Source organism: Rutidosis leptorrhynchoides, chromosome 5, assembly GCF_046630445.1.
Source record: "Rutidosis leptorrhynchoides isolate AG116_Rl617_1_P2 chromosome 5, CSIRO_AGI_Rlap_v1, whole genome shotgun sequence".
In the NCBI taxonomy this organism is placed as follows: domain Eukaryota; kingdom Viridiplantae; phylum Streptophyta; class Magnoliopsida; order Asterales; family Asteraceae; genus Rutidosis; species Rutidosis leptorrhynchoides.
In genome coordinates, this window is record NC_092337.1 from 70600850 (window position 1) to 70672938 (window position 72089).

Sequence of the window (72089 nt, forward strand, 5' to 3'; positions counted from 1 at the left end):
ATTTTCGGTTCAAACTCAGTGTAGAATTAAGTATGTACTTGTATCCATTGCGTTTAAAATAACTTGCATGTATTCTCAGCCCAAAATATTTAAAGCATTTAAAAAGGGATCTATAAACTCACCTTAGCAGCACATAAGGTCATTCATCAAAAAGTGACCGTAACTCGGAATGCAAGATTAACCGTAGATCTCAACCTAGAGAACATATGTTGGTCAATACATGTCTAATAAACTAGCTTGGGTTATAGTGTATCACAATCCTAATGCTCGAGATCGACATACAAAAGTTATCAAAAGTCATTTCAAAAAGTCAATTTTGACAATTGTTCAACAAAACGAGACGTGCCTTATACAAGGATTCATTTACTTGGCTAGTAGTATTTTATCAATCTCATAAACAGGTTGTTTAAATATTAATTGCAGATTCAAAATCAATTCCAATTAACGTCAATTATAATTCAGTTGACCATATCTTTTGATTCGTTCATCGAAATTACGCGATTTCTAAATGAAAAGTTATTGATTTTTTGCCAGCTTTCCGAAAACATGTATATCATATACCTTTTAGCAGTAATATATGTATTTAATTCGTGATTCATTATAAACTGTTTAACGACAAAATTTAGCATACAAGCATGTATAAATATATACTCGAGAACTATACATGTATACACTATGAATATATAAAAGATAAGATATGAATGCTCACGTATCAATATTGAGATTCAATATTGCAGGAAAGTACGCAGACGCAACAGAGATGATAAATATTTGGTTTGACGTGCGAACAATACCCATGAACATTACCCATAACCTCCATAGCTATAACCCATAATTTCCTTAGTTCTATCCCGTTTGAAGCTTGTTTTGAAAGTGACACGCTCATAACCTCGTCGTAATATTTTATGTATAATATTACTAAAAATATTAAGATTAATAATAATAATAATCTTAATAATAATATAATAATAATAATAATAATAATAATAATAATAATAATAATAATAATAATAATTATAATAATAATAATTATAATAAATAAATACTTAGGGAGTAATATAAGTGTAAAAAAAAACTCGAGCAGAAACCTGATATTTATAGCCATAATTCCTGATTCTGATGCCCATGCGATCGCATGGGTTTTATGCCTATTTCTCATGCGATCGCATGGCCGTCAGATCCATCTCACATATTTTTTTGTTTTCTTGTTTGTCGACATAATTAAATATAATATATATAATATATATAATTTAAATAATTAATTATATATTATATTAAATTCAGGTGCATAGTTGACTTGTAATTTTCGTTCCGATGACTCGTACGTTGTCACTTGACTTATGTCCCGGTTCCGATTTCTCGAACGCATTTTTGTACGCTTAGAAAACTCGCAATTTACGTTTTGTGACTCGTACCTTTGTCAAAATATAGTCTTAAATTATCAATAAACTATATCATTCTAGGTGTATCTTAAACTTTCGAGTGTTTTGGTCATTTACTTCTATAAATCATTGTCTCGCTATTTGTTAATATATATATAATAACAAATCGTTTTATGACCAAGTTAATAGATATTTTCAACATTCATAAACACGTTTTAAATATACGTCGCAGGTTATTCATACAATTAATATTCCAACTTTTCATATATATTCAAATTAATATTTAAACCAATAAGTTTAATGTACGGTATCAAACAATTAATACATTGTTACGTTTTCAAGTTATAGTGTATATATATATATATATATATATATATATATATATATGTATCTATATACATATAATTGTTCTCGAATCGTCAAGAACAACCGAAAGGTATTTGAATATATGAAAGTAGTTCAAAAATTTTGAGATTCAGTTTTACAGACTTTGCTTATCGTGTCAAAAATGTTAATCATACAAAGATTAAGTTTAAATTTGGTCAGAAATTTCCGGGTCATCACAGTACCTACCCGTTAAAGAAATTTCGTCCCGAAATTTGAGTGAGGTCGTCATGACTAACAATAAAAATATTTTCATGACGTATATGTGTTGATAAATAGAGTTTTATCACCGTTGAATAATATGGATAAAACAATCCAATTATTCGAAGCGTATGAGAGAAGTTATCGTAAAAGAGTGAAATGAAGAATAGAGATTCGTCTTAACTCTTGACATATTAACGATTGATTTCCGTAATTTAAGGAGTAGAAAATCTTTATAATCTAAATAAGATTTGATTCTTCGGAATTTAAGGAAATTAAGATTTCTTTTGATTAAATGCGTAATTTGCCTCGATTGCTATGTTTGATATTTCGCTATAAATTGACCTCTTCCGTTTCATTATTTTCATCACTCTTACATCTTCTTCCTCATTTTCTATTTTCAAAAGATTGTGAAAAATGCTTCATCCAGTTCTGATTCTTGATATACTCCTAACTTTCATATCTGTCATTCTTCTTTTTTATCTACCACCGGAGGAAGTTATTTTTATCTACTATTTCCTCGGGGTTATAGTGTTTTTCATTCTCACGTGTCTTTATATTGCTATACGCATTGATATACATGGTTTGTAATTTCTGGGTGGTTGTTGGGTTTTATATCTTCCCTTATATTTCGATGTCTCTGCTTCTTTTTTTCCATAATCATTGACATCCACAGTTAATACTCTCTCCAATTTACAGTGATTTATATATACTCCCATTGATATTTTGAAGCTTCATGCTTTTGTTTTATCTTCCCGATTTTAAATCAAGCGAATAATGGTCCAAAATTCGTAGGTATGAATTTCGGGATGAACATAATTAATGTTCTAAAAAAGAAATGGTAATAGCAGAATCTGACTTGTCAAATTACCAGAATACCTCGAACAAGACCGAATCATTAAGAAAATATTTTCTTGATAGTTTAGAGGTTAAATAGAATGAAAGAGTTATGTAACATGGTTTATAATGAGGGTATGATCTGTGAACCTTTATCACGTTCCATTAGAAACTCAGCATGACTTACTGTAATATAATCACGTTGATCAAGTGTCATTATATTATACTAACTCATGCTTCAGTTCCCAACACCTCTTCAAAAATATTCATATTTTAAACTCGAAGGTTTCAGAATTTAGAAACTAAAATAGTTTCTTTTATGATGTTACACAGATATCGCAAGGAGAAAATTGATTTCCGATAAGAATGATTATGGAATTATCTCTATAAATATGGAGGATATTTATAATGAAAGATACGATGATATCTTAGAATTTCTAATATCAGAAGATGATGAAGAATATTGTCCGCAAGGGTTTAGATTCGGAAGCAAGGTATTCGTTAATGTCTTCAGCAGATACTGAATCATTTGGATTCTTTGAAGTCAGGTTTTGTACTTGTGATTTATCCACAGCCTCTTTCATACTTTGCTCAATCCGTTTTCCAGTTCCAAACTTTCTCTTTTTCTGAGCTTTGCCAGCACACTATCCTTTATCATCAAACTTTTGGCTGTTAAGTTCGTTTACAGTTTTTGCTGCTTCATCAGCATTCAAAGTTATCATAACCGAATCGTTGGTTATCAATCCGAGGTGTTTTTAAAAGTTTGAAGGGTTTGCATGAAGATTGTAATTGTCAAGATACATATGATGTTCTAGAATTTTGAACGATACAATTTTTTTTTTCCTGGGTTTATGAATAGAAGTGATGTTCTAGCACAGTTTTGAAGTCAAAGTATAGGATTTGAAAGATGTAAGAATCTAAGAGTGATGTTTTCTATTAAATCTTGGCTTGGATTCTATTTTTTCAAAATCAGAATATGTAATTGAATTTGTATAGAAACGATTGTATATCGCTGTGAGCATAGTTAATAATTTTTGAATCAAAGTTGAAGAATGTACAGTATAACATATTAATTGTGAACTTATATATTTCCCAAGTATTACCTACCCGTTAAAGATTTCACAATTAATACTTTGTACAAAAGAATTTTTTTTTATTACCGTCTTTATGAAAATATATGTATGTATATCTTCTTCAGATGTAATACAGATTTGATGAGTTAATATCATATTAAGCTCATTTGATTTTTGAATTGAATGAATAATCTCTAAAACATTAAGGATTACATAATCTTCGCGGAGTATTTCACTAATGAAATCAATACTTCATTATTTATTCTTATTCCTCGGTGAAGGATGTTGATGCTCGTGGAATTCTTATGAACTTCATAAGATATAAATGATGTTTTCTAGAAAGTTTCGAGTACATCGAAGATAAAAGGGTAAAATCAAACATGTAATTGATTAATACACTAAGTTCATTATGAAATTGAATTCATTGAGTTGAAACAGAGATTGTAGTTAACGATGTTTAAGTCGTTAACGAATGATGTACATCATAGCATATTAGTAATATGAATTAACCAAGTATTATTTACCCTTTTTCAATTCATACATAATAGCTTAGTACGAAAAGATTTATGATGGTTTTAAAATTTATATATATAAGATATACATATAAATTCTTTAGAGGAATTGAGTTATTACTTCATAATTCATTTATACAATATACTCGTTGTTGACTCGTAATGATGTCCACGGTGCTTTCTTGAACTGACGGAGCTTGTGATGTTAGAGGTGCTACTGATTCTGACGATGTTGACAGCACTGACTGTGCTGGTGAGGTTAAGGGTAATGTTGATGCTGTTGGTAAAACAAGTCTAGCTTGTATCTTACACCATTCGAATAAGGGTTTCTACTCTATCTGATTTAGGGTTAAGGCTAGAATAGATAATCTCTAAACTTTAGAAATTACATAATCGCCGTAGAATGTTTCTCCGATGAAGTTATGAATCCATACTTCATCGTTTGTCGTTGCTGGTACTTCTTGGTACCTATGGTGCGTATGATGTTGATATCCGAGGTACAGATTGTGATGTTGAGGCGTGTGATGTGGATGTGGTTGTTGGTGGTGGTAATGATCCTGTTGGTGTGGATGATGGTGGTACCGGTTATACTGCGGGTGCTGCTGCTGGTGTTCATAACCCTTGCACCATATTCTCCAAAGCCACTACCCGAGCACGAAGCTCGTTGACTTCTTCTATTATACCGGGATGATCGGTGGTTCGGACGATCGGATAAATAAGATTTATAATATGGGATAGTATATAATCATGATGAGATACTCTGGAAATGAGAGAGAAAATAGTATTACGAATAGGTTAACCGGTAAGTGCTTCAGGTTCTTAGCCAAGAGGTGAATGTGGTAGATGGAAGGGATCACCTTCTTCTTGTCTCCAATGATTAGGTAGGCTACGAACCCATCCCCAATTCATCCAGAATAGGTGATGGCTGATTGCTTGATCCATTTTGGTTACACTTTCTTCAGAGTTCAGGTGAATATCCATATCGGAATAGCTGTCAGAATTTAAGGAATTTGAACTAGATACGGGATCCATCTTATATAATTAGAGAGATGATTTTTGATATGAAATAGATTATAGAATTTAGATTGGTACTCTTCAATACATAATTTACATATGTATATATAATACCAAAATCTCGTAAATTACTGAGAAATTTTCGGAAGATGGCAGTCAAAGTTTACAGTAATAGATATGCCAAGATATGAATTTTGTCTATACACTATCTATGCAATCAATGCAATAAGACGCGTTTAGACTTAAGATGATAGACAGGTAATTTTTGACAAGAAATGATAAGCAAAACTTTTGACATGCAGACACAGTCGAAGTCCAGACTTACTAATGCATCCTAACAACTATCAGTTAGACACACTTATGCAAGACCTGGTTCACTAGGACCAACGCTCTGATACTAACTGTGACGATCGCTCCAAATCCATATGAACGAACACGTCATTCATTGATTTCATTGCGAGGTATTTGACCTCTATATGATACGTTTTGTAAACATTGCATTCTTTTCAAAAGGTACACAATAAATGAATATCAATTTCTAAGGTTTTCAACATTTGATGATTTCTACATATAGACAATCACCATAAATAATAGTTTACCATAATACATCCGTTGACAATGAAGTCAAAATAAGATACACGGTGATGATTTTGTGAATGCAAAGTTTTCTTGAATAAAGCATGTATGACTCCATGCACATAGCTTGTATCACATATAAGCAAACAGCGGAAGACTTCTAGAAACCTGAGAATAAACATGCTTAAAAGTATCAACACAAAGGTTGGTGAGTTTATAGTTTTAATGTTGCGCATAATCTGTATATAAAGGTGAATCACAAGTTTTCAGTTGTTTCATCCAGAAACGTTTATCAAAATATTCTACGAAATTGAGCACCCTGGTAACTAAACTTAACGTATATATATTTTATACCCTTTGTATAATCATCTTAATAATACACGCAAATCAACGTGTACGCTTCTCAAATAGCATACGTCCGTTAAAAGGCTAGCGCTCTAGCTCGGACAGGGATATCAAGCCCTATGGATCCATATACTACTACTCGCGCCCACCAGTTCTTATAACTGGCAGTTACTAGTTACCAAAGCTAAGGGATTTTCGGTTCAAACTCAGTGTAGAATTAAGTATGTACTTGTATCCATTGCGTTTAAAATAACTTGCATGTATTCTCAGCCCAAAATATTTAAAGCATTTAAAAAGGGATCTATAAACTCACCTTAGCAACACATAAGGTCATTCATCAAAAAGTGACCGTAACTCGGAATGCAAGATTAACCGTAGATCTCAACCTAGAGAACATATGTTGGGCAATACATGTCTAATAAACTAGGTTGGGTTATAGTGTATCACAATCCTAATGCTCGAGATCGACATACAAAAGTTATCAAAAGTCATTTCAAAAAGTCAATTTTGCCAATTGTTCAACAAAACGAGACGTGCCTTATACAAGGATTCATTTACTTGGCTAGTAGTATTTTATCAATCTCATAAACAGGTTGTTTAAATATTAATTGCAGATTCAAAATCAATTCCAATTAACGTCAATTATAATTCAGTTGACCATATCTTTTGATTCGTTCATCGAAATTACGCGATTTCTAAATGAAAAGTTATTGATTTTTTTGCCCGCTTTCCGAAAACATGTATATCATATACCTTTTAGCAGTAATATATGTATTTAATTCGTGATTCATTATAAACTGTTTAACGACGAAATTTAGCATACAAGCATGTATAAATATATACTCGAGCACTATACATGTATACACTATTAATATATAAAAGATAAGATATGAATGCTCACGTATCAATATTGAGATTCAATATTGCAGGAAAGTACGCAGACGCAACAGAGATGATAAATACTTGGTTTGACGTGCGAACAATACCCATGAACATTACCCATAACCTCCATAGCTATAACCCATAATTTCCTTAGTTCTATCCCGTTTGAAGCTTGTTTTGAAAGTGACACGCTCATGACCTCGTCGTAATATTTTATGTATAATATTACTAAAAATATTAAGATTAATAATAATAATAATCTTAATAATAATATAATAATAATAATAATAATAATAATAATAATTATAATAAATAAATACTTAGGGAGTAATATAAGTGTAAAAAAAACTCGAGCAGAAACCTGATATTTATAGCCATAATTCCTGATTCTGATGCCCATGCGATCGCATGGGTTTTATGCCTATTTCTCATGCGATCGCATGGCCGTCAGATCCATCTCACATATTTTTTTGTTTTCTTGTTTGTCGACATAATTAAATATAATATATATAATATATATAATTTAAATAATTAATTATATATTATATTAAATTCATGTGCATAGTTGACTTGTAATTTTCGTTCCGATGACTCGTACGTTGTCACTTGACTTATGTCCCGATTCCGATTTCTCGAACGCATTTTCGTACGCTTAGAAAACTCGCAATTTACGTTTTGTGACTCGTACCTTTGTCAAAATATAGTCTTAAATTATCAATAAACTATATCATTCTAGGTGTATCTTAAACTTTCGAGTGTTTTGGTCATTTACTTCTATAAATCATTGTCTCGCTATTTGTTAATATATATATAATAACAAATCGTTTTATGACCAAGTTAATAGATATTTTCAACATTCATAAACACGTTTTAAATATACGTTGCAGGTTATTCATACAATTAATATTCCAACTTTTCATATATATTCAAATTAATATTTAAACCAATAAGTTTAATGTACGGTATCAAACAATTAATACATTGTTACGTTTTCAAGTTATAGTGTATATATATATATATATATATATGTATGTATCTATATACATATAATTGTTCTCGAATCGTCAAGAACAACCGAAAGGTATTTGAATATATGAAAGTAGTTCAAAAATTTTGAGATTCAGTTTTACAGACTTTGCTTATCGTGTCAGAAATGTTAATCATACAAAGATTAAGTTTAAATTTGGTCAGAAATTTCCGGGTCATCACAGAAGGAGAACATGGAGACGAATCGCTATTAGGTGAAGATGAAAATGCTGCGGACCACGAGCTTGAGTTGGTCACTGAAACGGTCAGGTTACAGTCGTTTATTAAACCATCGAACACATGGTTCACGAGATTTCTTCAAAGTGAAGCTCGAACCGTAGACAGTTTTGGTGGTACAACAAACACATCAATGGGTCGATGTCCATTAGCATATTTAATGTTAGGATATGTAAAATGACAATATGTAAAATGACCATGTTGAGAATATGTAAAATGACCATGTTTTATTCTAATTAGAAGATTTTTATTCTAAGTGTCACGAAAATGTATGTGGGTTGTGTTGATTTAGAAAGTTAATTATCTGGCATGTTTTTATCACAGATGGTAAGCTTTTAATGTTGTTATACATGAAGTATGCCAGGAGAACTTTGTACTCGTTTTAATTAGATCATTTGTTATATAAGTGTGTCAAACATGAAACTGATACGGAGTATCATATAAGAAAAACAAAGACTATTATTTATATCTCGTATTTGTTAAATATACATGGCTTGGGAAGCAAATATAATCATAAAAGTTAATACTTTTACTCTATACTCTTATGCGTGGGAATATGCCAAATTGGAAGGTGGAGTATGGTGGATTTAGGAATGATAAAGAAATGTGATGAATGATAAAAAATAATCAATGAACGATAAAAATACATGATAATTGACAAAAATGCCAAATGAATGATAAAAGTAGTTGATGAATGATAAACAAAGAATGATAAAAGAACGTGATGAATGATAAAAAAAGACCAGACGAATGATAAAAGTAACAAATGAATGATAAAAGTAGCTGATAAATGATAAACGAAAAGTGATAAAAGAACGTGATGAATGATAAAAAAAATACCCGATGAATAATAAAAATACTTAATTAGTGATAAAATTTTTTGAAGAATGATAAACGAAGAATGATAAAAAAACGTGATGAATGTTAAAAAAATACCCGATTAATGATAAAAAAATACTCGATGAATGATAAAAATACCCGATGAATGATGAAAATAGCTGATGAATAATAAACGAAGAATGATAAAAGAACTTGATAAATGATAAAAAAAAATACCTGATAAATGATAAAAATACCCGATAAATGAAAAAAAACCCAATGAATGATAAAAATAGCTCGTGAATGATAAATGAAGAATGATAAAAATACCTGATGAGTGATAAAAATACCCGATGAATGATAAAAATACCCGATGTGTAACGACCCGTCAAAATCGCTATTGACGCGGCACGTTAATCATTGATTCCACAGTGAGGTTTTGACCTCTATATGATACGTTTTGATAAAATATTGCATTCATTAAAATAAGTGACTTTCTAAACATAGAAAGTTATAAACATGTGGACGAGTGCTTAGGTATAAGCAAAACCCCAAAATACATAAGTCTTTAATTTACAGGTTGACATCACAGTCCAATTATTTATTACACAGCGCAGTTTTATTTTGAATGCAATAAACTTTGTACAAAGCATGAGAGACTCCATGCAGGCAACAAGCACATCACAGCGGAAGCATTCTAAGGACCTGAGAATGAAACATGCTAAAAAGTCAACACGAATGTTGGTGAGTTATTTGTTTAATTGCTCGAGTCATAAACATATATAAAGATAGACCACAAGATTTCATCAAAAGTTTATCAATAGATTCTACGTAACAGAGCACCCTGGTAACTAAACTTAACACTATAGTGATAATTACCCCATTCGTTTTAATACACGCAAACCAACGTGTCTTAAACTCAAATAACATACGTCCGTTAAAAGGCTAGCGCTCTAGCTCGGACGGGGATGTCAAGCCCTATGGATCCATATAAAATTATTCGCGCCCACCAGTCCATATCCTATGTACTGGCAGCTACTAGTTACCAAAGCTAAGGGATTTCCGGTTTAACTCAGTGTAGAATTTAGTATGTACTTGTGTCTTATCGCGTTTAAAATAAATTGCATGTATTCTCAGCCCAAAAATATTTAAAGTATTTAAAAAGGGATCTATAACTCACAGTTCAATATTGCGATTCAATATTGTAGGCAAATTGCGTAGACGTAATGATGGTAGACGACTGTATGGTTGGCCTTGGATTCAAGAACAATACCCCGAATAATACCTAATATTTCCTTAGCTTAAAGCGGTTTGAAACCCGAATTAAAAACACCCTCGTATATACCTTATTATTATTAAACTTAAATTTAAAATTATAATTATAATATAAATATAAATATTGAGATTAATGTGATAGAGTTCGTCGAACAAACTGCGTATTTATATTACTTTTCGATTTACTGTAGCTCATGCGATCGCATGAGTTTTCAGTGTTTTTGCCATGCGATCGCATGGCCGCCTTTTCCGTTTTTGTTTGCAAGTTCGTCGACATCAAATAGTGTTTACTATAGCAAATAGTGTTACTGTAGCAAATCACTGTAGCAAAGTCGTTTTCACTGTAGCACTGTAGCAAAATACGGTTTCACTGTAGCAAATAGTGTTTTACTGTAGCAAATAGTGTTTTACTGTAGCAAAGTAATTTTTACTGTAGCAACTAGGGTTTTACTCTAGGAAAGTCGTTTTTACTTGTACATATATATATATATATATATACATACATATAATTGTTCATGAATCGTTGAGAGTAGTCAAAGGTAATTGTATATATGAAACAGTTCTAAAATTTTGAGACTCAATCTAACAGACTTTGTTTAACGTGCCAAAATAATAAATCGTATAGAGAATTGGTTTAAATTAGTCGAAATTTTTCGGGTCATCACAGTACCTCCCCGTTAAAGAAAATTTCGTCCCGAAATTTTGAGTAGTACCTGTTTCATGAGCGATATCAGTGAACAAATGTGGATACTTTTGCTTCATCTGATCTTCACGTTCCCAAGTAAACTCGGGTCCTCGTCTTGCGTTCCAACGAACTCTAACTATCGGTATTTTGCTTTGTTTTAATTGTTTGACCTCACGGTCCATGATTTCAACAGGTTCTTCGATAAAATGGAGTTTATCATTGATTCGTATTTCGTCAAGAGGAATTACGACATCCTCTTCAGCTAAACATTTCTTCAAATTTGACACGTGAAATGTGTTGTGAACACTACTAAGTTCTTGCGGTAGCTTTAATCGATAAGCAACTGTTCCAATTCTTTCGGTGATTTCAAAGGGTCCTACGTACCTAGGACTTAGCTTTCCTCGTTTATCGAATCGTACAACGCCTTTCCAGGGTGACACTTTCAACATGACTTTGTCGCCCACTTGAAATTCTAGCGGTTTTCTTCTTACATCAGCATAACTCTTTTGGCGACTCATGGCCGTTTTCAATCGCTGTTGTATTTGAATGATCTTTTCGGTGGTTTCGTGAATAATTTCTGGTCCAGTAAGTTGTCTTTCTCCTACTTCACTCCAACAGATAGGAGATCTGCACTTTCTACCGTAAAGTGCTTCAAATGGTGCTGCGTTGATGCTCGTATGATAGCTGTTATTGTATGAAAATTCTGCCAACGGTAAGTGTCGATCCCAACTGGTTCCAAAGTCAATCACGCATGCCCGTAACATGTCTTTCAATGTTTGTATTGTTCTTTCACTTTGACCATCTGTCTGTGGGTGATAAGCGGTGCTCATATCTAATCGAGTTCCCAATGCTTTTTGTAATGACTGCCAGAAACGTGATGTGAATCGGGTGTCGCGATCAGATATGATAGAGATGGGTATACCATGCCTGGAAACTACTTCCTTCAAATATAGGCGTGCTAATTACTCCATACTGTCTGTCTCCTTTATTGGTAGAAAGTGAGCTGATTTAGTTAGACGATCAACTATCACCCAAATAGTATCATGACTACTTGCAGTCCTTGGCAATTTCGTAATGAAATCCATGGTTATTCTTTCCCATTTCCACTGCGGAATTTCTGGTTGTTGCAGTAATCCTGACGGCTTTTGGTGCTCAGCTTTAACCTTTGCACACGTCAAACATTTGCTTACATAAGTAGCAATTTCTGTCTTCATATTAGGCCACCAATAGAACTTCTTGAGATCGTGGTACATTTTCCCATTTCCTGGGTGAATTGAGTACCTCGTTTTGTGTGCTTCATCTAGTACTAGTTGCCTTAGGTTACCATGTCTTGGTACCCATATCCTACCAGCAAAATACAGGGTTTCATCGGCTTTTACTTCAAGTTGTTTTTCTAACCCTTTGCTTATTTCGCCCTTTCCGTTTTCTTCTTTTAAAGCCTCTAGCTGTGCTGCTTGAATTTGTTTTGTGAGATCAGTACGAATTGTAATATTCAAAGCTCGGACCCTAAGAGGTTTTACTCTTTCTTTTCGACTTAGGGCATCAGCTACAACATTAGCCTTTCCGGGGTGGTAACGGATTTCACAATCGTAATCGTTTAACAACTCTACCCAGCGACGTTGCCTCATATTGAGTTGTTTTTGATCAAAAATATGCTGAAGACTCTTATGGTCGGTGTACACTGTACACTTGGTGCCATATAGATAGTGTCTCCATATTTTGAGTGCAAAAACTACTGCTCCAAGTTCTAAATCGTGCGTCGTATAGTTCTTTTCATGAATTTTTAGTTGTCGTGAGGCATATGCGATGACTTTTGTGCGTTGCATTAATACACATCCTAAACCTTGGCGTGAAGCATCACAATAGATCACGAAATCATCATTTCCTTCTGGTAATGACAAAATGGGTGCAGACGTTAACTTCTTCTTTAATAACTGGAATGAGGATTCCTGTTCCGTGGACCAATCATACTTCTTTCCCTTTTGAGTCAATGCAGTTAAGGGTTTGGCGATTCTAGAGAAATCTTGAATGAATCTTCGGTAGTAACCAGCAAGACCTAAGAATTGGCGGATTTGTGTTGGAGTCTTCGGTGTTTCCCATTTGGTTATCTCTGCCAATTGTTTGTGTGCACATGGTCCGACAGACATTCTGGCAGTGTATTTTATTTTTAGTTGGGGTTTTGAGGTACCCGTTACCTCAGTGGGTTTTATACAATAAGGGTGGTTATGGATCGAATGGTCCTGTTCTTTTTTAATAACTAAGGACATTTTATTATTGTGGTTGTTTTTATTATCTATAGCAAGTTGGAATTTCTCCTTAGTGATCTCTTTTATTTCATTAGCGAAATCCTCCTCCTTACTGATCTCGTATGATGACGAACTGTCTGAGTCATGTGTAGGAGAATATGATGACGAACTGCAAGAATATGTACCGGTGGTCATGAACCGAAATCTGCCAGGCGTAATCGGCACAACCCGCCCGTCGGCGGTATATCTGGACCAATGTCCATATTTGTTTAGAAATGGACGATCCTCGTTTACTCCAGGGATCATGGGTCCATGCCAACGATACTGTGGCTCCGAAAAACTAAAGCTGGGTGGAGCCGGAACCTCCTCTGGGTTTACCGGGAGTTGAGATTCCCCGGCTAACACAATTTCTTCTTTAATAGGTATTGGAACGCCCTTTTCAGTTGTGGATAGAATAGATTCAGTGTCCGATTCCGAGTCGTACAAAATGATAGGATTAGAGGAAGTCATCTATCACATAATTGAAACAACAATTACGTTAGCATATAAATATATTACATATAATGTTTTTGACCAAATGATAAGCAAAAATCAGTAAAAACAAATATGGTCATAGTCCAGACTCACTAATGCATCCTAACAATTACCAGTTAAACACACTAATGTAATTTCTGGTTCCCTATGACCTCAAGCTCGGATACCAACTGTAACGACCCGTCAAAATCGCTATTGACGCGGCACGTTAATCATTGATTCCACAGTGAGGTTTTGACCTCTATATGATACGTTTTGATAAAATATTGCATTCATTAAAATAAGTGACTTTCTAAACATAGAAAGTTATAAACATGTGGGCGAGTGCTTAGGTATAAGCAAAACCCCAAAATACATAAGTCTTTAATTTACAGGTTGACATCACAGTCCAATTATTTATTACACAGCGCAGTTTTATTTTGAATGCAATAAACTTTGTACAAAGCATGAGAGACTCCATGCAGGCAACAAGCACATCACAGCGGAAGCATTCTAAGGACCTGAGAATGAAACATGCTAAAAAGTCAACACGAATGTTGGTGAGTTATTTGTTTAATTGCTCGAGTCATAAACATATATAAAGATAGACCACAAGATTTCATCAAAAGTTTATCAATAGATTCTACGTAACAGAGCACCCTGGTAACTAAACTTAACGCTATAGTGATAATTACCCCATTCGTTTTAATACACGCAAACCAACGTATCTTAAACTCAAATAACATACGTCCGTTAAAAGGCTAGCGCTCTAGCTCGGACGGGGATGTCAAGCCCTATGGATCCATATACAATTATTCGCGCCCACCAGTCCATATCCTATGTACTGGCAGCTACTAGTTACCAAAGCTAAGGGATTTCCGGTTTAACTCAGTGTAGAATTTAGTATGTACTTGTGTCTTATCGCGTTTAAAATAAATTGCATGTATTCTCAGCCCAAAAATATTTAAAGTATTTAAAAAGGGATCTATAACTCACAGTTCAATATTGCGATTCAATATTGTAGGCAAATTGCGTAGACGTAATGATGGTAGACGACTGTATGGTTGGCCTTGGATTCAAGAACAATACCCCGAATAATACCTAATATTTCCTTAGCTTAAAGCGGTTTGAAACCCGAATTAAAAACACCCTCGTATATACCTTATTATTATTAAACTTAAATTTAAAATTATAATTATAATATAAATATAAATATTGAGATTAATGTGATAGAGTTCGTCGAACAAACTGCGTATTTATATTACTTTTCGATTTACTGTAGCTCATGCGATCGCATGAGTTTTCAGTGTTTTTGCCATGCGATCGCATGGCCGCCTTTTCCGTTTTTGTTTGCAAGTTCGTCGACATCAAATAGTGTTTACTGTAGCAAATAGTGTTTACTGTAGCAAATAGTGTTACTGTAGCAAATAGTGTTTACTGTAGCAAATCACTGTAGCAAAGTCGTTTTCACTGTAGCACTGTAGCAAAATACGGTTTCACTGTAGCAAATAGTGTTTTACTGTAGCAAATAGTGTTTTACTGTAGCAAAGTAATTTTTACTGTAGCAACTAGGGTTTTACTCTAGGAAAGTCGTTTTTACTTGTACATATATATATATATATATATATATATATATATATATATATATATACATACATATAATTGTTCATGAATCGTTGAGAGTAGTCAAAGGTAATTGTATATATGAAACAGTTCTAAAATTTTGAGACTCAATCTAACAGACTTTGTTTAACGTGCCAAAATAATAAATCGTATAGAGAATTGGTTTAAATTAGTCGAAATTTTTCGGGTCATCACACGATGGATGATAAAAATACCAAATGAATGATAAAAAAAAGTAGATGAATGATAACCGAGGAATGATAAAAGAACGTGATGGATGATAAATAAATACCCGATTGATGATAAAAAGACCCGATGAATAATAAAAATATCCAATGACTGATAAACGAAAAATGATAAAAGAACGTGATGGATGATAAAAAAAATACCCGATGAATGATAAAAATACCCGATGAATGATGAAAATAGCTGATGAATTATAAAAGAACTTAATAAATGATAAAAAAAATATCCAATGAATGATAAAAATACCCGATAAATGATAAATAAAACCCCACTGAATGATAAAAGTAGCTCGTGAATGATAAATGAAGAATGATAAAAAAACGTGATGAATGATAAAAAAATACCTGATGAATGATAAAAATATCCGATGGATGATAAAAATACCGAATCAATGATAAAAAAAAAGTTGATGAATGATAATCGAGGAATGATAAAAGAACGTGATGGATGATAAATAAATACCGGATTGATGATAAAAAGACCCGATGAATGATAAAAAATCTGATGAATGATAAACGAAGAATGATAAAAGCATGTGATGAATGATAAAAAAAATACCCAATGAATGATAAAAATACCCGATAAATGATATAAAAAAAACCCTATGAATAATAAATATAGCTCGTGAATGATAAATGAAGAATGATAAAAAAACTTGATGAATGATAAAAAAAAAATACCCGATGAATGATAAAAATACGCGATGGATGATAAAAATACGCGATGGATGATAAAAAAAAGTTGATGAATGATAACCGAGGAATGATAAAAGAACGTGATGGATGATAAATAAATACCCGATTGATGATAAAAAAAACCCGTTTGATGATAAAAATATCTGCAATACGATGATAAACGAAGAATGATAAAAGAACGTGATGAATGATAAAAAAATTACCCGATGAATGATAAAAATACCCTATGAATGAAGCTGTTGAATGATAAACGAAGAATGATAAAAGAACTTAATAAATGAAAAAAATATCTGATGAATGATAAAAATACCCTATAAATGATAAAAAAAAAACCCAATGATGATAAAAATAGCTCGTGAATGATAAATGAAGAATGATAAAAAAACGTGATGAATGATAAAAAATACCCGATGAATGATAAACTTATCCGATGGATGATAAAAATACCAAATGAATGAAAAAAAAAGTTGATGAATGATAACCGATGAATGATAAAAGAACATGATGGATGATAAATAAATACTCGATTGATGATAAAAAGACCCAATGAATGATAAAAATATCTGATGAATTATAAACGAAGAATGATAAAAGAACATGATGAATGATAAATAAAAATACCCGATGAATGATAAAAAATACCCGATGAATGATGAAAATAGTTTATGAATGATAAACGAAGAATGATATCAATCATATTAAAACGGTTAACATTTATCAAAAAACAGTTATCATTCATCGAAAAAAAAGTTATCATTCTTCAAAATATTATCATTCATGGTATCATATACTAATAACCTAACTGATCTAAAAATATATTTACAACCACAATACTACATTAGAATTCATGGTATCATATACTATTAACTTAACTGATCTAAACATTCATGTTTCAAATACATACTTGAACTTCTATAACACGAATCAAGATAATTACTTTCTGATTCTTCTAACAAATAATCCCCATTCGAGTTTACTCACAAACCAATCCAGCAAAATACATTTGACACCAACTTCAACACTCTGCACATTTTCATCACCTAAGGTGAAGAAACAAGGTTATTGGCTGGAAGAGTACAACAATCAATAACATGTCATAAATAAAACCAATAAGGAAGCACAACGTAAACACTTCATTTAAAGATTACAATATATGTACTCACATGGCCTAGCAGCAATATATAGATAAAACATCAAGTTTTTCTTATTTTCGCTTTATTAGGCATTGAAGTGGCGTATCACGTGGACCAGGCTGCATTGTAACAAAAAAACTCGTCATCATGTATCACAAAATCTATAGGCTAAAGCTTCGTCATTCATTGAGTATACTTTCAAATAATTCAAGCCTCCTCATCTAGTATCTCAACAAGGTAACATTAATCACAAAAGACCAACAAATTCGCCATACGAGTAGCAAAACCAAATTGTCTTCTATCTATTATGACAAAAAAAAAAAGTTGCTACATACATACTTCCTTTTCTATAGAAGTTGTTTCTAACCTAATAAATTATAGCTACTTCACTACTCCAGTTTAGATATTCATTAGCCTAGAAAAATTAAAGCCAATACACACAGCCACACACATACACTCATGTGCCTATGAGCTATAGGTATCAAATTAGTTTAAATTTATAAGCATTCACTTCCAAAATCAATTAATCATATCATAATGCTAATCATATCAATCAAATTTCAAATTACTCGTTTTGATGAATGATAAATTTACCATTCATCACTCATTTTGATGAATGATAAATTTATCATTAATCACCGATTTTTAAATGATTTCGATTGTTTTTGGCTTATAAAAATATAGATTCCAAGAGCATTTTTATGAATATTTATGAATCTATAAAAATTTTAAAAAAGCAAAAAAAATAAAAACGTGAAAGTAATTAGGAAAAACAAAAGGCAGTACTATTCGTTTATATTAGCTAAACATCAGTAAGTAGAACAAAAGATATGAAATTAGTAACCTAAATCCTAGTGTGTGTGTGTGTGTGTGTGCACAAATATACAATACAATATTACAATATTATATTATATAAATGAAAATGATTAAATAAATGAATTGTACCTTAGAAGCTGGTGTATCTTCTGGTTGAGATTGAGTTTGAAAAAAGGGAAAGCAGTAGGTGAATTAACAGTCTCAATTGCATCAAAAGCATCTCTAGCTTTAATACTCCCAATTCTCTTACTACCATTACATCTCTCTGTCAGATTAGGTTTTGTTGTCTTTAAATCAGTCTTCAATTTCTTCCCTACCTGCTTCAAATTCAATGTTATTACTTTAAATAGATATATGAACATACAGCTAAAGAGAAATAGGGCTAGCACTTGATAAATGAAGACGAAGCAATTAATTGATTGCTAGAAAGGAACTGAAGAAACAATTGATTATTGGTTATGATGTGATGTAATTGTTGTAAGGTTAATTGCTGAATTGAATCAAAACATAAACGAATTACCTTGAAAACCTAAATCCTTTGATTTTTTTGGTTTTGGTCAAAAAAACGGATATGAGATCTAATAACAGCAGCGATGAACACGAATCAAGCCATGGATCGATCTAGATGAGATCTAGTACAACATACATGTGTAACAAATAAGTATGAATTAACATATTTTACGGATGATATATGTTGGAATGGCATGAGGCCTGAAGCAACCTGGAGAGAGAGTGTGAATCAGCATCTTCTAGGAATGATAAATATAAGTAAATGACAATTTTACCCCTTCGTGTTTTTTAGTATAAGATTAGGAAATTATGAAATGTGAGACTCATATTCACTTATCCAGTTTGTACCTCATTTAGTGCTTATCCATAGATTGGTCCACTATATATATATATATATATATATATATATATATATATATATATATATATATATATATATATATATATATATATATATATATATATATATATATATATATATATATATATGTAATTTATAATATAAGCTTTAATTAGTTCCTTAAAACTTATGAACAATTTATCTTATAAAACGTTTCACTAATAAAGTTCTTTAAAAATTGTTTTTGTACGTTTGAAACAATATTAAATAAATATGAAAACTTTATTTTCCAAACTAAGTATTTTTAAGAATCATTTTACTAAAAAGTTATATTAGTAGAGGTTGTTATACCGTAAAACATTTTAGGGAATAAAATTAAATATACTTTTCATAGGTCTCATGTTCTTAACGTTTGTTGGTGCAACGTGGTATAAAGTCTAAAGGTTAGATAAATATATAAAATCATTTTAATGTAAAACGTTAATTTACTTAACTTGTCGATATCCATCTTCTAAGTTATCTATATTCTACAATTTTACTTCCACGTTAAATAATATACAAGTTTAATAGTTTATCTTATCAAAAGTCACGAGACAATTATTGTAAAGCATAAATTGAAAATCAAACGGAAATCTCCACTAACCCTTGACTAGTTCCCGTTAATTGACACTTTTGTTCTTTCTAATAAATCAAATTACCAATTATTCCGAATACCGTTAAAAAGAAAGGTTTTCTAAATCAAAGTGGACCTCTCAACAGAGACTCGCAATATTACAATGTATCTGATTAATCATTTGATATTATCTTCTAATTCCGTCGGTAAACATATTGAAACAAATAAATTTATATAAAGTATTATACATCTAATACTTTGCTAATGTTTTCAAGTTATAATATATACACATATACATATATAATCATATTCGTTCATATAATGGTTCGTGAATCATTGGAATTTGGTCGAGGTTAAATGAGTGTATGAACACAGTTTAAAATTCTTGAGATTCAACTTACAAACTTTGCTTATCGTGTCGGAAATATATAAAGATTAAAGTTTAAATTTGGTCATAAATTTCCGGGTTGTCACATCTAAATACTAATCGAAACGTCCAACGAATATTACAATTATTTAATATTTATTTTTAATATTCTTTATTTATATATATAGATATGTCTTAATTAATAATTATAATAATATCCTATTTTTTATTCTATTTTACATAATTAATTTGAATAACAACAACATATAATATTCCAAATTATATTTCCAATTACCATATATATATATATATATATATATATATATATATATATATATATATATATATATATATATATACACACACACACACACACACACATATCTATTTACAAATAGTTGTTCGTGAATCGTCAGAAATGGTCAAGGGGTAATTGAATATATGAAAACAGTTCAAAATTTTTGAGACTCAACATTACAGACTTAGCTTATCGTCTCAGAAATATTAAATCATATATAGATTTGGTTCAAAATAATTCGAAATTTTACGGGTCATGACAAAATAAGTACGATTGGGAGGCTTAATCATATGAACTTGATCGAAACTTGGGGGTATTGCGTTGAAGGGAAACATAGTGGTAGTATCAAGAGGGAAGTAACCAATCGGGGAGAAGCAGGGGGAAGCAAAAAGTTTTTTTCCATTTTTTGAAAAAACTTTGTTCACGAGCATTATAGATTGGATGAAAATATGAACATTTAATAAAGATACTTTGTGATAAATATTTTTTATTTTGGCGGGAAAACCCTCGAAGAAGTAATATACAACAATTATCGTGTTTTTCGAGCGTATGTTGAGGTTTTAGATATTAGGGTTTAGAAATTTAGGGTTTAGGGTTTAGATTTAGAATTTAGATTGAGTTTTTAACACGAACGGTTTAAAGTTTAGGGTTTTGGCTTTAGGGTTTAGGGTTTGGGATTTTGGATTTAGGGACTAAACCCAAAACACCAAACCCTAAATCCTAAACTCTAAATCGGGCTAAATTTTACTTCACAAAACATGAAAAAAAACGTTAACATTTTTCACGATCAATATTATCTTGAATGTTATTTTTGTCGATCATTTTCCCGCCTAAATAATAACATTCATCACGAATTGTCTTTTTTAAATGTTCATATTTTCGTGTGATCTTAATGCCTGAAAAAAAAAATTCAAAAAAAATGAAATTTTTTTTTGCTTCCCCCCGTTTTCCCCCGATTAGTTATTTCCCCATTAATCTTGCCCATATATATATATATATATATATATATATATATATATATATATATATATATATATATATATATATATATATATATATATATATATATATTATATATATATATATATATACACACACACACACACATATATATATATATATATATACACACACACACACACACATATATATATATATATATATATATATATATATATATATATATATATATATATATATATATATATATATATATATATATATATATATATATATATATATATATATATATATATTCTATGATGATGAAGTGAGCTTCAGCGTTGAATAAATAATGTTTTACCAAGAAAACATTGTATAAATATCATCAACTTCACCACAAATGTTTGTAACGATCACCTAAGATGTCATTAAAATATCAACACATCACCAGCTAGTGAAACAATAACACGAAAAAATAACCCAAAATTATAGATATCAACAAAGTGTGATTTAGTGAAACAAAAGCACAAAATACTAATACTAAATAGTAACTAATCCATATAAGTATTCATAATATACCAAGCGTTGTGGAATTGTGCATAATGTCCACATTTCTATTTTGGTGGAGAATGAAGTTAGTAGAATTTTTTAAAACTGTGTACAAAAAAGTAAGTGGTCATTTGTAATGAGACGGAGGGAGTAGTTAACAAAGAAATCATTTTAATTTGCCCAACTCAATTTTATGCAAGATCTTACGATTTTGACTACTAAAAGTCAAACGATCCTACATATTTTTTACGCAGTATTACAGACAGTGGCGGAACTTGAACACGGATATAGATGAGACGAGTGTAGAAATTTAATAAATTTTTTATTGTCAGCATGGGTAAACATTAAAAAAATCTTATTTTTTGATAAAAAAAATTTTGATGTAAAATTCTTTTTCCGTTAAATCTAGGTGGGATGGATACCTCTTTTGTATACTAATCCGTATAATTAATTATAATTAATTACCAATTAACTAATTTTAATATGTTTTATTATTTTGATAGTATATTATATTATCTTTATTTAAATAGAAATTTTGAGAATGTAACATTTGTAAATTCAACATGGTAAAATTTTCCATTAATATGGTGCTAATGACAAGTATGCTTAATTAATCTCTCTTTTATATATAGATATAATATATAGATATTGATATTTTATTCTTTTCAATTCTAGATTTCCAAATCATATTTGACACTTGAATTAAGCATAATAAAATTTATACCATTCTAATATCTAAAGTTTTTATTATGTTATTTAATAACAGTGAAATATGATCTATTCAACGATGACATGCCATTACATATTACACAATATTATTAAATGTAAAAAACTTAAAATGCTTTAAATGAACATAACAAATATATAATACTCCGTATGTTTGTAACAAATAAAGGTTCAGGTGTAAAGCCAGGATTTCATGATAGGGGATGCTTACGCAATAAAAAAATCAATATAATCACTCTATCAATAATAAATATTCTATGTACGTAATCAACGATCGACGGTAACAAATTCATCCAGATATAATAACAATATATCATTACAAAAGAACGAAAACGACCACCATTTCTAAATAAGAACAAGTTTTTTCAAAAGAATTCATTAAAAAAATGATTAGTATCTACCGCGTGTCTATCCGTTATCTCATTGAGTAACCTATAAAAAAGGTATAATAATTGCATAAGTTAAATATGTATAAACATACACTAAATAGTTAATTGTTTAATAATGTACCTTTGGCATTTGAAGTCGAAACTTCTACGTTTCTTGGTAGCGAAATCATCTATTATGTCATCTATTGAAGGGTTTTTACAATATCTCTATCAATGTAAAGAATCAAATAATTTTTTTAAGAAAATCGTCACCCATGATGCAATGAAGCCTTGTTTTAACAAATTTTTCATTGATGAGAATGATATGTGACAGTTGAAACAGGAAGAGTTAATATAAGATGAATCAATCTATCAAGAAAATGATACATTTCCGACTTCTCCGTTTCTCGTAGGCCTCTACTATTGTAATATCTCTAAAGACTAATAGAAAATAACAAAATTTATAAATAGATACACAGTAGGCCAGTAGGATTCAGTTTAATGATTGGTAAAACTGTAAAAATAGAATAATAACTCATTAAGGTTATGATACATGAGATCTAATGAACAATAATAAAGATTTGGTATAAAGTTTGTAGAATTAACTTACAAAATTCAAACGGATGTCATTGTAGTAACGTCAGAGGGTATTCCCAAAACTTGAATATCCATCTACTAATCCACACCTAATTTGGTACGAGTATATAATTGTATAAAGTTTGAGGTATAGGTATTGAGGTTTAATATTTATGAGCCCCGTAGACTAACGAAATTAAAATTAAAAAATTCTTAAACAATTCGACTATATGGTACAAATATAAGGGGATTTATAATTCGACTATATGATACACAAATATAATATGCTGGCCCATTTATAATAGATAAAAAAGGGTAAAAAGTTGGTATGCTATTATGCACTCACTTATAAGAGGTACAAACAATTCATAAAAAAATTAACATATGGTATTTGATGTCGGTGATTCACTTGCGGGAAGCTCAACACTCCCAAGCTACCCTCCTCCCTCCGCCATTGTAAATATCAATTTCCTGCCATTTTCAAAGATTCGAGTTTCAAAATTTCGCATGTTTCGGACAACATAATTGTCACGTCTTTTTTTTGGTTATTTTCTAGATATTGTACAAAAAAATTAGAGTTGACTGGTCATTATGGTTGCAAAACCCAATGAAGTGTTTGTACGTAGTAATATTTTTGTTGTTTCCCTAGCGCCTTGCTAGAGGTTTATTATATTTCTTCTGCCGTTATAAAAAAATAAAAAAAATGCCTGCCATCACTGCATTACGTGAGAAATGTTGTAGTATAAATTATGGTTGTCAATGTTTTCAACCAATTGACGTAGCGGTGGTGACATGAAATCTCTTATGAGAAGTCAGTTGTTCGATTCTCACTCGCAGCAATTCTCCTAATATCATCCACCCATTTTGTGGGCCTCGGAGGTTGCAGACGTCTTGCGATTGAACTTCACCAGAGGGTGTTTTACCATGAGTCTCGGAGGTTGCGGAAGTCTTGTGTTCGAACTTCACCCAAGGTAAACTTCACCCCAGAGGATTATACCACACGCGATGCCCGTATGAATTCGTTGTGGTAGTTTCCTCCTGGGGCGGTAGGACTGTAATAATTCAACTAAAGAAATGATCGAGTAAGTAGGTTTCAACATCGCATTCCGACTCCTTCAAGCCGTCAGTAACTTATAATCGTCATTAAAATAATATTTTCAACAAAACACTTTCCCTTCCCTCGTTAAAAGAAAAAAAAAATGAAAAGTAAAAAGAAATGAATTATATCTTCTTAATTTGAGAAAAAGTAAAAAGTAGACATACTTATTCTTTCAATTCTTTTTGTGTCTGTCCTTAAAGAATCTAAAAATACAAAAACACAAAAACTTCATAATGTATTTTATGATACTTTCTTATTTCAGAAAGAAAGAAAGAAAAAACTCTGAAACAACGTGTAGAACTGAATAATTTACGAGCTTCGGTTTTGATACCGGCAATAATGGGTATACTACTATGGCGGATTATGTATTTACCTTGTAAATAACAAAAAAAAAAAAAAAATAATAAAAAAAAAAAAAAAAAATAATAATAATAATAATAATAATAATAATAATAATAATAATAATAATAATAATAATAATAATAAAAATGTATTTACCTTGGTCCACCAACTCTTTTATCTAAATTAACTATCTTTCTAGATTAAGTTATCAAAGTATTTATCAAATATACAAAATCATACGGAGTACCGTTTAACCTTGTTTATTTATATTACATGATGATTTTAATCATAATTTGGTGCAACTTGAAATAATACTCATGGTTACAAACTTTCGGCATAAAGTTGTGCTTTGTTTAGAAAGAAATGAAGCAATCAAATTCTTTAGTTTGCTGTCATACGAACTTTTCAATAATTTAAATTTTTAATACTAAATAATATAGTTTTTGTGTTATACATACAAAAAATGTGAAAAAAAACCACCCAAACTATCAGAAATCAGAGATATACATAAAGAAGTATGGCGTAAACTCATGATTTTCACATATTATCTTTAATAGGAAATTAAGAATTATTATTATTATTATTATTTCTTTTCTTTTTAAGGCGGTTAGATGCTTGCTTGCAAACGTCATAAACAAAGCCCGTGTTGTACTGTTTTTAGTCGTGATGCGGGCGCTCAATATGAACCAACGACTTTTGTGACCCATAACTGTTGACTGTTTGACCCATTATCAATAAGACCATAAGAATTTTGGTCATTTACGAACTTTCTATTTTTCCTTGAATAGACCACTTCATGCCTCATACCCACAAATAAATTCTATATTTATGTATTGTGAGAGTGGTGCTAACCATGATAAACTTTCTTACTAAAATTAGCTGTCACAACATTTTCTTATCAGGACTAACTATGACTAAACATTCACAACAATGACATATTTCTTCAAATAAATTAAAACTTATCATATTAACTAATTATTGTGTGGTACAAATATTAGAACTAAATGTACAAGTGTTTATTCCAATTACTCTGTGCTACTATTTGCTTAAGAAATGAAATGGCTGGGGGGATGCAGGATGACCGGAAGGTGCGGTGGTGCTAACGGCACCCTGCAGGTCGGCGAGGAGGTGAAGGTGATACCATTGGGAGCACTCTTACTTCGTCTATCACTACTCTTTCTCAAATATAAATAAATATATAAATAAAATATATTTGTAAAATATCACTACTAAACAATGAAACTTCTAATTTACCTTATTTATTATTTCCAATGAATTACTTTTTAAACAAATTCAATCAAATTTACCTTAAATATACGAGTAAAGTTGATTTTATCATACCCATTTTATTTCTATACAAACTTTTGTCAGCATTTTTTTTGGACGAAGTGAGTATATTGGTCTTGATTGTGAAATGTATTGCAACACACTTTCATTAATTTCCTTTTTTTATATAAGTTTGTTTTTAAATTATACGGAGTAGAAAAAAAAAAAACTAAAAAAGAAAGATCAACCATTTTTATTTTCTAGATTGTTTGTCCCATCTGGAAAATTAAAAATTAAAAGATTAGTTTATTCACATACTACGACTACCCATGAAATAACATTTACCAAACCAATTTTTTTTTTTGGACATCCCAAACCATATTCCTATTGATAGAGATTTTCAAATGACTATGTCTTCTTTGTTTTGCCTTCTCCATCTTCTCATAATTCTAACCACCACACCTTTCACTTGTTCTTCATTTCATTTATTATCTAAAGGCTCATCAATCTCAGTTGATCACAAAGATGATCATATCGTTTCGCCTAATCGCCTTTTCACAGCCGGTTTTTACAAAGTGGGCATCAACGCTTACTCCTTTTCGATATGGTTCACCGAAAATATTCAGACTGTCGTGTGGACGGCGAATCGAGACGTACCCGTAAATGGAATACGCTCCAAGCTTTCACTTTACAAAAATGGTAATCTAGTTTTAGAAGATGCTGATAAAACCATTGTTTGGTCCACTGAAACTAAAGCCACAAATGGTTCACTTGTTTTAAAACTTGAAAATAATGGAAACCTTGTTTTATATCAAATTAATGGTCATCCGTACATTCTTTGGCAAAGTTTTGATTATCCAACTGATACTCTTTTACCTAATCAACCATTTACTAGAAATTCACAACTTGTTTCATCTAGAAGTAGGACGAATTTTTCCTCCGGTTTTTTCAAGCTTTATTTTGAGAATAATAACGTTTTGAGTCTTCTTTACGACGGGCCAGAAATCACGAGTGTTTACTGGCCCGAACCGTATTTGAAGACATGGGATGCTGGGAGGTCTACTTATAATAATAGCCGAATAGCGAAACTTGATTCTCGTGGCGAGTTTAACTCGTCCGATGAATTTGGATTCTTTGTTTCGGATTTTGGTGCGAAAGTACAAAGAATAATGAAGGTTGATTTTGATGGTAATATTAGAGTTTATAGCCTTGTTAAGGGACAAAAATGGGAGGTTCAATGGCAAGCATTTTCGAGATCGTGCAAGATTCATGGCGTTTGTGGCCCAAATAGTCTTTGTACTTATTCTAGCAAAACGGGCCGAAAATGTAATTGTGTTCATGGGTATAAGAAGAAGGATCCGAATGATTGGAGCTACGGCTGTGAGCCCGAATTCAAGCCTTGTCAAAAGGAAGTAAAAGAAGATTTCGTTGAGCTTCACTTTGTCGAGTTTTATGGTTATGATCTTAATTTTCTTCATAATTCTACTCTTGAAGCTTGCAAACAATCTTGCTTGAACGATTGCAATTGTAAAGGTTTTCAATACAAATTCGATACTGGTGTCTATAATTGCTTCTTGAAGAATCTATTATACAATGGTTATCAATCAGGGTTTGAGAACTCGGTGTATATTAAGTTACCAAAGAGTTTGGTATCATCTTATCAAGAAAGATTTAACGAAAACTCGCGCTACGTTTGTCCAAGTAATCTTACCATGTCAGTTACTAGATCTTATTATAAGAAACACGAAATCGGGACAGTTAAAGCTTTGTTATGGTTTGGGGGTGGAATTGGAGTTCTTGAGATCTTGTTGATACTTATATTCTTGTATATCACTAGTAGAGACTCTTCCATAACCGCGCAAAGTTACTATCCGATAGGATCAGCATTTAAAAGGTTCACTTACACTGAGCTTAAAAAGGCGACCGATAATTTTAGCAAAGAGATAGGGAGAGGTGGGGCCGGTGTGGTGTATAAAGGTGAGTTATCGGATGATAGAATTGCGGCAATAAAGATGCTTAAAGAGGTGAGTGATCATCAAGGGGAAGCTGAGTTTCAAGCGGAAATAAGTACGATTGGGAGGCTTAATCATATGAACTTGATCGAAACTTGGGGGTATTGCGTTGAAGGGAAACATAGGCTCGTGGTTTACGAGTTTATGGAGAATGGGTCGTTGGCGAAGATGTTGGAATCTAATAAACTTGATTGGGAGAAGAAGCTAGAAATAGCTATTGGTACTGCGAAAGGGCTAGCTTATTTACATGAAGAGTGTTTGGAATGGGTTTTACATTGTGACGTTAAACCACATAACATATTGTTGGATTCTAGTTATAGTCCAAAAGTGGCGGATTTTGGGTTGTCTAAGTTGTTTGATCGAAGCGCGGGTGAGGATTCAGATTTTTCAAGGATTAGAGGGACTAGAGGATATATGGCTCCCGAATGGGTGTTTAATCTTCCTATTACGTCAAAAGTTGATGTTTATAGTTATGGGGTCGTGATACTAGAGATGATAACGGGGAGGAGCCCGTTGCAAATGCAACAAAGTAGCGGTGGAAATAGTGGGAGAGATCAAACATTGGTTGAGTGGGTCCGAGACAAGATCAACGATGATTGTGTTGAGGAAATTGTGGATGTTGAGACGTGTGGTGAATACGATACGAGAAGTTTAAAGAATGTTTTGAATATTGCGTTACAATGTGCCGAAGAAGATAGAGATGCAAGACCTTCAATGAGTCAAGTGGTACATATGCTTCTTCATCCAGAGTTAGATGACTAAATTATCAAATTATACTAGTTGTGTAACTATGTGTATAAAATGATCTTGTGTAGTAACTTTCATATAAGTATGATTATGAGTATGTTTAGTAGTGTTAATAATAATTCCGCAACGAATTCAAGTATAGTAGCAGTCTAGCATGACAAAAAAGCGTTACGGCTAGCAATGGCCACTCGAGTATGAAAATAACCCTATTTTAGCCCAAACTAAATGGGCCGCAGCTGCTAGCAATGGACTAAAAAATGGGGTTATCACCAAAATGCCCAAATATTTTTTTACCCCTTGCACCAGAGCCCAAAAAAAAAAAAAATTGACAAAATGCCCTCGCAAGGCGCAAGGCACCTTGCGACCTTGCGTGTTTGCGTCTTTTCTAAAAAAACTACGGTTAAATGACATTTTTCAACCTGTCACTCCACACTTTCATCCGATTCGCAAACACGCAAATAAAGTCACACAAGCGATTCGCAACAACGCAAGCACAAACGCAAACCCTCTTCAATTACTACTACCAGATTCTCCTCCTTCATCATCTCCACCACCACCTAACCCCTCTTGCTACCACCGTGACTTCTTATACTAGCCTACAAGGGTTTTCACGAAGTATTAGGGTTTTCACGCAAAAGAAATCGGGTTTTCACGAAGTAATCAAGCAAATAATCAAGGAATCAAATTTGCAACGATGGCAAGCACCCAGGTTAGTGATTACTTTGTTGTTTATGTGTGTGTTATCTGTTTATTTTATCTTCGATGCGAATTGTATAAATGTGCACACCAACTGCTCGATGAAATGTCTGTTCGAGGTGTATTTGTGTTTAACGAAGTACAACCGTTGTTTTATGACATGCAACTGTATTTTGGGTTATATGTTCGAGTGAAACATACATTAACTGCTCATAGAATTAGGGAAATTGACCAGACGCAAGACCTAGTTTGCGTGCTTGCGTACGCAAAGCTACTGGACGCAAGGTTGTCTTTGCGTCCTTGCGTGTCCCAGAAGCTTGTCTTTGCGTCCTTGCGATGGTCAATTAAACGGACGCAAGTTTTATCTTGCGTTCTTGCGTCCTGTTACTTTCTGCTGATTTTATTGTTACTTATGCAGGGATTTGTGGAAGGAAAGTTAACGATGAAGAATAAGTTGAGCGTTATAGGGGATGTGAAGAAGGTCATGACTGAGAATCAAATTAAAAAGTTTAAAGAAACGTGTTTCGGTCCATGGTTAGATCTAGAATACTTTGGTAATGATCCCGGGCTTGTACATTGCATGCTCCAACGGAAGAGTGTGCGGCCGGATAGACTAGATAATGTTAAGTACCCCGATGAGCATGAGGATATATGGTTTCATTTCCAGAACAATTTTTCGATTAGATTTGGTCGCCGTGAATTTTGTCTTGTTACGGGTTTTTTGTTTAGTAGCCGGACGGACATGGCACATTACATCCCGAAGAATTATGACGTCCAGACCGCACCTATTAGACGACGTTTATTTAAGGGTTTTAAAGATTCTCAAAATGTTTTGATTAGTGATGTTGAAAAGATGCTTTTAAAATCTGATCACAGCCGTATTAGTGACGATGATGTGGTGCGATTAGCAATTATCTTGATTGTAGAGAGAGGTTTTATGGGTAAACAAGGGATCCATGTTGTGAATAAAAAGTTTTTATGGCTAGTCGAAGAGTTATCGCGTGTTAATCAGTACCCATGGGGGTCTCGTATTTGGGAGCCAACTTACGAAGCGGTTAGTGAAGGTTTTGTTATTCGTGAAAGCCAATTAGAGAGTGGAAAGGCGTACACTTTGGCGGGATTTATGTGGGCTTTCAAGGTAAATGGTTGAACATTTGTTATTTAATGTTAATATTTAAGATGTAACATAAATTAAATTAATTGTTTTTTTATTTGTAGATTTGGATTCTCGAGTCTTACCGTCGTACCATTAAACCGTTTGCAAAAAAGACTGACAAGAATGGAGTACCGAGGCCTCTTTTTTGGAAGCGTTCATCTGCCGAGTCATTTGGAATGTCTGAATACCTTAAACTCCTACATATTCAGGTTAGTTACATTTTTAAAATGTTAGCCTATCCTAAATTGTTGCATAGTTTATCTGTTATCTGTTAACAGACAGGTTCTGTTATGGGCGCAAGGTATCCCTTGCGTCCTTGCGTGTGTTTTTATGTAGACGCAAGGTATACCTTGCGTCCTTGCGTGTTTTTTTGTTCTTCAACGCAAGAGTTGTTTGCGTCCTTGCGTACGCGGTAAACTTTTATCTGTTTACATACAGGTTCTGGTATGGGCGCATGATATAACTTGCGTCTTTGCGTGGGTTTTTAGGTAGACGCAAGGTCTACCTTGCGTCCTTGCGTGTGGTTTTGTTCTTCAACGCAAGAGTTGTTTGCGTCCTTGCGTACATGTAAACTGTTATCTGTTTACAGACAGGTTCTGGTATGGGCGCAAGGTATCACTTGCGTCCATGCGTGTGTTTTAAGGTAGACGCAAGGTGGACCTTGCGTCCTTGCGTGTGTTTTTGTTCTTCAACGCAAGAGTTGTTTGCGTCCTTGCGTACACGGACACAAGCTTTTCTTTGCGTCTTTGATTATTGGTTTCTGCTAATATTCTTATTTGATAATTATTTAATATGAATAATTAATTGTAGGATGAGTGTCCCAAGAAAAAGAGACCTTTTCGTGGTCTGCAGCCAACTGAAACAGAGCAGAGTTGTCAATGGTGGATTCAGAGTGACGTGTACTTTAGAGGAGGAAAGGTACCAGAAGATGAGATCGAGGTTGAGGTCCAGGATGATGAAGTTGATACAGATGATCCAGTTGTTGATGGGTCTGAGCAGACACACCACAAGCATTCAACAGGAGATGTTCATACAGAGGGCCTTCACGATGTACACAATTTACATCGTATGTTAGAGTTGTTGACAAAGCGGGTGGACAAACAAGAGAAAGACTTAATTGATTGCAAAAAACTTGTTATGCAACACGAAGAACTTTTATCGCAACAACAACAACAATATCAGGTACATTGAATTGAATTGATTTATGTTGATTTATTTATTATTATTTTGGTATTAATTGAATTTATTTATTGATTTATTTATTACTTATGTTATTTATTGTGTTTAGGATGATGATATGTGTTTCAATCGATCTTTGTCTGATAATGAGACTGAAAGGCCGTCTCCAATGCACATTCGACGTGGAATCAGAGAAAGAAAGCCAACTGGTGTATTAAGGTCCCCATTCACAACACCTGGGTACAGAAAACCCATTGAGAAGGTACAGCCCAGCAAATTAAAATAGTTGTATGTTAAATTATTGCAATAAACAATGGCTATTTAAGGTTGTTTTATGTTATTGTCACGGATGCAAGACATGCCTTGCGTCCTTGCGTGTCGCAAGAGTGTTCTTGCGTCTTATCTTCTAGGCACGCAAGGTTGTACTTGCGTCCTTGCGTGGGTTTGTCGCAAGGTTGAGTTTGCGTCCTTGCGTATGTTTGTTTACTCTGTTGTTTATGTATTTTACTCAGTTGTCAAAAGATGTGATTGAGAAAGTGGAAAGCATGAATGCTGTAAAGTTAGGGACTGAAGAAGATCAAGGTCAACAACAAATTAATGAGGATGTGGTACCCATGGACACAGATGCAGCAGCAGAGGTGAGTTTGGCTGGCGCAAACCATCATTTGCGTCCTTGCGTCCGTTATCTTTTAGGCGCAAGGTTGTGCTTGCGTCCTTGCGTGTGGTCTATTCCACACACGCAAGATTATGTTTGCGTCCTTGCGTCTGTTTGAATTAATTTATATTAACCTTGTTTCCCATAATTATTGTAGGTTAGTGTTGATAAGCAGCCTGTTAAAGTGAGTAAGAGAAAAAGAAAGGAACAAGACTGGGCTACTGAGGAAGAAATTTGGGGGATGATTGACAGGTTTATAAATGATCAAGGAACTCTCCAACCACCGCCACCTAATGCCTGGAGAGATGGTAGAAAGCATGCAGGTCCAGCAAAAGATCCAAAGACAATGATTGAGAGCAAGCAAGAGACGCGTTGCATGTTCATCTTTCAAAATGAGCAATTCATTTTTATAAATCAAGACTTTTGGCTTCGATTACTGGCATTAGGGCATTCTGGTTATTTGGATAACTTGGTAAGTTTGTAAGTTTGTTATTTTGTTATTCTTTTGTTAATTTTATATAATTTTATACAATTTATAAATTTTACTAAGGTTACACTGTATATGTTAACTTGTTATATTTATAGCACATTGACGGCTGGGCTACATTTCTGTTGAGATATCGTCAGAGATTTCTCCCCCGAGCCAGTCAAGTTTATGCCACTCCTGAGTTTCCAGCTGAGGTGCTTAAGGCTAGTTCTAGATGGACTATTATGCCACTGGGATTCATGAACATGTTTGAGAGGTTCAAAACTTATTTTGACAATACTCAGAAGGAGGTGGGCATACAGGAGGAATCTACAACAGATGGAGAGGGAATTATTGGCCAAAATCCTCCAGATTACATGTACTTAATTGGACTTGGAGACGGCAGTGTTGACCTATATCCATCTTGGGCTGACTGTGATCAGGTAAACACAAGAATTTTTACAGAAATTTTTGTTCTGGAGCAGACGCAAGGACATTCTTGCGAGCTTGCGTCTTTGTTACTGGACGCAAGTTCTCCCTTGCGTCCTTGCGTGTCAATGTCGCAAGGTCAACCTTGCGGCTTGCGTGTGTTTTGGAAACGCAAGGTTTATCTTGCGTCCTTGCGTCCCGTTGTCGCAAGGTTCACCTTGCGTCCTTGCATAAGTTTTGGGTTTTCGCAAGGTTTATCTTGCGTCCTTGTTCAACCTTGCGGCTTGCGTGTGTTTTGGAAACGCAAGGTTTATCTTGCGTCCTTGCGTCCCATTATCGCAAGGTTAACCTTGCGTCCTTGCGTAAGTTTTGGATTTTCGCAAGGTTTATCTTGCGTCCTTGCGTCCTTGTTTTGTTTTAACCTTTCTGCCTGTCTGTTACAGGTCTTGATCCCATTACATTTTTGGAAAGAAGAACATTTCCTGCTGCTTCAGTTGAAGTTAGAAGAAATGAAGGTTTTTGTGTACGACAGTTTACCCGGACATGTCAGTGAAAAAAAACTTGACGAAGTTTTCAAGATTTTGGGTGACAACTTGCCAGTGTACTTGAAGGCGATTGACTATTTTAACAAGACGCAAGACTCCCAAATTGTTGGATACTATGAAAATAAAGAAAGTGTGGAGTTGATGATTGAACCTGGTCCCGTTGTGCCAATGCAGACTGGTGGTCATGGTGATTGTGGGGTTTGGGTGTGCATACATATGGAGAGGATTATTTATGGAAGGGAGGAGGTTGACAACATTGGAGATGCTAAAAAGGCTGCAGAGCAGTATAGAAACAGAATGGCAAGAACGTTTTTTCGTGCACGTTTTGATACACAAGAACCGCCGCCACCAACTCCACCAGTAGAGATTCAGGTTGATTGATACATTGTAGCTAATAGATAGCAGGTCTTGTATGCAAATTTGGTGTAAATAGGTTGCTGGTAAATTCACTTTTGCAACAGTTGTATTTGACACCCCACGCAAGGACGCAAGCTTATGCTTGCGTACGCAAGCTTAGATTTGCGTCCTTGCGTGTATATATTTTTCGTACGCAAGGAATGCTTTGCGTCCTTGCGTGTGTATACTTTCGTCATCATGCGTATGCAAGCGAAGCCTTGCGTACGCAAGCGAAGCCTTGCGTACGCAAGCAAAAGCCTTGCGTAGGAAAGCAAAGCCTTGCGTGTTTTGTAAAACAAATTACATTTATTACATAAAATAACACAGTAGGTACCTAGAATACAAGGGAAATACAACAATACATTACAACAAACGAAATCCAACAATAAGTTAAAAATAAAATTGACATTCCAAATGCGATAGTGTTACTAATTATCGCTCCCTAAATTGCACGTTGCATAAAACTGAGACTGATATGCCTTAAAAGCTTCAGCATCTATGGCCTTCTCCTTACCCTTCTTCGATTTTGGGGCCGATGTTTTTACTACTCTTTTAGAAGTTGATTCACCTGTTCGGTCATAAGAAGCTGTGCACGTATCCCTACCATGACCTGGTTCTTTGCAACGAGTGCAAGTTCTTACGATTTTTTCAGTATCTTCACCCTTCGACGGAATACGTTTTGTACTTTTAGGGCGTCCAGGGGCTCTTTTCTCCTTAATGGGAGGGTTTACAATTTGTAAAACGCCGGGCGACGGATACGACCATTCTGACCGATGGGGCAAAGGAAGGATGTGTTCAAAATACGTATTTATATAAGTTTGAGTTGTGAACCAGTGTGATACAAATTGAGTAACATCCTCCACGCCGAAAAGTCGTGCTGCTGCAATAACATGACCGCAAGGTATCCCCGATAACTGCCACTGCCCACATGAACATACTTTATCGTCGAGATTAACCATTCCATTTTTTCTGCCATCTCGCACTTCTATTAGATTGTTTGTCGATGGAATTGCTTGCCATCTTCTAGATTTTCTCGTCCTCTTGCCTAGTTTATGTTCAGCATATGGGGTAACCGTTGAAGTAAGACTAACCGACTGGTTGCGATGTTTGAAATACCAATCTTGTACTGAAGCGCGAAAAAACTCAAACAACATGCAAACAGGTAGTTTTCGAGCATGTTTGGATAGTGCGTTAACAGACTCTACACTGTTGCTAGTAAGGTATGAATACCTAACATGTTCAGCTCTACTTCTGGACCATTTGTGGAAACCAACTTGTTCTAAATAATTGTAAGACGCTCTCAATCTTCTTCGAAATACACTAAGATGATCCTCAAAATCCGACCCACGGTAAGCTTTCACCATTTTCCAATAATGCCATTCAAAATATTTGAATTTGTTAGATTTATTCTTGATGCTTCCAAACAAATGACGTGCGCAAAAACAGTGAAAGGCTTCAGGAAACACAGTTGAAACACCATGTGCTATTGAAGCAGCACGATCAGAAATAAAAGTAAGCTCTGAAATACGATCACTCATACCACAACTCATTAAATGATCTCTTAGGTTGCCTAAGAACCATGACCAAACCTCGTTTGTCTCGCCGCCACCAATTCCGTAGGCCAATGGCAGAATTCCATTATTGCCATCCATCGCAACGACAACTAAATTTGTCCCCGAGTACCCTGCCTTCAAATGCGCACCATCGACGATGATTACCGGGCGACAATGTTGAACAAATGATCGAACCTACATAGATTTTAGCAGGTCAAAAGTGTTCAATTATAATAAGGTCAATTATAAGTTAAAAATGAGAGAGATTATCGATACTTACAACTACGCCAAGGGAATAGTAACACATCAAAAATCTATCTTCTTTGTCGGTGACCAAATTACTTACGCTTCCCGGGTTGTGGATCCTAATGTTATATAGGTAAAGGGGAAGCATTCGGAACGAGTCCTCAGCACTGCCACGAAGCATTTGTAATGTATGACATTTGGCCCTCCATGCTTGGTTGTAAGATATGCTGACACCGAACCGTTGTCCTATATCCGCACGTATATCATTTGCTTTGTATTCCCGGTTTGCAGACTTGAAAGAATCCACAAGCATACTACCCAACACCTTTTTGGTAGCATGTTTATTGTTTCCCATAATTAGTGTGCGTGAGCATGTGTGTACGTCATGCAATTTCTTTACCATAAAGTTTTCAGTGTTCCGTATTTTGTAAGCACTAATTTTCCATTCACAATTTGGCAACACACAATTAGCGGTGTATCGAGATTTGTCCGTCTTTACAGGCTTAATTTGGAAGTTTTCTTCAAGACATTTTGTAAATAGAGTGTTTATGAACTCGGCCTTGTTCAAAAAAGTTTGACGAACTTTAATTAAATCTGATACCCTATACATGGTTGGTGTTTGTGTCGTAAATTCAGGCTCTTGCTCTTGCTGACTCAATAGAGGTGGCATATTCCAGAATAAATCTTGCTTTTCTTCTTCATATTGATCTTCTTCGTCTTCGTCTTCGTCTCCGTCTTTTTCTCCATCTGAATCACTAGATGCGACAACAGATATCTCAAACGGGTGGTCTCCTTCTTTAATTTTACATACGTTTTCAACACCATAGTTAAACATATCAAACTCTTCAGTGTTTGGAGGTGGCATTTCAGGCTCTCCCGTTTCTAAATTATGAAGGTTTGGTTCAGTGACTTGTGTTGAGTGTGTTTCTGGGTTTGGTTGTGGTTGGAGTGTTTCTGGGTTTCGTTGTGGTTGGTGTTTTTCGTAGTTTCGTTGTGGTACGTGTGTTTCTGGGTTTCGTTGTGGTAGATTCATTCGTACTTTCTCAACAACATAAATATCAATCGGAGCATTTACAATTGCATATTGTAAGAACTCTTGAAAGTCTTCATAATCATCCGTAATATCAAAAACATGGTTATTATAAATGTATCTCATTGAAACAGGTGAATTGGGTGGCATTTATATTTTTTTAAGAACATTTTTTAATAATATTCTCTGATTCATTAGTTTTATAGGTGCAACAGGTAGTTTTAGCCGAATTCTAAAACAATCTTCGGGTAAATACTTGGGAATGTTGTTAATATACTCAAAAGAACCCCCACAACATATATGAACAACAAATTTATCTTCATTAACACAATTCATAAATATTTAGGTAGTGAAAAAATGCTTGAAAATGTACCTTGTGTAGCCAATAATCACTGAAATTCTTTTGGAATGAGTTGTTAGAAAATGATAAATTTCAAGTTCCCGGGACATTCTTTATATAGGATCGAAATTCTATCCATGAAAATCTAGAAAATCTAATGAAATCTTATCCTGAAAATCCTTTCCTGAGAAGATAAAGGCGCAAGGACGCAAGGACGCAAGGACGCAAGGAGGATTGCGTACTTGCGCCAGTGTGTACGCAAGGTACCTTGCGCGGGCGTTTAAACATGTCATTTAACCGTGATAAAAATTAAAAGAATACGCAAGGACGCAAGAAGGCAAGGTCGCAAGGTACCTTGCGCCTTGCGAGGGCATTTTGTCAATTTTTTTTTTTTTTGGGCTCTGGTGCAAGGGGTAAAAAATATTTGGGCATTTTGGTGATAACCCCTAAAAAAAATGCTAGTGTAAAGAGCTCAAATCAAGAGGCCCGGTGTGTTTGATCGAATAGCTGGAGCCGGAAGTTTTTAAGCTAAAGTTTATTTTTTTTAGTTGGGAGCTAGAGTTTTTGTTTTCGTAAGTGATTGGTAAAATAGTTGAAACTAGAGCTTATAGTTGTGAATTGACTTATAAGGACTCAAATATAATATAATATGTAGAATAATATTATAATATTTTAGTAATTTGTGACCATAAGCTCTACACATTATTAAAAACTAGTTTTAGAAGCTTCTTTTTTAACAGATTGTGTTTTTATTAAGCTCTACTTTTTGTTGTATAGCAAGCAAAACTTATGACTTGAATCTTATTAAAATCATAAGTTCTAGCTTTTTATAAGCTCATATAAGTTAAATAAGTTCTACGGTCAAACACACCCTTAAACACTAAGAAAAGTACTGGTTAGTGGCATAACCTATGCTATTTACATCTTTGATTCACTTTCCAACCACCACGCAAAAGGAAATTAAAATAAAATAAAATAATATATACACACACATGCACATACACGAAGGTAGAACTTAAAAAAATCCAAAACAAGGTGAGGCCATAGTTGTAAATTAGAGTCACACTAGTGATGAAAACTGTGGCAAATGAAAAAAATAATTTATTTACTAAGAGCGGAGTCGTGCTCTTTTTTCGCCGTCGACCACCGGGACAACAGGATCTGACTGTCGTCCCATTTCCCACCGTCGTCGCCCCGGTGTCGACCCTTGGCGTCGAGGTTTGAATTCTCCTGCTCGACTTTGGCTTTGCAAGGTTTTTGTATCTAAAATTTGAATAAATAGTTAGTCGATGGTGTTTTTGGGTTCTTTTATTTTTTTTTTTAATTTTTTTTTTCTTTCAAAAATGAAGGTGAGACACAATTTAATGGCACGAAATTTTTTTATGAAGAAAAGATTGGAGGAAGGAGATCCGAGGAAAATGGAAATGTAGACATTTTTTTTATTTCATCTGTAGGGCAACAATTTCGTATGTCTGCATTTCATTATCTTAAACACCTATTGTGTAAACACTAAGCCCCCAACATGCGCTTAATTTCTGTTAATTTACTATATTAAATTGAATTATTATTATTTTTTAAACAGCTGAAAATATTATTAAAAGAAAGCCAGCAAGAAGCTAGAATTACAAAGCCATTAAGGGTTTTGATGGAAAACCGTGTGTACTTTTAATTTAGATTAACGCAGCGGACAGTTAAAATTAAATATAATCTATATTACAAAACATGCACACGATTGACGGTTCCAAACAAGATCCAATTACACCATTAATAATTGTCAAAATATATAAATTCACAAGAGGAGTTAACGATATACCTTTCTTGAAGAACTGAGTTGTTGGAGAGAAACTCACGATCAAAATTATGACCGTCTCTTTGGATAGTCCACACTACACTTCAAACGACCGTCAATGGATACTAGTCCAAACCCAAATAACAATTAATCAACCTTTGATTAATATAATGAAACAATAATAATACTCCGTATATGTTTCGACTTCTTTTCTTGTAGTTTAAAACGGAAAATTAAGAATATGTTATGTGCCTTATTTTTCGTACGCAATAACAAATAACATGTATTGATTTGAGAGCTTGTTTTCTTTTGTTTGTTTTCTGAATTTGTTCTTAGAACTTCACCCCCAAAAACCATTGTATAGAGCATATATAATATACTTGCAACTTATTAGTTGTGGTGTAGTTGGTTGTAGTCTAGTTAGTCACCAAAACCAAAAACCAATATGTATAATAGGAGTATTATGTTAATCGAATTTGGAGTCGGTAACGAAATGATTCTATTTTTCAAATTAATATGGAGCAAGTAAACCTACTCCAAAATAAGAAACTGTGTACACATATGTTTCCAAATCTAATTCACCATCTACTTGTCTTTTGTATTTGGCCCAAAATTAGTTTTTCAATCAATTAACTAATATTGATTAATTAATCTCTCAATTAATTAATTAAAATAACTAAATTAATTGTTTCACAATTAGATATTTTAACTTGTCCCGTTACTTGAGTAATATATATACATCATATATATGTTTAATTTGACGTCTAGGTGTATATGTTTGTGACCCCGAAGGCTTAAATAAATTTAGCCATATAGTTTTATGTTGTACCTTGCACATTAATCCTACAGACTCCCACTTGTGCATGACACAACATCAAGTAACTATACAAACAATAGATACCGTCTAGCAACAGACCATTGTCCCTAAATTCACGTGAGGGTAGTTTCTCAGAACTGCATATAGTAAGTGTTAAATGTCATTCGTCCTTTTGTTTCAGATACTTTAGTTAAATTTGAGATATGGATCATCGGTCATTCTCATTTGTTTAACAATTTTATTTCTCGATCTTAGAATTGAATTAGATCACCAAATTAATTAAGTATCATCTTAATTACATCTGGGTGCGGCCACACAAATATCTTATTCATTCATCGAGGAGCTCAAAAGTATCTAACTCCAAACATTTTGGAGGAACAAATCCTATATTGCATACACGTGTCTCTCACGAGCTTTACATTATACCCAATAATGGCCTTTATACAGCCTTATTCAGGACAGCGTTTAACCATATCAAAGTACAATATTCCACACATCGAAACCGGCGTGCATCTCAAGTCTACGGACATAAAAACATAATTACTAAAAGATTCACTACTGACAACGATCCATGTAGTGATATCTCGGTTGGGTCATTCCAATATTCATCATCAATGAATACCTATGAATTTGGTCTCTACAAGTTAACTATTTATCATCAATAAATATAACCAACATTCATATTAATCTTAATTCATGTTATTCCCATAACATGATTGATTATGGAGATTTTGAATAATCAACAATTACTCATGGATTAAACATGCTAATATAGAACCCAGTGTTATAAATGAAAATGATCATACCATCAATATATCAATTCATTATGATTGTTCATGCATATTTTTTCCAAGGGAAAACCTACACATGGACATCAATGCGAAAGGGTTTTTTTAGGCGTCAACGTCGTTGATCTCCGGTCCGGTTACCGTGAATAACCCGTACCCGAGATGATGATCTCGGGAGGGTGGCCAACGAATTGCCTGCCGGTCGATAGTCGGACCCTATCGACGGCAAAGGGAGAAAAAAACCCTACAAGACCCGTAGGTAAAAACCCTAGAGTTGCGATCGTGAAGACGATCGTGGAGAAGATCCGACGATAACTGCCGTGTGCGTTGCGGACTTGCGGTGGCGGCGTTGTGGTGTGATCGAATGATCGTATGAGGTGGTGCTTTCATTGAGAGAGTAAGAGTTGTATGCGATTGGGAGATTGTGAACTTGATGTAGGTTTTGCCCCATATTTATAGATGGGAATTAGGGTTAATTGACTTGGGGCCCAAGTTAATTGTGTAGACCCTAATTGGGCTAAACCCTACGTCATCAAGTCCCCCCAAGTTCGGTATGATATTTTTGTCAAGTATCGTATCGAACTTCTCATTATGCTGCGGAAAATAAGTTCACATGAGCCTGCACAAACAACTGTGCGTAAACTCGCGAACAGATGCGCAAAGAACCACATGCAGAGTGCGCAGGGAAACCGTGTGAACTACCATGCGTAAAACCGCATGAAAATTGCGTCTAAAGTCGCGGACAACTGTGCGCAAAGTGTGCGTAACCTGGACAAAAGCGCGTGGACAGTTGCGCAAGCGCGCGAACATCTGTGCTAAATATTCATGTACTTAAACCGCATATAACGAATTAAAAGCTCAATAAGAAAAGACAAACCTTCTCAAACCGAACGATAGACGGTAGAAACACGAGACATAATGCATCATGCCCCACGGTGGGCGCCAAATGTTCATGCATATTTTTTCCAAGGGAAAACCTACACACGGACATCAATGCGAAAGGGTTTTTTTAGGAGTCAACGTCGTTGATCTCCGGTCCGGTTACCGTGAATAACCCGTACCCGAGATGATGATCTCGGGAGGGTGGCCAACGAATTGCCCGCCGGTCGATAGTCGGACCCTATCGACGGCAAAGGGAGAAAAAACCCTACAAGACCCGTAGGTAAAAACCCTAGAGTTGCGATCGTGAAGACGATCATGGAGAAGATCCGGCGATAACTGCCGTGTGTGTTGCGGACTTGCGGTGGCGGCGTTGCGGTGTGATCGAATGATCGTATGAGGTGGTACTTTCATTGAGAGAGTAAAAGTTGTATACGATTGGGAGATTGTGAACTTGATGTAGGTTTTGCCCCATATTTATAAATGGGAATTAGGGTTAATTGACTTGGGGCCCAAGTTAATTGTGTAGACCCTAATTGGGCTAAACCCTACGTCATCAATGATAAAACTGTTTAATGTTCCAAAAATATCCAAATACTAAATTACAAATGAAAAATATCAGTAGCATAATGAAGTCCAATATTACTAGCATGATCATCATGCTTGTTGTGCATCACGGGCTTCGTGAACGGGTCAGCCACAATATCATTTGTATAAACCTTAAGAATACTCATCTCATTCTTCTTTATGACTTCATAAATGTAGTCAAGCTTCTGAAGAATGTGTCGGATTTATTTATGTAAATGTGGTTCTTTCACTTGTATGATAACATTCGAACTGTCACAATACATTATCTTAGAAGATTTAATGTTGGTTGCTACTCCGGTTCACCAATAAAATTTCTAATCTAGACAACTTCCTGAGCAGCTTCTCAGGCATCATTGTATTCTATTTTTGTTGTAGATTGTTCAACAGTGCTCGGCTTTGAACTCTTCCAATCATTTGCCTCATCCATCATGACAAAAACACAACTTGACTGGGATCGAGCATCATCTCGATCAGTTTGGAAATTAGCATCTGTATAACATCTAATACTCAACTCTCTTCCAAACCACCGTAAACCAAGAACATATCTTTAGTTCTACACAAATACTTAAGAATGCTCTTAACAACAATCCAATGTTCTTCACCTGGATTCTGTTGATAACGACTCATCAAACTCAAAGCTAACTAGACATCAAGTCTAGTACATAACATTACATACATAATGGATCCTATAGCCGAAGCATACTGAACACATTTCATTCGTCTTATCTCATCAAGTGTGATAGGACTTTGAGACTTGCTCAGTGTTATGCCCTTTTGTAAGGGCAATGCTCCGCGCTTGGAGTTTTGCATGTTAAATCTTCGTAAGATTTTGTCAATGTATGTACTTTGACTCAAACCAGTAAGTCTTTTGGATCTATTTCTATAGATCCTGATTCCAAGAATATACTTAGCTTCTCCAAGATCTTTCAAGGCAAAACATTTTCCAAGCCAAGATTTGACATCTTGCAAAGTTGGAATGTCATTTCCAATAAGTAGTATGTCATCAATATACAAGATCAAGAAGACAACTTTGCTCCCACTAGCTCTAATGTAAACACAGGGCTCATATTGGTTTTGAGAAAAACCAAACTCTTTGATTTTCTGATCAAACTTAAGATTCCAGCTCCTGGATGTTTGCTTTAATCCATAAATGGATTTTAGAAGCTTGCATACTTTATTAGGATGCTTAGAATTTACAAACCCTTCCGGCTGAACCATATATACGTCCTCGCTTAGGTCGCCATTTAGGAAAGCAGTTTTGACATCCATTTGACATATTTCATAATCATGAAAAGCATCTATGGCAATAAGTATCCTAATTGATTTAATGCTCGCGACTGGTGAAAAAGTTTCCTCATAATCAATTCCTTGAGTTTGAGTATAAACTTTTGCTACCAATCGATCCTTAAAGGTGTTTACATTACCATCCATGTCAGCCTTTTTCTTGAAGACCCATTTACACCCCACTGGTTTACAGTTGGGTGGAAGATCAATGAAGTCCCATACTTGATTATCTTTTATGGACTGCATCTCTGTATTCATAAATCTCACCATTTGTCAGATTCTGGATCTGATATGGCCTCACGGTAGCTAGAGGGTTCATCATAATCCCCTAGATGAGGTTCATCTGAATTAATCAGAAGATTTAACTTCTCAGGTCGATGAGGAGTTCTACTAGATCTACGAATTATAGGTGCAACACGTTCTGGCTCATCAACAATGTGCTCAGCTTCAACGTGTGGATGACTAATGTCTTCAGAAGGTATGTTAACTTGTGATTCTTGAATTTCTTCAAGATCTACTTTACTCCCACTAACTTCTTGTAAGAGGAGATCTCTTTCCAAGAATTCAGCAAACCGAGCAATAAACACTTTGTTTTCAGCTTGGTAGTAAAAGTAGTAACCCATTGCTTCCTTTGGGTATCCCACAAAGTGACATTTGATACTTCTGGGTTCTTATTTGTTTGAAGTGTCATGCTTCACATACGCTTCACAATCCCAAACTTTCAAATAAGACAACTTGGGACTCTTCCCATGCCATAGCTCATATGGTGTCTTTTCTACCTTCTTGGTTGGAACCATATTGAGTATGCATGCAACAAACTCTAATGTGTATCCCAAAAAGACTGTGGTAGAGTATCTAGACTCATCATTGATCGAACCGTATCAAGTAAAGTTCAATTCCTCCTCTCACATACAACATTGTGTTTTGGTGGTTAAGGTGGAGTGGATTGTGAGACAATTCCACAATTCAGGCGGTCCAAAAACTCTTGACTCATACACTCACTTCCTCCATCAGAGCGAAGTGCTTTAATGGTCTTTCCAAGCTGATTATCTACTTCATTTTGGAATACTTTTGAACGTTTCAAAAACTACATGTTTATGTTTCATCAAGTAAACATAACCATAACCATCGGTTGATGTAACGAAGTAATATTCACCATTTCTAGACATTGTTCTAAAAGGGCCTCATACATCAATATGAATAAGTCTTAAAAGATCTTTAGCTTTTTCACCTAAATCGGAGAAATGAGCCTTTGTCATCTTTCCATATAAGCATAACTCGCATACATCAAATGACTCATAGCCAACTGATTCCAAAATCCACAAGATTGGAGTTTTTGAAATGCTGAGACGTCCCGTTCATATTGATTATAAACGTCACGTACTTGTTGGTGTCATTGCGAGGTATTGGCCTCTATATGTAACATTTTTCAAAATCTGCATACGTTTTTATGATACAAACCATAACCTTTATTATAACCAAATGCTTAAACAACATAATAATGATTATTGTTTAGCGATAATCTTAGTCTTACAAACTTTACATTTGATAATAACAATACGATTTCCAACATATTTCACATTACAAATCTTTCGGTATGCAGTTTTATTTTTGACAAAAATATGCATACTCCAAATCTTGCTTAAATTCGGCATAATGCAGCGGAAGCTTTTAATTATCACCTGAGAATAAACATGCTTAAAACGTCAATATAAAGTTGGTGAGATATAGGTTTAATGCTAGCAGCGTTATAAATATAGACCACAAGATTTCATATACATATACGTTTTAATAAAAATATTCTAAGTGGTTGAGCACTTGATAACCATACTTAACATTTAAACAACGTCGCATATTCCCTTTATTATGAAATCTCACTACACTGTACCAAGTGTAGTCACCGAAACGAAGTACTGTGCAACCGTTGAATACTGGTCGTCCAGTCCGGTTGGGGTTGTCAGGCCCAGATAAATCTATCAACAGGATTCGCGTTTACAATACCGCATGTAAATAGTAGTTTCCAAGTTACAGGGAAGTATGCCAGTGGTACAACTCAACGTAGAATATATATTTTTAATCACTTGTGTCCATAACGTAAATCATAAAATGCATGTATTCTCATCCCGAAATATTTAGAGTTTAAAAATGGGACTATATACTCACTTTTGCCATGAGGATATATAACACGACCTGGTCTCCGATAGATATCACGAACCTAACCATATATATAATATATCAACATATTTTCTTTTCAAGTAATCGTTACATATATACTTATAATACTTTTAATATCTTCTTAGTCCGTAGTTAGCAGTCCGATTTTAATGGTCCACAATTAGTTGCTTAATAAAATAAATAAAGACCCCATCGTATTCGTATTGATCGAAATTAATCTCGACCCATGGTACCGTGTTGTCAAATGACGTGTTGCGTACATAAAGTACCGTGTTGTCAAATGACGTGTTGCGTACAATCATGAGGTCTTATAATTAATCCTCTCGTGTTGTTTACGGGTGGTCCTGAAATATATAAAATCAAATCATAAGTAAATATATATAAAATATCATATTAATTAGCAAAGATATGATTAGTTTAGTTTTACTCCAATTAATTTCGTAGCTAAACTAGCTTAGGATACCCAATTTTGTTTTAGCCGTAGTTTCTTCAATACAACTCCGTTTTTATTGGTTCAACTTGCCACTTCCTTGGATCGAGCCATTATTTATGAATATGAACTGTAAATACCTTAGTTTGTATTTGAAATCACAAGTTATAGGTCAAACTTTGGTGAATCTTATGAAAGTGATCATTTCCGTCGTAAAAACAACATCTAGATGATCATTTTTACAAAAATACTTACACTTTGAGTTACACCATTAGATTTTTATATATTAACATATTCATAATAAATATCATTTTTCCAGAATATAAACTTCCAATTCAAAGTTTAAGATGGTTTTTAGTTATCCAACCCAAAACAGCCCCCGGTTGCACTCCAACGATGTGGATTCAGTTTTAAGGTGTTCTTTGTAAAATCAAGTTGTATCTTGTTAAGTTAGCATATTATTATGATATTTTACAGGTCTTGAAGTGTTTTAAAAGTCAAGTTAGAAGGATCTATTTAATTTGCGAACAAGTTTGAAATCATTCAAACTATATTCTTGTTGTTATATATATTCGTAGTAAGATAGTCATATATGAATTGAACAAGATGATGAACCAAGGTTATACCTCAAGTATGATGAAGAAAGTTACTGAATAAACAAGATATGAACTCGTTCTTGATGACTTGGAAGATTAAGAAGTGAAATCATGAAAGAAACAAAGGTTATAAGTAAGTTTATATCTTGATTTAAGATAATTAACTTACATGAATTGAATCAAAGTTTAAACATAGTTTTACCTTGATTATGAAGCTAGAAACTTATGAAGATCTTGAGGAACACATGAAGGTTGAAGATGAGAGAGTTTAGAAGATCATCTAGCTTGAGAGAAAGTTGGTAGGAAAGTGTGTGTGTGTATAATGGCGTGTGTATGTATGTATATATATAGATGTTATGTTTTGATTTTTAGCTCATAAGTCTTCCTAATTGATCCCACATGTTGCTATCATGTCTCTTAATCATTCATGGCTGATCATTGGTATTTTCTATTGGTATATACCAACAGTAAATACATCTAGAAGCTGCGTATAATACGGGTACATATACCCTAAGTATACGTATAGAAATCTTGAGGAAACGGAACGAGAATTCAAATATAACTATCTTTTGTGAATATAATTATATTGTTTTATGTATTTAAGCACTTTAAAAGTGATTAAATACGTATTTATATGATACTTGTATAAGCATTATAGATTATAGGTATATATGTCAAAGAACGTTACGTATAGTTACCGTTTTGAAAACTTAAGTCAGTAGTCTCAAAGTATACTTATAACTCATTGTTATTAGTACACAATGATATGTTAAACCATCCTTAGATCATGTTAAATATGTATAATTATGTATATGTACACAATCGTATAATTATCGTATGTTATATAGTTCGTGATATTATCGGTCAAATTGGACGGTCAAACGTTGTGTAAAACTCTTTTCAAAAACACAAGACTCAACAATTTGGATTGCTTATCATTTTGGTAATGTTTAATTTATGTAAATATTAATCTCATATATATAAAACGATCGGAAAAATCCGGGTCGTTACAGTACCTACCCGTTAAATAAATTTCGTCCCAAAATTTTAAAGTTGTACCTATTTTGCGTTCTCGGGAAACAAATGTGGGTACTTTTGTTTCATCTGTTCCTCTCGTTCCCAAGTAAACTCGGGATCCCTTCGAGCATTCCAACAAACCTTAACGATTGGTATGTTGCTCTGCTTGAGTTGTTTAACTTCACGGTCCATGATTTCGACTGGTTCTTCTATGAATTGTAGTTTCTCGTCGACTTGGATTTCTTCAAGAGGAATGGTGAGGTCTTCCTTTGCAAGACACTTCTTAAGGTTTGAAATGTGAAACGTATTATGTACTCCGGCGAGTTGTTATGGTAACTTGAGTCGATAAGCTACCGGTCCAATGCGTTCGATGATCTTGAACGGGCCTACATACCTTGGGTTCAGTTTACCCCTTTTGCCGAAACGTATTACACCTTTCCAAGGTGACACCTTTAGCATAACCATGTCACCGATCTAAAACTCTAATGGTTTCCTTCAGACATCGGCGTAGCTCTTTTGGCGACTACGGGCTGTTTTCAATCTCTCCTTGATTTGTACTATCTTCTCAGTAGTTTCGTGTATGATCTCGGGACCAGTTAAACGTCGATCTCCTACTTCATTCCAACAGATAGGGGATCTACACTTCCTTCGATACAGTGCTTCGAATGGTGCAGCTTTAATGCTCGCATGATAACTATTATTATACGAGAATTCTGCTAATGGTAGATATTTATCCCATCCGTTTCCAAAATCGATCACACATGCCCTGAGCATGTCTTCAAGAGTCTGAATTGTTCTTTTGCTCTGCCCGTCAGTTTGCGGATGATATGCGGTGCTCATATCCAAACGAGTTCCCAGGGCCTCCTGTAGTGATTGCCAGAACTTTGATGTAAATCTACTATCACGATTGGATATAATGGAAATAGGTATTCCATGCCTTGAAACAATTTCCTTTATGTATAATCGTAATAGTTTCTCCATTCTATCCGTTTCCTTAATAGGCAAGAAATGTGCAGATTTGGTGAGACGATCAACTATTACCCAAATGGTGTCACAACCCCATGCAGTCTTGGGTAACTTTGTGATAAAATCCATGGTAATACCGTCCATGTGACACCGCTATTTTTGTTTTTTTAATAAATATGTAGCGGAAGCATAATATTAATTAAATACGATATCGACATTTGTACAAACCGATGTCACGTGTCATTAAAACAATTTACATATTAACAGGAAGAGACGTAAATACATTCTGTTTCCAAAAGTACATGGTTCATATTCTAAAAGACCACATCAGAGTTAACCCTGTCAAACATAACATCATCATGCCCGTCTTCTCCCAAAAGCGCTATCTACAAAAGCTAACAACCTGCAGGGAGGAGATAGAGGGGAATTAGCACGAAGCTAAGTGAGTACGACTAACTACAGGCCATAGCATACATAAGTGTTATACTAATCATGTCACAATAGTCTAACACACAAACATCACCCAAGTGACGTCTACAGAGACTCTGGCGGCTAGGCCAAATCATTAACCACAAGCTGATCGGACTGGGGCTTACCAGAAGTTCCTCTACCACCGTATGTATATACATAATCCACACGTGACGGATGCTTCATTCATATATATATATACACCACGGTTGTCTAGGCTACCACAGAGGAACCCAACCCGAAGGTTGATCTCTCCTACCGAGGCAACCACACAATAGGGACGCACTGGGCTCCAGCAGACAAGCATCAACTAACATGCAGTCATCACAAGAACTAACTAACCACAACAATAAGTATATCTAACAAGCATGACAATCATAATATAACATGCTTCTATATACTATAATCTCCATTTAGTCCCACTCACCGATTACCAGCAAACGAGAAGGTGTTCAGCTATCTAATCACTGAACCTTCTCTTTCTCCTTTTCTCCTGAGAAATACATATACACGAGTTAGTTTATGTCCATAAACACCAAATAACACAATACAGAAAATTTTGTCAGAAAACTGTCCGCTAAAAATTTTCTGCTTAACACTTTTCAAAATTTACATCCTAAACACCAAAATACAAACGGGCAGCATAACGGCTAAAAATCAACACTTAGGTAAAATATTCTGCCCTGGACACTCAGTAGGTAGACTGACTCTTACAGTCGGTCGACTGTCGACACAACCGGTCGACTGACCTTCCCATTCGGTCGATTCATTTGGTATTACATCAATCGGCTGAAGGTAAATCTCAGTCGGTCGGTTCACTCAACAGTCGGTCGGTTGTCTTCGTCAATCGGCCGGTTCAACCCTCAGTCGGTCGACTGTCGACCTACAGTCGGCCGAGTGTGTTCATCTTCATCAGAAACTGAACAAAGGCTACGGACTTCACGATGAAATCCTCAAATCTCGATCTAGAGCTCGTTTTAAACACCAAAATCAGCCACAACTTGTTCACTACTTGTTATAGACTCAAAACCCACAACAATTTGACCATAACAACACTTAAATCACTTGTTTTGACACAAATTTACACTTTTATGAAAACTAACACAAAACCTTAAATTTCTCAAAGATTAAAGCATGAAATGCTACAAATCTTACCTTGATAGAATCAGTAAAACACAAGGAACACGATAGTAAGAAAGATTTGAGCTCAAGAACAAGGATTCTAGATTAGGGTTTTGGTAGTTGGAGAAGATGAAGAACGGGGTGGTTTGGGAAGGAGCTGGAAAATGCAAGAAATGACCAGCTCTAGACATCAAAAGTGGGTTAAATTCCCACACTGTGCAACACACGGGTATTTATCAGTTATCTGATCTCTTTCGTACAATATTTGACAACCCAAACGAAGTCCAAATCAAATAGACAAACCTGTTCTGTGACCCTTGTCACAAACTGGTCCTAACCACATCATTATTTAATAATAAATATTAAATAAAAATAAAAGCATATAATAACGCAATACAAACTTAAGGGCAATCTAGTAATCTTACATCTAAGCCCAATTGAGGATGTTACAGTCCCACTTCCATTCTGGGATTTCTGGTTGTTGAAGTAACCCTGACGGCTTCTGGTGTTCTGCTTTGACTTTGGAACAAGTTAAACATTCTCCGACATATGTTGCAACGTCTGTCTTTAAATTATGCCACCAATAATGCGTCTTAAGATCTTGATACATCTTTCCAACTCCAGGATGTATCGAGTATCTTGTCTTATGTGCCTCGTTCAATATCAACTTCCTTAATCCACCCAACTTTGGTACCCATATACGTTTTGCAAAATATCAAATTCCGTCTCCTCGTATAATGAGTTGCTTCTCATACTTCTTCATTGTTTCATTTCCTATGTTTTCCTTAGTAAGAGCTTCTCGTTGAGCCTCTTTGATTTGTGAGTTGAGATTCATGCGAATTTTTATGTTCATCGCTCGTACTCGAATTGGCTCTCGTTCCTTTCTGCTTAGAGGGTCAGCCACTACATTCGTTTTCCCGGGATGATAGCGAATCTCACAATCATAGTCGTTTTTCAGCTCGAACTACCTACGTTGCCTCATGTTCAGCTGTTTTTGATCAAAAATATGTTGAAGGCTTTTATGATCGGTAAACACAGTGCATTTAACCCCATATAGGTAGTGTCTCCATATCTTCAATGCAAACACTACTGCTCCCAATTCTAGATCATGCGTCGTATAATTTCGCTCGTGAATCTTCAATTGTCGGGATGCGTACGTAATAACTTTCTTTCGTTGCATAAGGACGCAAACAAAACCTTATCACGAAGCATCACAATATATCTCAAAATCATCGTTCCCTTCAGGTAACGATAAAATAGGCGCCGTAGTCAACTTCTTCTTCAGTAATTGAAATGCACTCTCCTGCTCAGAGGTCCATTCGTACTTCTTCCCTTTTTGTGTTAACACTGTCAATGGTTTAGCTATTCGAGAAAAATCTTGAATAAACCTTCTATAATAACCGGCTAAACCCAAAAATTGACGTATTTGTGTTGGTGTCTTAGGAGTCTCCCATTTTTCAATGGCCTCAATTTTAGCTGGATCAACCTGAATTCCTTTGCTACTAACAACGTGGCCAAGAAATTGCACTGCTTTCATCCAAAATGCACACTTAGAAAATTTGGCGTATAACTGTTCTTTTCTTAACAATTCTAATAGAAACCTTAAATGCTGCTCATGCTCTTGCTCATTTTTGGAATAGATAAGAATATCGTCAATGAAAACGATAACAAACTTATCTAGATACGGACTACAAACTCGATCCAAACGGCATGACCAAAAATTCGTAATGACCGTAACGTGTCCGGAAAGCAGTTTTCAGAATATCTTCTTCTTTGACGCGTAGTTGATGATAGCCCGATCTTAGGTCGATTTTCGAATAAACACATGATCCTTGCAGTTGATCAAATAAGTCGTCAATTCTCGATAGTAGATACCGATTCTTGATAGTTAACTTATTTAATTCACGGTAATCTATACACATTCGGAAGGATCCATCTTTCTTCCTGACAAATAAAATCGGAGCTCCCCACGGTGAAGTACTCGGTCGAATGAAACCACGGTCCAATAATTCTTGTAACTGGCTTTGTAACTCTTTCATCTCAGATGGTGCAAGTTTGTATGGAGCACGAGCCATTGGTGCAGCTCCTGGTACTAGATCTATTTGAAATTCTACAGATCTAAATGGAGGTAATCCCGGTAACTCTTCCGGAAAGACTTCAGGAAAATCTCTTGCCACAGGAACGTCGTTGATGCACTTCTCTTTTTCTTTCGTTTCGACTTTATTAACATGTGCTAGGATAGCATAGCACCCTTTCTTCAAGCACTTTTGGGCTTTCAAACAGCTAATGAGTTTTAGCTTTGAGTTACCCTTCTCTCCATAAATCATTACTGGCATTTTATCCTTACGAGGAATGCGAATGGCCTTCTTGGCACACACAACTTCAGCTCCTATTTTGGACATCCAGTCCATGCCGACTATTACATCAAAACTTCCTAATTCTACGGGTATCAAATCAATTTTAAACGTTTCTCCAGCTAGATTTATTTTACAATCACGGCAAATTTTATCGGCTTTAATTAGTTTACCATTAGCTAACTCAATCATGTACTTAGCATCTAGAGGTAATGATGAACAATTCAATTTAGCGTAAAAATCTCTACACATATAACTTCTATCGGCACCAGTATCAAATATAATAGATGCTGATAAGTTATTAATGGTAAACGTACCCGTAACAAGCTCTGGGTCTTCACACGCCTCTCTAGCATTAATAATAAATGCTCTTCCACGTGCAAATCCGTTATTCTTCTCTGGATTCGGGCACTGGCTCTTATAATGACCCTGTTTCCCACACCCATAACAAGTAACAGTGGCCAAGGCAGTTCAATTTGCATTGGTGGCAGGAGTCTTGGTGCCATTGGTATTTGTAACAGGAATCCTACAATCTTCAGTAAGATGACCCATTCGATTACATTTGTCACACACCACATTGCAATAACCAGTATGATGTTTGTGGCATCTGTTACATAAAGGATTTCATCCCTTGTAACCTGAGCTTGAACCACTACCCGCACCTTGCGTGGTTTCTTGTTTCTTGTTGGATTGTTGATGATTACCTTCCCACTTTCTTTTGTTTTCCGATGTCTTGACATCGGTGTTCTTATTCAGAATAATTTGGTCCATCAACTCGTTTGCCATGGTGATAGCTTCGTGAATAGTCTTGGGTTTCGATGCTGTAATATTTGCCTTGACATTTTTAGGCAAACCATCTTTGTACAATTCTATCTTCCGTTCTTCGGTTGGTACCAATTCGGGACATAGAAAAGCTAATTCCATGAATCGCTGGTTGTAGTAGGTGAGTTCAGTACCAACAACTTTTAGGCTTCGTAATTCAGCTTCCAACTTCCTAACCTCGTTCCTTGGACAATACTCATTGATTAGCATTGTTTTGAATTCTTCCCATGGAGTATCATAAGCTACATCTCCTCCTACGGCCTTTACATAGTTTTTCCACCATGTGAGTGCACTATCTTGTAAGGTGCACGATGCATACTTGGTCATGTCCTTCTCAATACAACCACTGATTTTAAACACAGACTCAATCTTTTCGATCCACCGGGTTAAACCAACCGGTCCTTCTGTTCCACTGAATGATGAGGGCTTGCAACCTTGAAAAGTTTTGTAAGTACATCCCACACGAGGATTTGGGTTAACTGCAGCACCTCTTGTAGCCTCGACCCATAACATTCTGTCGTTCACTTGCTGATTGATGAGTTTCTCGATTTCTTGTTCCGTCATTCGGTTCAATCGCGCCATATTCTTCAATAAGAATGAAAAAAAAATAATAATTATTCACATGGAATATTATAGATGTAGTGTGTATTTACAGTACATCGTAGCTTATTAATAATATGAACCAGTTATTATTATAAAAGCCTTTTCTTCTTATTAGCGTTTTATAATTATATCTAGGGTAGTACCTACCCGTTAAAGTTCATACTTAATAGCTTAGTACAGAAATTAATTACTACCATCCAAATAATACTCCACCATGGAAAATTATTGCATTTCACACTTCACTAATTTTTACATATGCTTATCTTACATCAAACATTAAGCAAACCACACTAGTAATATTATACAACACGTTATATGATCCCATGGTTTAAAACAACAGCGCATCATTTAACCCAAAACGTTTGTGTTCAAAAAAATCGCTTAACGCTTATCCTGACTGTCTTCCTGCGTTTTGGCTGAGGGGCCAAAGAACTGGATGTCGGGATAGAACTAATAGAAATAGCGGGAATAGGGGTGGTAGTGTCTGGTGGAGTTGGTGCCACAACATCCTCACTAAACTCGGGATTTGGATTTTCCAATTCAGTAGCCTTTCGTTTCTTTCCTCGTTCGAACTTGTCTTTTGTAATTTCTTGTATTTCTTCCTCCTCAGGATCACTTTCCGGTTCCTCTTCAATTGATTCATCCAGAAATTGTGAGTCTTCCCCAAAGGTGTCGTTTTCATCATCGGATAGGTTAATGACTGGAACACTATCTGAGGATTCTGGTTCGGAGTCGCTGAACGTGATAACAAATTTTGAACCGGACATCTATCACACAACAACTAGTACGTTAGTACCACATAATATTTACATATTAATTTTTAACCAACAAGGATAAGCAATAGTTTTCGAAATCAAACACGGTCAAAGTTCAGACTCACTAATGCATCCTAAGAAACTCGATAAGACGCACTAATGCAAATTTTCTGATTCTCTAAGACCAACGCTCTGATACCACCTGAGACGTCCCGTTCATATCGATTATAAACGTCACGTACTTGTTGGTGTCATTGCGAGGTATTGACCTCTATATGTAACATTTTTCAAAATCTGCATACGTTTTTATGATACAAACCATAACCTTTATTATAACCAAAGGCTTAAACAACATAATAATGATTATCGTTTAGCGATAATCTTAGTCTTACAAACTTTACATTTGATAATAACAATACGATTTCTAACATATTTCACATTACAAATCTTTCGGTATGCAGTTTTATTTTTGACACAAATATGCATACTCCAAATCTTGCTTAAATTCGGCATAATGCAGTGGAAGCTTTTAATTATCACCTGAGAATAAACATGCTTAAAACGTCAACATAAAGTTGGTGAGATATAGGTTTAATGCTAGCAGCGTTATAAATATAGACCACAAGATTTCATATACATATACGTTTTAATAAAAATATTCTAAGTGGTTGAGCACTTGATAACCATACTTAACATTTAATCAACGTCGCATATTCCCTTTATAATGAAATCTCACTACACTGTACCAAGTGTAGTCACCGAAACGAAGTACTGTGCAACCGTTGAATACTGGTCGTCCAGTCCGGTTGGGGTTGTCAGGCCCGATAGATCTATCAACAGGATTCGCGTTTACAATACCGCATGTAAATAGTAGTTACCAAGTTACAGGGAAGTATGCCAGTGGTACAACTCAACGTAGAATATATATTTTTAATCACTTGTGTCCATAACGTAAATCATAAAATGCATGTATTCTCATCCCGAAATATTTAGAGTTTAAAAATGGGACTATATACTCACTTTTGCCTTGAGGATATATAACACGACCTGGTCTCCAATAGATATCACGAACCTAACCATATATATAATATATCAACATATTTTCTTTTCAAGTAATCGTTACCTATATACTTATAATACTTTTAATATCTTCTTAGTCCGTAGTTAGCAGTCCGATTTTAATGGTCCACAATTAGTTGCTTAATAAAATAAATAAAGACCCCATCGTATTCGTATTGATCAGAATTAATCTCGACCCATGGTACCATGTTGTCAAATGACATGTTGCGTACATAAAGTACCGTGTTGTCAAATGACGTGTTGCGTACAATCATGAGGTCTTATAATTAATCCTCTCGTGTTGTTTACGGGTGGTCCTGAAATATATAAAATCAAATCATAAGTAAATATATATAAAATATCATATTAATTAGCAAAGATATGATTAGTTTAGTTTTACTCCAATTAATTTCGTAGCTAAACTAGCTTCGGATACCCAATTTTGTTTTAGCCGTAGTTTCTTCAATACAACTCCATTTTTGTTGGTTCAACTTACCACTTCCTTGGATCGAGCCATTATTTATGAATATGAACTGTAAATACCTTAGTTTGTATTCAAAATCACAAGTTATAGGTCAAACTTTGGTGAATCTTATGAAAGTGATCATTTCCGTCGTAAAAACAACATCTAGATGATCATTTTTACAAAAATACTTACACTTTGAGTTACACCATGAGATTTTTATATATTAACATATTCATAAGAAATATCATTTTTCCAGAATATAAACTTCCAATTCAAAGTTTAAGATGGTTTTTAATTATCCAACCCAAAACAGCCCCCGGTTGCACTCCAACGATGTAGATTCAGTTTTAAGGTGTTCTTTGTAAAATCAAGTTGAATTGTTAATTTAGCATATTATTATGATATTTTACAGGTCTTGAAGTGTTTTAAAAGTCAAGTTAGAAGGATCTATTTAATTTACGAACAAGTTTGAAATCATTCAAACTATATTCTTGTTGTTATATATATTCGTAGTAAGATAGTCATATATGAATTGAACAAGATGATGAACCAAGGTTATACCTCAAGTATGATGAAGAAAGTTACTGAATAAACAAGATATGAACTTGTTCTTGATGACTTGGAAGATTAAGAAGTGAAATCATGAAAGAAACAAAGGTTATAAGTAAGTTTATATCTTGATTTAAGATAATTAACTTACATGAATTGAATCAAAGTTTAAACATAGTTTTACCTTGATTATGAAGCTAGAAACTTATGAAGATCTTGAGGAACACATGAAGGTTGAAGACGAGAGAGTTTAGAAGATCATCTAGCTTGAGAGAAAGTTGGTAGGAAAGTGTGTGTATAATGGCGTGTGTATGTATGTATATATATAGATGTTATGTTTTGATTTTTAGCTCATAAGTCTTCCTAATTGATCCCACATGTTGCTATCATGTCTCTTAATCATTCATGGCTAATCATTGGTATTTTCTATTGGTATATACCAACAGTAAATACATCTAGAAGCTGCGTATAATACGGGTACATATACCCTAAGTATACGTATAGAAATCTTGAGGAAACGGAACGAGAATTCAAATATAACTATCTTTTGTGAATATACTTATATTGTTTTATGTATTTAAGCACTTTAAAAGTGATTAAATACGTATTTATATGATACTTGTATAAGCATTATAGATTATAGGTATATATGTCAAAGAACGTTACGTATAGTTACCGTTTTGAAAACTTAAGTCAGTAGTCTCAAAGTATACTTATAACTCATTGTTATTAGTACACAATGATATGTTAAACCATCCTTAGATCATGTTAAATATGCATAATTACATATATGTACACAATCACATAATTATCGTATGTTATATAGTTCGTGATATCATCGGTCAAATTGGACGGTCAAACGTTGTGTAAAACTCTTTTCAAAAACACAAGACTCAACAATTTGGATTGATTATCATGTTGGTAATGTTTAATTTATGTAAATATTAATCTCATATGTATAAAACGATCGAAAAAATCTGGGTCGTTACAAATGCGTTGTTTGTTTATATGACCAAAATGATAATGTCATAGATATGTTTTATTCAAGTCTTACTTGATTCATTTTGGCGGTATAGGTATACACAAAATTTTCATTTGAAATTAGACTATGCATTTGAATTTAAAAAATACCATCACATTGATAGGCATTAAGATAATAAGTATTATCCTTAGAAATTGAAATACCAAAGTGTGTAAATGCAAGTTCAAAACCAGCATCTTTCAAACTATGTTGCACCCAATAATAGGAGCTTCATTGCATTGTTCCAGCAAAATTACAAGACCACTTAGAAGAGTAAGCTTATAGGTACCAATAGCTTCAACAGAAGCTTGATCCCCATTGCCAACTAACAAACTCAGTGTGTCTTTCTTCAGTTTAATACTTCTTCTCATTCCTTTCATATTGTTACAGATGTGAGGGCCACAATCGGTAACAAAAATCCAGGAATCACTAGAAAAAGTATATAACTGTATATATAGAATATACCTAATTTGCTAGTTGATGTGCGAAACGTGGTATATGAATTGTTGTATGGAAAATACCGATTTTAAAGATTACATACACTAATGGGCAGTGTACCCGATCGTGTAGTAGTATAGATAATAGTAAAATCCGTGTATCGTTCCAAGGACAGTTATATGTGCAAGTTAAGATTGCATAAACTAAATTGAGTTTTAACTAGATAAAATGAAATCAAACAAATACAAGATATTGGGTTGCCGTTTAATGATGGACAAATCAATAAAGGAATAAGTTTAAAGGACAATATTTTTGGTCTTTTAAGTTTATGAAAACAAAAAGATAGTTTTGATATCAAATTAAAGAAATATGCTCATCTAGAATTTTTACCCTTAATGTTGATTGTTATTTAGGATTAAGATCGTATTGATTGGTTATGCACGAGAACTAATTAATTGGTTTACCAAGAGTAGTCTTGTGCAAACACTCAAACGGGATTACACGACGTAAGTGATGTTCTTGTCATCTAAGACCACCTATTTATAATCAATTAATTCAACTAGCCTAAAGACTTGAATGATGATCATGCCAATGATGTGTTGATCATGATCCACTCCTATGTCAACTAATGGTTTAGCTTAGTTCATTCTCTTGGTCCGGTTAAATGCCCAATTTACCCAACCCAAGTAATCAATTTAATGTAGCAATAGGATCCTTATAAATGTCACTAGATAAGGCAAATTACTAACACCTATTAGTTATATGGAATTAAGTAATGAAAATATGTATAACAGATTCTAGGGAATTGATCGTTCTCCTAGACAACTACACATATCAATTAAGCTATCCTAAAGTATCTACAAGAGTCGTTCTTACATTCCTATATAGATTAATCGTTTGAATGCAACTTACTCCTTTTGGTAAAAGACGGGCAAACACTTGTCACTAGGTGCAAATCAATATACTAAATCAACAAGATGGTGTTTCTTAGTTGAACAAGTATACTAACTAATTGAATCGAAAAGATTAAACTTAACAAGAATGGTTCTTGTATTCAAACATCAAACTATCATGCATAAGAACAATCAATCAACAAAGGTAAACAATCAACATCTCGATTATTAATCTAGACAAGCATAAAAAGAACTAGCTAAAAATCATATTTAAAGGCAATAACAAACTGCAAACAAAGATAGAATTCATTGAACTAACAAGAATCGACCTCTTGAAGCAATCTTGGATGATGATCCTGATGATTCTTGATTTCGGATTGAAATGATGGATTAGGTGATCCTGGATTACTCCAAGGATCACCTTGAATCGTAACCTCTGCCTCTGAAAATGACTGTGTAGTGGTGTCTCAAGAATGAAGCTGGAAAGGGGTTTAAAAAGGTTGAACAGTAGCTGGAAAGTAGGGTGCGCCGAGCGCACAAAAGCACGTGGGCGGCGCGCACTGTTCACCTACCACAATTCCACTTTACAGCTCGAGTTGCACGTTCAGATCTGCTTTACACATCAGAGTGCGCGGAGAAAGTGCGCTGAGCGCACTCCTTGGCGCACTCTACTATTCATGCTTTTTGACTTGTTTTCGATCCCAGAATTCTCTGATCAAAATTTGGACGAGTGAGCTGAGCGCACACCCGTGGCGCACTCCTTGGCGCACTATACTATTCATCGACTTTTTGACTTGTTTTCAATTTCTGAGTAGTATCATCCAAAATCTTCCATATTTCTTCAATTACATAATGATTCTAACTATTTTACAATAAATGGAATACAAACGAAAATACTATGTTTACACACGAAATAAACAACGATAGAACTTGATATTGCGACTAAAGATATGTCTAATTTGAGCAATATAAAATCTCCCACACTTAACTCTTGCTTGTCCTCAAGCAAGTCTTGTTTCAAAAATACTAATACAGAGCACAAAATAGAATACACACAAATTTATTGGAGAACACAATAATAGGAATCATACTCACACGATATAGTACACAAGTTTACACTAGTCACACGAAGTACACGAAACACACACGTTCTTTTGGAACACCAAACTCACGCTATATGAAACACATAATACACAAATGGAATACTCACACATTGAGGTACACACACAATTTATGAATTACACGCACACATTTGGATTTTTGGGAGAAACGAACTTTGATGAAAGTTCTTAAAAATTTGGATCCTTAGGGAAAAGTGGATCTTGAGAAAACGTTTTAAGTTTTTTTTTTGAAAATTTCAATGCTAGTTTTAAACTAGACACATTTTTCGGTTTTTACCTCAAATTCCGGTTGAGGGTAACTAAAAACCGAAGTCTCAGTCGGCGATTAGCAAGCTATCCACCCCCATGATTGTAGTATCATGGAACTCTTAACCGGGTGCCCCCTAACGCGATATTAATATCGGTCTTTCATGAAAATTTGTACATTTTAATTCAAGGGTTAAAACTGCGAAGACTAAGCTATCGCGTAGGACAGATCCTGCTCCAGCTTATTCATCGTAATCGGTCTTACACTGGATAGCGACTTGGATTTACCATACCAAGTTTATTTTCGGGTTTGAAAGTTCAAGACTTTCCCTTCCCACTTTACCTTTATATCGTGAAATGATATTGGTATGAAATGACATAGTTTAGGAAGTTTGCTATATCAAGTAAGGTAACATTCGGAAGACTTTACTTCCTTCAAGGATGGACTAGATACATCCTTTAGGATTAGTGACATTATTCTTTTTCCTTTCAAGCCAAAAGTATTTGAAACATTTTTCTTAGCAAAATTTGGTGATAGTAATTCGAAAAGATTAGTAAAATCCTCCACACTTGGTGTGACAACCCGGAAATTTTTGACCAAATTTAAAATTTATCTTTAAATGATTTAACGTTTCCGACACAATAAGCAAAGTCTATGAAGTTGAATCTCAAAATTTTAGAACTGTTTCATTACATTTGACTGCTCTCGACGATTCATGAACAATTATATGTATGTATATATATGTATGTACAAGTAAAAACGACTTTCCTACAGTAAAACACTATTTTCTACAGTAAAATGACTTTGCTACAGTAAAACACTATTTGCTACAGTAAACACTATTTACTACAGTGATTTGCTACAGTAACACTATTTGCTACAGTAAACACTATTTGCTACAGTACACTATTTGATGTCGACGAACTAGCAAACAAAAACGGATAAGGCGGCCATGCGATCGCATGGCAAAAACACTGAAAACTCATGCGATCGCATGAGGTACTGTAGCAGGCCACATACTATAAAAGCTCGATTCATTCCTCAGTATTATTATTTTTTTATATTATTATTATTATTATTATTATTATTATTATTATTATTATTATTATTATTATTAAGATTAATATTATTATTATTAATCTTATTATAATATTATTATTAGTAGTATATATACCTAAAATACTACGACGAGGTCATGAGCGTGTCACTTTCAAAATATGTTTTCGAGCGGGATAGAGCTAAGGAAATTATAGGTTATTGCCAAAGAGGTTATGGGTAATGTTCGGGGGTATATTTGTGAATCAAATCTAGTGTTTATCATCTCTGTTACGTCTACGTACTTTCCTACAATATTGAATCTTAATATTGATACGTAACTTTGGCATATATGTTTTTGTTACTGGGGAACCTTTCATGTTCCACCACATTAGCAGTAAATTTACCAACAACTTCATTGATCTTTGACCTTCCGAAAAATCCTTATACTCATTGAAACCGTATCATGTACTCATCCACATCTTGTAACGGCAATTGCCATACCAACTATCGGGAATTAGCAATCAGTATTTTAAAATCTTGTAGCACGTCTACGCCAACAATTATATGTGTACATATAACGTCTACCTCCTGGACTTACATACTTTGAATGTGAAGTTTTCGAAAAACACCCCAAACTACGAAACTAGTTCTCTGAATTTTGGAAAAATGTTGATGAAGCAGCAAAAACTACAAATGACCTTAACGGTCAAAAGTTTGATGATAAAGAATAGTATGGTGGTAAAGCTGAGAAAAAGAGAAGGTTTAGAACTGGAAAACGGATTGACCAAAGTATGAAGGAGGCTGTGGATAAATCACAAAGACTGAACCCGCCTTCAAAGAATCCAAATGATTCAGTGTATGCTGAAGTCATTAACGAATACCTTGCTCCTGACTCTAAACCTTCACAGACAAATCTTCTTCACCATCCGTTGATATTAGAAATTCTAAGATATTATCATATCTTTCATTATAAATATCTTCGATATTTCTGAAGATACCTTCAGAACTATCATTGTTCGAGATTATTTATCTCTTCACGCTATCTGTGTTATATCATAAAAGAAACTGTTTTAGTTTCTAGATTCTGAAAAATTCGAATTTAAAATACGAATGTTTTTGAAGTAGTGTTGGGAACTGAAGCATGAATTAGTATAATATAATGACACTTGATCAACGTGATTATATTACAGTAAGTCATGCTGAGTTTCTAATGGAACGTGATAAAGGTTCACAGATCATACCCTGAATTCCTTAAACTCTGACAGCTATTCCGATATGGATATTCACCTGAATTCCGAAGACAGTGTAACCGGAATGGATCAACCAATTAGCCATCATCTATTCTGGATGAATTGGGGATGGGTTCGTAGCCTGCTTAATTATTAGAGACAAGAAAAAGGCGATCCCTTCCATCCACCACATTACCCTGTTGGCGAAGAACCTGAAGCATTTACCGGCGAACCTGTTCGTAATACCATTTTCTCTCTCATCTCCAGAATATCTCGTCATGATCATATACTCTCTCAAATTCTGGATCTTTGAATATTACCAACCGAGTAAATGAATCCTTATATAAGGTACGTCTCGTTTTGTTAAACAACTGTCAAAATTGACTTTTTGAAACGACATTGGATAACTTTTGTATGTCAATCTCGAGCATTGGGATTGTGATACACTATGATCTGACCTAGCTTGATAGACATTTATTGACCAACATATGTTCTCTAGGTTGAGATCTACGCTTATTTGGTAATCCGAGTTTCGGTCACATTTTGGTGAACGACTTTATATGCTGCTAAGGTGAGTTTCATTTGCTCCCTTTTTAATTGCTTTTGCAATCTATATTTTTGGGCTGAGAATACATGCACTTTATTTAAACGCAATGGACACAAGTACATACTAAATTCTATACTGAGTTTGAACCGAAAATCCCTTAGCTTTGGTAACTAGTAACTGCCGGTTATAAGAACTGGTGGGCGCGAGTAGTAGTATATGGATCCATAGGGCTTGACATCCCCGTCTGTTCCAGGTATAGAAACTCTAGCTTGAACTATAAAACAGACGTATGCTATTTGAGTTTAGTACACATTGGTTTGCATGTATTGTACATGTTGGTTGCATGTATGTTAAAACAGGGGTACTTATTATAACGTTAAAGCTTAGTTACTAGGGTGCTCAATCTTGTAGAATATTTTGATAAACGTTTCTGGATGAAACAACTGAAATCTTGTGATCCACCTTTATGTACAGATTATGCAAAACATTAAAACTATGAACTCACCAACCTTTGTGTTGACACTTGTTAGCATGTTTATTCTCAGGTTCCCTTGAAGTCTTCTGCTGTTTGCTTAAATATTAGACAAGCTATGTGCATGGAGCCTTACATGGCATATTTTTTTCAAAGAAACGTTGCATTCACCAGATCATCACCATGTATCTTATTTTGACTGCATTGTCAACGGAAGTACTATTGTAAACTATTATTACGGTGATTGTCTATATGTAGAAATCATCAGATGTCGAAAACCTTTGATTTAAATATACATTTATGGAATGCCTTTTCAAAAGAATGCAATGTTTACAAAACGTATCATATAGAGGTCAAATACCTTGCAATGAAATCGATGAATGACGTATTGTCCATATGGATTTGGAGCGATCGTCACAGTTGGTATCAGAGCGTTGGTCCTAGCGAACCAGGTCTTGCATGAGTGTGTCTAACTGATAGTTGTTAGGATGCATTAGTAAGTCTGGACTTCGACTGTGTCTGCATGTCAAAAGTTTTGCGTATCATTTTTTGTCGGAAATTACCTGCTTATCATTCCTAGTCTAGACACGTTTTACTGCATTGATTGCATGAATAGTGTATAGACAAAATTCATATCTTAGCGTATCTGTTACTGTAAACTTTTCCTGACATCTTCCAAAAATTTCTCCGTGATTTATGAAATTTGGTATTATATATACATATGTAAATTATGTATTGAAGAATACCAAACTAAATTCTATAATCTAATTCATATCAAAAATCATCTCCCTAATTATACAAGATGGATCTCGTATCTAGTTCAAATTCATTAAACTCTGACAGCTATTCTGATATGGATATTCACCTGAATTCCGAAGACAGTGTAACCGGAATGGATCAACCAATTAGCCATCATCTATTTTGGATGAATTGGGGATGGGTTCATAGCCTGCTTAATTATTGGAGACAAGAAGAAGGCGATCCCTTCCATCCACCACATTGCCCTCTTGGCAAAGAACCTGAAGCATTTACCGGCGAACCTATTCGTAATACCATTTTCTCTCTCATCTCCAGAATATCTCGTCATGATCATATACTCTCTCAAATTCTGGATCTTATTCATCCGCTAGTCCGAACCGCCAATCATCCCGGTGTAGTAGAAGAAGTCAACGAGCTTCGCGCTAGGGTAGTGGCTTTGGAGAATACGGTGCAAAGGTTACAAGCACCAGCAGCATCACCGGCATCAATAGTACCACCGACAACAACACCAATAGTACCATTACCACCACCAATAACATCCGCATTGCAAACCTCAACTTCACAATCTGTCCCACGAGCATCAACGTCATACGCATCATAGTTATCAAGAAAATACCAGCGACAATAACCGATGAAGTATTAACTCATTTCCCCTGAAGAAATTTTATGTATATTTAATATATATGAATTTTGAAATCAAAATAAATCTTTTCGTACTAAGCTATTACGTGTGAATCTTAACTGGTAGGTACTACTCGGTTAGTTCATATTACTAATATGCAATGATGTACATCCTTCCTTAACAACTTAACCATTGTTAACTACAATCTCTGTTTCAACCCAATGAATTCCATTTCATAATAAACCAAGTGTATTATTCAATTACATAATTGATTTTACATTTTCATTTTCGATGTACTCGAAACTTTCCAGAAAACATCATCTGTGCCTTGTAAGGTTCACAAAGATTCTACAAGCATCAACATCCTTCACCGAGAAATAAGAATAAATAATGAAGTATCGATTATATTAGCGAAATACTCCGCAAAGATTATGTAATCTTTAATGTTTTAGAGATTAATCATTTCTAAGTCAAGTCGAAAATCAAATGAGCTTAATATGATATTAACTCATTAAATCTGTATTAGATTTGAAAAAAATATGCATACATATATTTTCATAAAGACGGTAATAAAAATTCTTTTGTACAAAGTATTAATTGTGAAATCTTTAACGGGTAGGTACTACTCGAGAAATATTTAAGTTCACAATTAATATGTTACACTGTACATTCTTCAATTTTGATTCAAAAATCATTAACTATACTCACTATTTTCACAATGATACACAATTATTTCATACAAATTCAATCACATATTCTGATATCGACGGATCAGAATTCAAGCCATAACTCTGAACCAGTGACATCATTCTTAGATCTCTACATCTTTCAAAGCTATACTTTGACTTCAAAACTATGCAAGATCCTTTAGCATTGTTTTTACCGAAAATAACCTTGCAATTTCTTTCCAAAGTATCCAGTATTATCAACCATTCAACCAGTCAACGACGACCTTTCAGACTTGTAACTTTGGCATATATGTTTTTGTTACTGGGGAACCTTTCATGTTTCACCACATTAGCAGTAAATTTACCAACAACTTCATTGATTTTTGACCTTCTGAAAAATCCTTATACTCATTGAAACCGTATCATGTACTCATCCACATCTTGTAACAGCAATTGCCATACCAACTATCGAGAATTAGTAATCAGTATTTTGAAATCTTGTAGCACGTCTACGCCAACAATTATATGTGTACATATAATGTCTACCTCCTGGACTTACATACTTTGAATGTGAAGTTTCCGAAAAACACCCCAAACTACGAAACTAGTTCTCCGAATTTTGGAAAAATGTTGATGAAGCAGCAAAAACTACAAATGACCTTAACAGTCAAAAGTTTGATGATAAAGAATAGTATGGTGGTAAAGCTGAGAAAAAGAGAAGGTTTGGAACTGGAAAACGGATTGAGCAAAGTATGATGGAGGCTGTGGATAAATCACAAAGACTGAACCCGCCTTCAAAGAATCCAAATGATTCAGTGTCTGCTGAAGTCATTAACGAATACCTTGCTCCTGACTCTAAACCTTCACAGACAAATCTTCTTCACCATCAGTTGATATTAGAAATTCTAAGATATTATCATATCTTTCATTATAAATATCTTCGATATTTCTGAAGATACCTTCATAACTATCATTGTCCGAGATTATTTATCTCTTCACGCTATCTGTGTTATATCATAAAAGAAACTGTTTTAGTTTCTAGATTCTGAAAAATTCGAATTTAAAATACGAATGTTTTTGAAGTAGTGTTGGGAACTGAAGCATGAATTAGTATAATATAATGACACTTGATCAACGTGATTATATTACAGTAAGTCATGCTGAGTTTCTAATGAAACGTGATAAAGGTTCACAGATCATACCCTCATCATGAACCATGTTACATAACTCTTTCATTCTATATAATCTCTAAAAATATCAAGAAAATATTTTCTTAATGATTCGGTCTTTTTCGAGGTATTCTGGTAATTTGACAAGTCAGATTATACTATTACCATTTCTTTCTTAGAACATTAATTATGTTCATCTGAAACTTCATACCTACGAATTCTGGACCATTATCCGCTTGACTTAAGGTCGGGAAGAGAAAACGAAAGCATGAAGCTCCGAAATATAATGGAGAATATAAAGCCCGATAACAACCCCGAAATTACAAACCGTGTATATCAATGCGTATAGCAATATAAAGACACGGGAAAATGAAAAACACTATAACCCCAAGGTAATGGTAGAAGAAAATAACTTTCTCTGGTGGCAGATGAAAAAGAAGAATGAATGATATGATAGCCAAGAAAATATCAAGAATCAGAACTGGATGAATCATTTTCACAAATCTTTTGTAAGTATGAAATAAGAAAGAAGATTATAGGAGTGGTGAGAATAAATGAAACGGAAGAGGTTAATTTATAGCAAAATATCAGACATAGCAATCGAGGCAGATTACGCATTTAATCAAAGGAAATCATAATTTCCTTAAATTTTGAAGAATCAAATCTTATTTAAATTATGAAGATTTTCTATTCCTTAAATTCCGGAAATCAATCGTTACTACATCAAGAGATAAGACGAATCTCTATTCTCCATTTCACTCTATTACGATAACTTCTCACATACGCTTCGAGTAATCAGATTGTTTTATCTGTATTATTCAATGGTGATAAAATTCTATTTACCAACTCATATTCGTCATGAAAACATTTTTATTGTCAGCCATGACGACCTCACTCAAATTTCGAGACGAAATTTCTTTAACGGGTAGGTACTGTGACAACCCGGAAATGTTTGACCAAATTTAAAATTTATCTTTAAATGATTTAACGTTTTCGACACGATAAGCAAAGTCTATGAAGTTGAATCTCAAAATTTTAGAACTGTTTCATTACATTTGACTGCTCTCGACGATTCATGAACAATTATATGTATGTATATATATGTATGTACAAGTAAAAACGACTTTCCTACAGTAAAACACTATTTGCTACAGTAAAATGACTTTGCTATAGTAAAACACTATTTGCTACAGTAAACACTATTTACTACAGTGAAACCGTATTTTGCTACAGTGCTACAGTGATTTTCTACAGTAACACTATTTGCTACAGTAACACTATTTGCTACAGTACACTATTGCTACAGTAAAACACTATTTGATGTCGACGAACTAGCAAACAAAAACGGATAAGGCGGCCATGCGATCGCATGGCAAAAACACTGAAAACTCATGCGATCGCATGAGGTACTGTAGCAGGCCACATACTATAAAAGCTCGATTCATTCCTCAGTATTATTATTTTTTTATATTATTATTATTATTATTATTATTATTATTATTAAGATTAAGATTAATATTATTATTATTATTAATCTTATTATAATATTATTATTAGTAGTATATATACCTAAAATACTACGACGAGGTCATGAGCGTGTCACTTTCAAAATATGTTTTCGAGCGGGATAGAGCTAAGGAAATTATGGGTTATTGCCAAGGAGGTTATGGGTAATGTTCGGGGGTATATTTGTGAATCAAATCTAGTGTTTATCATCTCTGTTACGTCTACGTACTTTCCTACAATATTGAATCTCAATATTGATACGTAAGCACTCATATTTTATCTTTTATATATTAATTGTGTATCCATGTCTAGTGCTCGAGTATATATATATTTATATATGCTTGTATGCTAAATTTCGTCATTAAACAGTTATAATGAATCACGAATTAAATACATATATTACTGGTAAAAAGTATATGATATACATGTTTTTGGAAAGCTGGCGAAAAATCAATAACTTTTCATTTGGATATCGAATAATTTCGATGAACGGATTAAAAGATATGATCAACTGAATTATAATTGACGTTAATTGAAATTGCTTTTGAATCTACAATTAAGATTTATACAACTCGTTTACGAGATTGATAATTTGGATTTTTGAATATTACCAACCGAGTAAATGAATCCTTATATAAGGTACGTCTCGTTTTGTTAAACAACTGTCAAAATTGACTTTTTGAAACGACATTGGATAACTTTTGTATGTCGATCTCGAGCATTAGGATTGTGATACACTATGACCTGACCTAGCTTGATAGACATTTATTGACTAACATATGTTCTCTAGGTTGAGATCTACGGTTATTTGGTAATCCGAGTTTCGGTCACATTTTGGTGAACGACTTTATATGCTGCTAAGGTGAGTTTCATTTGCTCCCTTTTTAATTGCTTTTGCAATCTATATTTTTGGGCTGAGAATACATGCACTTTATTTAAACGCAATGGACACAAGTACATACTAAATTCTATACTGAGTTTGAACCGAAAATCCCTTAGCTTTGGTAACTAGTAACTGCCAGTTATAAGAACTGGTAGGCGCGAGTAGTAGTATATGGATCCATAGGGCTTGACATCCCCGTCTGTTCCAGGTATAGAAACTCTATCCTGAACTATAAAATAGACGTATGCTATTTGAGTTTAGTACACGTTGGTTTGCGTGTATTGTACATGTTGGTTGCATGTATGTTAAAACCGGGGTACTTATTATAACGTTAAAGCTTAGTTAATAGGGTGCTCAATCTTGTAGAATATTTTGATAAACGTTTCTGGATGAAACAACTGAAATCTTGTGATCCACCTTTATGTACAGATTATGCAAAACATTAAAACTATGAACTCACCAACCTTTGTGTTGACACTTGTTAGCATGTTTATTCTCAGGTTCCCTAGAAGTCTTCCGCTGTTTGCTTAAATGTTAGACAAGCTATGTGCATGGAGTCTTACATGGCATATTTTTTTCAAGGAAACATTGCATTCACCAGATCATCACCATGTATCTTATTTTGACTGCATTGTCAACGGAAGTACTATTGTAAACTATTATTACGGTGATTGTCTATATGTAGAAATCATCAGATGTCGAAAACCTTTGATTTAAATATACATTTATGGTATGCTTTTTTAAAAGAATGCAATATTTACAAAACGTATCATATAGAGGTCAAATACCTCGCAATGAAATCGATGAATGACGTATTGTCCATATGGATTTGGAGCGATCGTCACACTTGGCTTTTTCGTTAAGACTTTTATTTCAAAATTTTTTAAAATTTCCCATTAAATTATGAAAATGAGCCAAGTTGAATACTGTTTGAATACCCGCGAGAATTTATACCATCCCCCACACTTAAGATTAAGTAATGCCCTCATTACTTAAAATCAGCAAAATTTAAATTCGAGAGGACAATATTGAGAAAAAGGAGTTCGAAAAACCTAGGTTCAAAAACCGGAGATCGTGGAATATAGGTGAGCGATGGCGCATCCTTCATTCCTTGATCTTCATCACACAAATTCTAATTTGATAGGTACCATGCTGAATTTTAATGCTAGTGTCACTAAAACTATGAAAAACATCGTGCACTTTTATTAACGCGTCATGCACTTGACTCGACCCCAGAATTTAATTCCTAGTGGGGTTAAACTCCCCCACACTTTATCGGACGAGACGTGAAGTCGGTGGAAAAAGTTCCACGAATCAGAATAGTGAGCCAGTCATAACACCTCGGGTGGTGTATATTATATGATATAACTCTTTATTAAGTTTCCCAAAAAAGGATGACCAAACCGGAGGGTTAACATACGACTCCTCTCCAAGTGCGGATTTCAGTAAAACTTTTATTCTTATTGTTGGATCTTGGTCAAATAGGTCTTTAAAGATTGTCTTCCCCAAATTGACATCCTCTGGAATAAGCGTGGACCCGCTGTGAATCTCAACTATTGAGCGGGGCTCAATTTCCAGCTTCAATTCCTTTAATTCTTCAGTTGTAGGTTCATAACCATTAGCCATGAGAACGAGTAGCAAACCGTTTTCCTCCTTTACCACAATCTCATCTTTATAAGTAGAAGAGTAAGAATGTAACTCGGGGAAATCCTGCAAAAGCTCGGAAAGTGGATCTAAACGAGTACATTTTTCAACAACCAGTTCGTCTTGCAAAATAAATTGTGAAGTTATAAGTTGTGGAGCTAGACTGGACTCTGTCACATTTGAATGTTCCAGAAACAGAATCAATGGTGAATAATGATCGGTAGCGAGTTGCATAGTGGGTAGGGGACTCGAATGTTTTACGTCCGGATTCATGCAACATTGCCAAGACCCATAAAAACACGGGCAGAAACCTTCGACTATCATCCTCTCTTTCATAGA

The 72089-nt window shown here is 34.3% G+C and overlaps 2 protein-coding genes across 2 annotated transcripts; both read left to right on the forward strand.

Annotated features, from left to right (window-relative positions):
* Positions 1–26880: 26880 nt before the first annotated feature.
* Positions 26881–29416, forward strand: LOC139846724 (putative receptor protein kinase ZmPK1). The gene has a single exon (XM_071836209.1). The coding sequence runs from the start codon at positions 26921–26923 to the stop codon at positions 29288–29290; it is 2370 nt and encodes a 789-aa protein (XP_071692310.1). The 5' UTR covers positions 26881–26920; the 3' UTR covers positions 29291–29416.
* Positions 29417–29705: 289 nt separating this feature from the next.
* Positions 29706–34988, forward strand: LOC139846723 (uncharacterized). Its single transcript, XM_071836208.1, has 9 exons — positions 29706–29984; positions 30390–31109; positions 31190–31336; positions 31938–32309; positions 32416–32568; positions 32819–32944; positions 33119–33433; positions 33547–33870; positions 34300–34988. The coding sequence occupies exons 1-9, from the start codon at positions 29970–29972 to the stop codon at positions 34780–34782; spliced, it is 2655 nt and encodes an 884-aa protein (XP_071692309.1). The 5' UTR covers positions 29706–29969; the 3' UTR covers positions 34783–34988.
* Positions 34989–72089: the final 37101 nt, after the last annotated feature.

Bases quoted from the DNA above. Each gene is read 5' to 3' on its own strand.
- LOC139846723 (XM_071836208.1), top strand. The intron at 32,945-33,118 runs GTGAGTTTGGCT...TAATTATTGTAG, and splicing joins ACACAGATGCAGCAGCAGAG to GTTAGTGTTGATAAGCAGCC. The intron at 33,434-33,546 runs GTAAGTTTGTAA...TTATATTTATAG, and splicing joins CTGGTTATTTGGATAACTTG to CACATTGACGGCTGGGCTAC.
- LOC139846724 (XM_071836209.1), top strand. From the start codon at position 26,921: ATGACTATGTCTTCTTTGTTTTGCCTTCTCCATCTTCTCATAATTCTA.